This window comes from Punica granatum, chromosome 3 (genome assembly GCF_007655135.1).
Source record: "Punica granatum isolate Tunisia-2019 chromosome 3, ASM765513v2, whole genome shotgun sequence".
NCBI classification, from domain to species: domain Eukaryota; kingdom Viridiplantae; phylum Streptophyta; class Magnoliopsida; order Myrtales; family Lythraceae; genus Punica; species Punica granatum.
In genome coordinates, this window is record NC_045129.1 from 27,485,574 (window position 1) to 27,557,662 (window position 72,089).

Genomic DNA, 72,089 nt, shown 5'->3' on the forward strand with positions numbered 1-72,089 from the left:
AAATCTAGAGTCAAAATACAAGTTTGGATCAATTCAGTGGTAATTCAGTGTCACAATATAGAACAACTATAAAAGCAATCCACATACATGAGATTTGACTCTCTTTGTCAAGTTTTCAAAACAAAGCCGAATGCTAAAACATTGGCACGTGCTTGTTTGTCTAGGGTAGGATTTGCATGCCAAAATACCCCGGATTAACAACTTGTTAAAACACGTACACTCGATAATAACAAAGACCTTGTCTGTTATTTACTTGCTGCGTGTTATCTTTCCGCACATGTTTGCCATGCGGGTCGAGCCTGATCCCTAGGCCGAATAATATTAGGGTTCAACACCCTAATCATCGATCACAGGGTCCAACGCCCTAATCAACACTCACAGGGTCCAACGCCCTATTCAGTGAGAGCGTCCATTGAATTTCAGTTCTTCGGTCTTTTTCCCTAAACTCACCGTGAGTTAGAGTGGAATAATAACCGAACGCGAGTCGACTGGAATTCGGCCATTTGTAATTTGTATTTATTGTTTTCGAGAGCATTGTAAGGATTTTATTTTGTACATTTATTCTGTAAGAATTCCAGTCGGTGAGCGAACGGTCCGAGAGTCGAATTAATCGAATCGGTCTAATGCTTGCCCAGATACAAGTAAATCCAAGAACTCGCGGTTCTGGTTCACGCAGGGATTCAACCTCCATGGTTCGATGAACTGTAACGCAAGATTGTGAACCAATTCCCCGACACACGGGTTTACTTCTCTCTCAGCTTCTCCACCGACATCGTTTAATTCATCGAAGTTACGGTGTCAAAACGTGTGAGCCGAGTGCAGCCTAATTCATGCGGTAAATAAAACAAAAATGCAAGCCTAGCAAATCAGAGTACCGAAAGGGCGTGCGGGATATAGGCCCGCACGTAACATGAACCCCCGAACACGGATTTTCCGGTTCCGCACAGATCAATGCCTTAACGACAAATTAGGTGTTCCATACCCCTAGACTCGGGTAACTTATCCGCCCTCTACCTACGGGTCGTAAAATGATAAGTGGCGACTCCTCTCACGCGTGTCCGTCACGCGTCCCCACGGGAAGGTGGACACTCCCAAGCCGCGCGATCCAAAAGCGCGCAATGCGGGCCCCGACGAGAGTCCACATTCGGATCCGTACACCAAGTACCATCATTCTTTTTTCTTTTTTTTAGATAAGTAGGTACCATCATTCTTAAATAACTCCAATTTATTTATATCTCACTAATCCACTAAAATATTGCCTTCCAATTAGTATTTGACTGGATATTACTCACGTGCACCATGATGTGGGTGACATATGCAGTGTGCATATATGTGTTCCTTTGTGCTCATTCCTTGATGTGAAAGCGAGCCATTACTGACGTAAGGTATATGCTCCCCAGTACACGAGGACGCTGACGGCTCACCTCTTAATGAGATATACTAGTGTTTGTAATCGTACGAGCTCCTAAATCAGGTCAATTCTCCATCTATACTCTATCTTGAGAAAAACGTTTACTGTTATCCATCAGTGACAATTGTCATGGGGTCCATCATCAGAACTATAGGTGGCTAAGCATTACCCACTGATCGAGATTCCTCCAGCCCCAATCCACTAATGAAAGCAATAAAGGGGGCATTGCCTGCCTTCTCTCCTGAATATAAGGAGGACAGTTGGGAGTCCATTTCATCACACCCAACATCAAAATTTAATCTAGTGTCCAAAGAAATGGCGATTGAAGGGAAGGTGGAGGCAGAGTTGGAGCTCAAATCCACTCCGGACATGTACTTCAAGCGTCTGAAGAGTGAAATCCACCACGCACCCAATGCTTCCTCCGACAAGAACCACGCCATTGAAGTGCACGAGGGTGACTGGGAAACTCCTGGCTCTGTCAAACTCTGGACTTACACTATCGGTACTTGCTAATAATTACAAATTGGTTTCTTATTTCGGTTCAGACAGGATAGCTCATTTTAATTTGGATCTAAAAATCCCATAAAATGTCGACATGAATTGGTGCAAGCGGTCCGACATCTATATCACTTCAATAAGATTTCAAATTCCAATTTTATGAATGGAGAAAATCCATAACTAGAAGAGATTTACTCCTTACTGTGCCGATCTAGTTTGAGACTGGATTAGTCGGGACTCATTTAAGCACATCGAAAAATGCACATTGCGTTCGATGGTTCTTTGGAAAGGTTTTTTAATTGGGCAAGGAGGGAATAGGGAAAAGGAAGATTAAAGGGCAGAAAAATGATGAGATTTAAACCTAAAATCTCTTCCACTTTAAGGGGCGAGTGCCCCTTCTAAACCTACTTTTACTGGTTCACCATAAACAATAATGTAGTGCTGGCAAAGACCATCGATTGAAATCAAAAGATTTTGTGTTGGATTCTTTTTTTATAGTACTTTCAAGAAAAAAGATTGTCATAAATAAAAAAGAAGAAGAGGATGATGAAGAAGAAGAAGAAAACAACGATCAAGAGACAAGGATTATAAAACGATAAATTCTTTATTGTATCAATTCCATGGAGTCTACCTACTATTATTACTGAGGGATTTTGTATGATGATATGATACCACTTTGATATAAATGCCATTTTTTGTTGTAAGTTGTAGTAGTTTTAGTTGTATTGTAGTACGTTTAGTTATATTATTTTGAAAATACTAATAGTACTAGATAAGTACTATGCCATATAATTAAAAGTAGCACACCATATAACTAAAAGTATTATGTATCATGGTGACACGCTGCCACCATATAAAAACCCAAATTATTGCAAGATGATGGTGCCTAAGCATTCTTCAAGCCTTTTTAAGTTAACATATGAAAATCTTAGTATTTTATTTAAATATAGTTAAGTTATTACTAACAATATTTCATGGAAAAAAAATAATTGTTACAAAAAAAGGGATGCAGTGCAGTGATGCACAGTCTTATGCAATAACCAAAGAGGTTACAGTTTCGATACCCACTGGGACTACACATGCCACTTTATTAACTAATAAGATTTTTATTTCATTATACTAGCTCAAGGCACATCTCTTGTAACAAAAAAAAAAGTTATTACTAATACTAGATCTTCCCTTGTAATGTAAATAGTGAAAAAAAAACTCTCAGATTAACTATCCAAAAAGAAAACTCGGATCATCTAACTATCCAAAAAAAAAAACTCTTGGATCATCTTGACTTTATATGAACTCAAATTTAAATTATTGAGATGTATAAGTATTACATTAACTAATTCATTATATGGAAAAATATTTTATTGAGGAGACGAGGATTTCGGGGAATAAAAAAGAACTAAGAAAAATATTTCCTGACTTATCTCTTGCTGGATTACTCTATTTGAATTGAATCAATCAAGACTTGTTGAATTTCTGAATATCAAAGTGCACGTCATAAAAAAATATTTCGCGGCTATCCTGGAACGCACATTCTCTCTTTCAGTTTTTTTCTTCCCCTCTCTTTTTTGCATTAAATGACATTTTATCAATCATATCTTTGGGTAGAAATAATCAATTAGCATCCTCCCGGTGGTCCATGACCTGCATTTTCGCGGAGCTTGCAATCAAAAGCTAGCTGAATGTTTATTGAGCCAAGGAATTTGGTGCGGTGGTATGCATTTTCACCTAAAAATTTAAGAGTATTTTGATTTGATTTTATTCGTTATAAAACTTCGGTGCCGAGCAAAAAAATATGTAATAAAACTTTGGTATATTTTATTTAGTTTTAGTTTTCTTGTATTAGATTCATAAACTTTCCTTGTAATCAAGAAAAATAAATTGCTTATTGGTTTGAAAATAATGAGTCAATTGTTTCATTAACTTGTAGAAAATAATCTAAAGAGTGACAATTATCAAAATGGTTAATCACGTAAAAAGGCACAACCGTTGCACTTTTTTCTAAAAATAGTACGAACTTTAAATTTCCTATTTACAAAAAAAAGTACGACCTTTAGAAAATAGTACGGAAAGACACAACCTTTACATTTTTTTCCCAAATATAGAACGACCTTTGGAAAATAGTAAAAAGGCACGACATTTGCACTTTTTCATAAATATAGCACGACCTTTGAAAAGTAACATAGAAAGGCACAACTTTTAAGTTTAGCTGCGATTCTAGCACGACATCAATTATCTCGTCAAATGTAAGGGTAATAGCTAATAGGAACTAACGATAGTTGTTACCATTTGACGAAATAATTGGCATCGTGCTAGATGCGTAACTAATCTGAAGGTCATGTCTTTCTATACTATTTTTCAAAGATCGTGCTATATTTAGGAAAAAAGTGCAAATGTCGTGCCTTCATGTGTTATTTTTCAAAGGTCGTGCTATATTAATTTAAGAAATAATACAAAGGTCGTGCCTTTCTCTGTTATTTTATAAATATCGTGTTGTATTTAGAAAAAATTGCAAAAGTCATGTTTTTCTATGTGATTAACCCATTATAAAAAATAACCCTAAAAATATCTTAGGCTTTGTTTGGGAATGGAGTGGAGTTTAATTCAACTCCATTCCAACAATAAATAATTATATTTATTTGGATTGTAATGATTATGATATTGAATTATGAGAAAAAAGTAGGGAAAAGTAATCAATAATTGAGAGAAAGTAATGATTGTGTTGTTGAATTGTGGAAAATGTATGAATAGTTGAGAGAATTTAGTATTAAAAATTGAATTGAATGGTAGTTAAAATAAAAAAAAATTGAAAAACAATGAAAAAAGTAATAATTGTATTATTAATTAAAGATAGGTGGAGTTAGGTGAAATAAAAAAAATTACTTCATTCTCAAACAAAACCTTAAGTTCTCTTGGTTATCCTCGTAAAATAATTAAACTATTCACAGTGATGTGTAATTTCATCAGCAATTCAGGGTTATTAATTATATGTGAGTCCTGTGAGAATTATTACATATATTTATTAAGGATGGCAAAATTTTTTTAGGATGAAATAATTTCATCAGCATTTCAAAGTTGTTTACGGTTGCTTTTTTGATAATTCATTTTTGTTCTGATATTTTGATTAATTTTATCTTTTTTTTTCATCAGTTACTTTCTTTACATGCATTTCCTAGTTGATAGGAATTAAAGAAAAATTTCTATCCTTTTAGGAAATATACGATGTCTTGTAATGTCACTAGCATGTAATACCGCAGAGCGTAAATACAAAAACAAAAAGGAAAATCCTAAAGACAAAAAAGAAGAGGTAATTCTCATGCACGATTTTTTATTCAGTTATGATACTTTTAATATATTATTACTTTACGCCAAAATTATGTTTTAACTTAATAATGCAAATTATTAATAATGTTGACGAATGCATGCAACGTCACTTGTGGAGTTGTCACACAGTCTAGTATATTTATTAAATAGAAAGCAACATAAAGTTTTATTTTTGAGAGAGATGAACAGAGAAAAGAGGGAGGGAATGAGAGAAAGGCGGAAACCGGATGATCAGATACTCGAAGCAATAGTGATTAATTAATAATTTATATTTTTATAGGGGAAAACTGGAAGTGAGAGAAATAGAAAAGTGTAGCGCAGTGATGTATTTTTTCACTGGTAATCAAGAGATTTCATATTCGATTCTTAGTGTGAAACATCCAGTGCCCATTTATTAGCTATTAACTTTCTATTGCATCGTACTAAATCATGAATCCCTTTATAATAGAGTTTTCTAGCTAGTTTTATAGTGGTAAGTATATGAAAAGATATTATTTAACATAAGGAACTCATTAATTAATTCACAATAATACTATATTGGTCCATACAGTAAACAATTGTAGTTTTAAAAGCTAATATAATAAAAAATTTCAAGCAATATCTTCATTTTATGATTTTAGTCTTGTATGGTTCAATCTTTTCGATATTAAATGATTATTTTACGTATGAATCATATATAAGATTATTTATAAGGACATGTAGTACTTCATTCCCAGAAAAATATAAGCCCTATCATATGCCATTTTTGCTGCATTATGAAGTGTTAAGTTTTTCATTAAGTTCATTTACAATGTTTAAATAAAATCATTCTACTTCATAGTTTTCAATATAATGTTATATATAGAAAATAGAAACTTATCGCACAAAGATATGATAAGAAAATATCAATTAGATTCTTACAATTAATAATAATATGGCAATTATACTAGTGATTAATGCTCTTTTTTCATTTTTGACAATCTTATTAGTGCTTTCCAACTTACTTACAAAAATAAATAAATTAGTGCTTTCGCATGATACACAAGGTAAAATCACAAAATAGTTTCTTACTATTTAATCTTACTTAGTTTTATCTCTATATGAAATTCCTTTAAAATAGGTTATAGTCACTAGGATTCCCTTTTGGAATATTGTGCTTCCCCCTACGTCACATTCACTTTGAGATTTTATTTCCTTCTTGGTAGTTTATGAGAAATTGTAGGTGAAACTGAATCGCCACAATTAATCACATAGGAACTACCCAATAAATGTCTGACAAATCTAAAAGTGTCATATTGGTCCAACACATCTTATATATGCTTCCATAATCTAAAATGGATTTGTATCGGAATGATTTGATACTTTTACTTATGTATAGAATATCCAATAATATGGTTTATGTGCGACCTGGTGTTTTAATTTTACCTAATAAATTGTCATTTTTGTACTGAATAGTTTTCCTCTTCTTTTTTTTTTCTTGATAGCCTGCTTAAATTTGATCCTATGCTTTACCCATAAAATGCATAGTCTTGTCATTTAATTATTGTAAGGAAAAAAAAAACAGAGAAAATTGTTTCTCAATCGTAACCGGATTTTTCATTTTCATCCGTGACATTTTTTTTTCAAAAGGATTTATTTCGCGAAATTATATTTGAAAATTATTAAAAAAAGGAAATTAAAAGATCTGACAAAAGGAAAACGAATTGCATGCACCGTAGGCAGGATGGGCCAAGGATAATTTGGTTGAATTTTAAATTTAGAAGGTCTGTCTATTTCATTCTACATCCGTTACATATAATACATTCTCTTATACTAGATTTATAAACCTTCTTTTTTATTTAAAAGATATAGAAGTTCTGGCTGTTACACTAATCCAATGGAAAAGCCAATGAAGTAATTATCCATCAATATGTTACAAATAGTATTAATCTACTTATAGACCGGTCGAAGTAGGAAATAGCCATGACAAAAGCTCAACGCTATCAAGTCAAAGAGACAATTTCAATGTAATTGTGGAATTAGATCTTTCCTTAAAATTTTCATTTGCATCCGAACTTGGTTTCCTGCAATTACTATGATTTGTTTAATACATAGATGGAAGGAAGGAGACGTTCAAGGAGAAGATCGAAGTGGATGATCAGACGATGACCGTGACAATGGTTGCTGTTGGAGACCATGTGCTTGATAGGTAGACGTTCAATGTTCTCAACAATACTGATGATAGATTTAATATGTTAATCATAGATAATTCACAGAGTTTTGTGTTATCAGGTACAAGAACTACAAGCTATGTGTACAGATAGTCCCACAGGAGAACCGTGCCGTGGCAAAGATCTCAATCACAGTGGAGAAAAACGACGCAGACGTACCGGATCCTCATGACTACCTGCAGCACGTCATCAGCGTCGCAAAGGACATTGATGAGCACCTTGTGGCCCAGTCGTAATAAGCTGGCTGTTGTTATGAAATCAGACATCGCGGTCATGCTATATATGGAATTAATAAATTTGCCTGCAATTTCAAGTAGTGTTTCACCAATATTATGTGTTATATAAGACTACTGTGAGTTGTTTGTCAGTATATCTGTTAGAAATAAGACATACATGTTCGTATATGTGTGCATTGTGCATTATAAAATAAAAACTAAATGGATGTTCCCTATTTATCGAGATATACTTCAAATTATAAGCTTCTTTATGAATAATAGACATGATTCTGTTATTATGGATGAGAAGATGATCAAATGAATATGTCAATTCCTTTTGCCTACCATAGGTCAGTTCATGAAATTGAGAAAACTGTCGTCCTCTTTGTGGCCTAAATGAACACAGATCAAGCACAATTTAGTAATACGTCGAGCCTTTCGGGGCATTGGATCCATACTTGACGATACCAAGGCTAGCCCTTAACTACCCGGTACGAGATACGCTCAAGGAGTGTTCGGAGCTGCCACTTACCTATTCTTGATCCGCGAACCTAACACTAGTTAAGTCTTCTAGATCATGAGGGTACGGGACACTATCACCCTAGATTTCTTCAAGGCCAAGGTCTACGAAATAAAGATTTGGCTCAGGGGTTTTATTACAATCGGAGTCCCATTTGGTTGCCTGAAATCAATATCCAGCATGCCTATGTCACGGCTAGCATTCCGGTCCCTCCGCAAGTGCGACAATAGGGTTTTGACCACCGTGTCCTAGTTGTCGTTATTGCATGTGGGTTAATATGAGCTCCTGTATTATAGGTACGTATTCCGGATGTTGTGCTTCTTACAGTTGGATTATCTGTGTTAACTTGTCAACTCTGGGGAGGGCTGAGTTTGGGGAGTCTCGGCCAAGGGTTTAAATCGGGGTCGCAGCTCGCATAATAGCCGCGTCGCAGGTATAATGATTTCGGACAATCGTGGTACTATGTAACAGCGTCGTGGGCGTCACAGATAGAAATTTGATTAAGCATTCAAAAATGATAAAAAAAAAAGATATAAAATTACTTATGCATTTCTAGCAACATTTACCAAATCAAATACAAATGGTAAAATCACACAAAGTACATCAAATAACCATAATTCTACATGATTCGTCACCAAGCGTTGGAATGACGAGCCCAGTCATAATAAGAATTCGCTCCATCTTCACTCAGTCCTGTACCATCTATGCGGACCCGAATTTCATCTCATCGGAGCCCATATGCGTGCGACTGACGGCTTGGAAGTATCCACCTTTTCAGAGGACGCTTGACAGACACGCATGAGAAGAAGTCCTCACTACCAGTTTACGACCTGAGGGTCGAGGGCTGGTGAGTTTCCCGGGTCTAGAGATAAGGGATACACCTAGTTTGCTAGGGCATATGGTCTTACGAAACCTGAAGTTACAAATTCGAAGGTTCTGTTACGTGTGAGCCTATATACCGCACGTCCTATCGGTACTCTAGTTTGTCTAGGTATTGCCGTTTTTATTCGTTTACTGCTTGATTTAAGTTTCGGTCATCTAGCTCGTTTTGACACCGTAAATTCGTAGAAGCGATCAGTTTGGTTTAAGAGGTTGAAAGAAAAGCTAATCCTCAAGTCAAAGGATCGGTCCCCCGTCCTCGCATCTCGGCTAACCAGACCGTGATGGTCAGTTCACCGTGTGGACCAGTTCCGTGACTCGTGTGGTTTCACTCATCTCGGGGATTCGTAAATTGACTCTACTGATTCCGACTCCTAGATTCCATGCTTGCCGATCGGGATCATTACATAATTAAAATGTACAAATAAATACCTCACAATGTACTCTTGAATAATGAATACAAATTACGGCAAAAGGATCCCGGTTGACTCACGTTCCGCCAATACACCACTCATGCGTACCATGTGATTTGAACGGCCGAAACCGAAATTAAAGCGACGTGGGCTCTTGAGAGCCGGAGATCGGGTCCGATCAAACCGAGGGATTTCAAGAGAACAGAATGGTCTTCAAGGTAACCGTGGGATCGGTCGAGCTCCCGGGTGATTGTCTAACCTCGTTTTACATTTCCTGATCCGAGTCATCCTCCGCATGAATACTAAACGTGTCAAGACAGTGACTCAAGGCGAGACCCCATATCGCACTCGGGTCGTACGCGCTCAATGTGTGAGGGGCGTTGGATCTCATGATCGACAGTAAATGGGCGTTGGACTCCATGTGCATCGTATCCTATGGGTACGGGCTTGAATCGCTTGAAAACAGACAAAACAGATAAAAGCATATTGAGACAGAAAAAAACAGATAAATTATGTGTTGTTGCCAGATTTACTTGATTAAAAATTATGAACTGGGATTACTTAGCAGACAAATTCCTACCCTAAGCAGAAAAATTAAGGGCGATGTATTCACTGTGAATCGGTCGTGGACCACCCTGAGAGGGTATGTCGCATTCGGCATTTTCTAAAAAGGGAACTTGACAGACGCGAAGTTTATGGTCGAGTTTTGAATATGTGGATTTATTTTAACTTGTTTTGTATTGTGACAATGCGTCTTTAACAGATTATGACAGAGATATATTTGGCCTAAACCCTGAAACCTAAGGCTTAGTATAAGCATTTTCTAATGTTTAATTAAGCCGTGTGCATGGTTAGTCAGGTCTTGCGTTTTATGAGGGATATACCCGAACTAAATACCCAAAGCTATGCTAGAATGACATAAAAACTTTGATCAGGTGAAGAAGGCTATGCAGATAAAACCTGCACCTGAACAGACTGCCTACCTTCATCCGTGACTCGAAGTATTTTGATCATCCTACTGCCTAGGGTGTTGACGGATCACGAACTGGTGGTCATGCCCTTGAATAGAAAAAATGCGTAAATGCGCATGTGAAAAGTCGAGACCACGTGACACGGACTATCGATAGTCGATAGCCAGTGTCGACCGATCCCTTGGGTCCATCGGGGTCGTGATGACCCCAAAAGAACTAAGAAACTGGTCGCTTCGCCGAAAGTGGTCGAAAAAGAACTCATACACCCAGACTTGAGCCGCCTCAAATCGAGCCCAAACTCGAGTCAAGACACACAAGTGCTCCTTAGATGTCCATGCTACGAGTGTCACGTGTCACGGTGCTTTTGAAAATTATGAGTTTAAAAAAAGGGGAATAACCAACAGTTCATGATCCTTCGATGTGATTGCAAATTAATGGCCGGTTCGTACAATTTATTAGAAAGGCAAGTGGATTAATTAACCAAATAAAACGTCCCGATTATTCTGTGTGTGGAAATAATTAAATTGAGTGAATTTACCAAAAGCTTATGTTTGTGGGTTTCGAGTCGTCGTGCCGGCCATTGGTGTACCGCTCGATGGGAGCTCTAATTCCCAACCATCTCGAAATTAGATCCAATTTTAAGCCGAATTTACATAATTAATCCAAATTCGTGTGAGGTCTCTAATTAAAAGGGATGATCACTTCAAAGCAAACGAATCATGGGCGTACAATCACATCAAACTCATTGAATCCACTCATCAAGTATCGAAAGCCCTATCTCATGATAGTTGTGGCGCAACAAGACCTTCCCCACCATACGGTCGGCGCGGGACGGACCGACCTTTCCGTAGTCTCGGATGACAAAGATGTTGTCAAACGAGTGGAAATGGAGGTTCTGATCGTCTCCAATACTGATGTAGAGGACAGCTATCTCCTTATAAATCGCATAGTCCTCCTCACCTTTGACCGTGATGAGTCGCTCTTCAACGATGAACTTAAACTTCTGGTGTAAGGTGGAGGGGACTGCGCCTGCTGAATGGATCCGCGGCCTCCTGAGCAGCAAGCTGAAGGCATTCGGGATGTCGATGACCTGGAAAGTGACGCTAAATGAGCATGGGCCTACATCGATCAGGAGGTTAATCTCTTCGTCACATCCCTCCGCGAGCCATCGAAAGCTGAAACCGCTGTCTTGCTCGGACTAATATGATTCAAATCCACATTCATCTGCTTCAGGGTGGAAACAGGGCAAACATTGAGAGCCGAACCATTGTCGATCATGACTCAGCCTACCACGAAGTTATTGCACTTACAGACGATGTGCAACGCCCGCGACTGTGCGTACCCTTCGGAGGGAAATTCGTCATCCGAGAATGAAATGTTGTTGGAGAAGATTGAGCCAATGGTCTCTTCAATGAGATCTGGAGCCGTCTCCTTGGGGACTTGTGCCGCTTGTCAGCACCCCATTTTGGTCGATCAAGCAAACAATGCTCATTGACAACATATAATGCTATGACTCGAGTGTGGATACAGTTGATGGGCTCAATTGAACAAGAAAATCACTATTCACCTCAAGTCAGCAAAATTGAGTAGATGACATATGTACATGACAGAAGAATGACCTTGGTCATCAGAAGCTAATAGAGTGACCAAAGAACTCAACAACGTCCAAAACCGGCATTTCCAGAGTTCACGTGAACAGTGCTATTTTCCGATAGTTCACTCGACTGTCAAAAAATAGTCAATATTGGACTCCAAAAATGCACATCATTGCCAAACAGATGAAAAGTGTCTTTAAAAGCATTTTGCAAATCATCTGCTCTATACAGAACAACTTTCTGAATACAGACAACTTTTCAGTGGAAATCCAAAAATGCCGGTTTTCTGGAGAAAAGTTAATTCCAAATGTCAGATACGGCCATGCCCCACAAACATACAGAGCATGAGCAGTGCTTCAGATTGTCTCTTGGAAGCCACACTGACACTTCAAATGACTTCCGAGTGACAAAATGGGTATGCCCCTCTTCGGAAACGCATAATCGGAGATTGGTCTGACGGAATTACGACAAACAAAGTTCATACTGCATTGCCTTGAAAACTCCAGCGGACATTCGCAATTGGGCAAGACAGATAGCAAAACCCTTTTCAGTTTTTCGAGTAACCTCCGAGGAGCAGAAATTGCCATTTTCAGTGAAAATGCATATCCGGAGGTTCTTATTACGGAAACTTGACACTGGGTGTCTACCCTACACAGTGCTAGCCTTCCCAAGGCTCAACGTGGAATCATCAGAATGAATCACACAACTCATCTAGACCTCCCAAGCAATGCTTTAGAGGTCTCAGGAACACTTTTCAAGTCCTTAGAGATCCAATCTCGACAAACGAAGATCTTAGTGATTTCCGAAGCACCCAAACAACTCCGAAAGTAATCTGAGAAATCCAGTTTCGACCTCCTATGACATCTCCGGCTCCACGTTTGCATTACCGGCTTAAGGGTCAATTATTCATGTTGTCTGACAATTTATGTCAAAATGACCAACATGAGATGTAAACACAAGATATGTTGTTAGAAACGGACAACTTCGCTTTGGTCACCTGCAATGAGCAAAATCGGCTTCCGAGCCTCATATGGACCCGGGGCATTTCTTCTCGAAAAGTGCTAATCTTGGGCTCATTTAATCCGTTTTCTCGCGTATATCGACAATTCGACGTTCAATTCGAACCACGAACTTCGAATATGCGACCAATCTGGACCCGAGCTTTCTCTCGGTTTCTTCTCTTCGGCCGTGGGACCCACGGGTTAGGCCTAGCTGCCCCATCCTTGCCCTAGGCGTCCTCTCATTTTTCTTCTTCATCTCCATGAAGATAAGAAAACAACTTGCACACTTATTCCCTAAAATATCTAAGTCTTTCATTCTTGTACTCCAACTCCCCATCAATGCTCATTAATGTTTTATCTCTTTTCCATCAATGCCAATTGCACAAATATCATCTTCTTCCATTAAGCCAAACCGATTTTCCCTTAAGTATGTCCTTAATCAAGCTTTTTCACACTTAATTGCACTTAAGCTTAACCTCTATATTGCATTATTGTCATTAAGCTAATCACAAGTCATCACACACCTTCTCTTACATCAACACTTGCTATTTTCATCAAGCAAAAGCTCCCAAAGAGCTCAGCAAAATCGCAGCCCCCTTTGGCTCAACAAACACCAAGCAAGAACATCAAAGACTTAAGTCGGAATCATCCCGGCTTAAATCCAAACTTCACCAAACTTCATATCCCACATGTTTTCGACCCCCTCTATCCATTTCTAGGCTTAGATTTTAAGTTTGAAGACTCCAATCCATCGGAACAGCCACCACAGAACCGAACCCAGAAAACGGTCTTCTCGGGTAAAAAATGGCAACCCGAGTTTCAAAACCTTCCGGGTCGGTTTGAGTCGCCAAAACCCATCGAACACCTCCCCACACAACTCTAGGGTGTCAAGGAGTCGAGAAATCCAAGAAACACCCGTTGGTTTTATCCCAGCACGAAGAAACAGCCCGACTGCCCAGTCGGGTCGAAATTTCTTACTGTCTGTGCGGTTTTCTTGCAGATTGAGTCGATCCAAGACCCTTTTCGCCAAATGACCACCACCATCACCTCCGGAGGTGAGTTAGGAGTCGGGAGCCACCGACCTTGCATCAAAATTCCATCGGGATCCACCTGGTCAATTCCGACCCGAAAACTGCCCAATCGGGCCAGTTTCCAGGACGTACTCTGTTTTCCGTGATCTTTGCAGGACTATATGGATCAACCCGATAACTCTGGGAAACAACGACCACCACGGTCACCTAGAAGGGTCCCTTGGCTACCCAGGGCCGCCGACCTTGCTTCAAAATTTCATCGGGAGCCTCCGTGGCGACGTCCGACCCGACTTGTGCCAATCGGGTCTGTTCTGGCCCAGTTGAGTCTGTTTTCTGCTTACTGACTTGACTTTGCTTTTGATTTCCGGAAAAGCCAAGCGTGCTCTCCTCCCGAAACCATCGCAGGGACGTTAAGCATCCTCTTAGCTTTCCAGAACAGTTGAGAACTCTCCGAAAAGCCACCTGAGCCGCCCGAACCGATCTGTTTTCTCCCGGGTGCCCAGTCGGGTCAGATTACTCCAGATGGGCCTGTTGCTGCCAACCAGGTCTATTCAACGAAAAAAAGCCCAAACCCGACCCACCAACGGTCCAAACCGACTTCTAACAGTCCCATCCCGCATCCCGGGACTAGGTATGACCATTCCCGACTTACAAGAGGTAGGATTTTTATGTTTTTGTTGTGTTTATAGAGTTATAAGAGGTTTTAAGTATGATTTTACTTCCGAACTTTAATTTTATGCAATTTCCTTATTACACCATGCATGTTTATCATTGTATCATGTGCTAGCATGTCGGGAAATGATTAAATCAAAGTCGAGGAAACCATCCCGACCAGGAAAAGCCGAGATACCTCTCGGGTTAAGATCGGATTCCTTTGTCCCGATTTAAATTGTTTCCCGAGTTTTATGCTTTTACCGCATCCATGGAGCCGGTATTGTTTTATCGATTCCATAAATAACTTGTTTGTGCTTGCTTGTATACTTGAATGCGTTTTCCAACTCATTGCGATACCGGCCTTTGTTAAATACGTGTCATTTACCATGTTTAATGTTTGAGCATGCGAGAAATAGTCGAAATTGGGTTAAAGAGAACGCTTGAAACTCGAAATAGGTCAAGGAAACCCACGGCTATTCCCAAGAGGAGAGAGCCGAGAGTTCTTTGACCTCATTTGGGTTAAGAACGGTCTCTTTACCTCGATGAAATTCATTTCTCGGATTTTATGCAAATTGTAAATTTCAATATCGTCGCAAACCCCACATGCTATTGTCTGTAACTCGTATATTTACTGCATTCGGCAATAATTCACAAACATTAAATCCACCAATGGATTAATCGGGACGCTCACATGATTAAACCCACTTCACACTGATAAAGTTTGCACGTATTGACCATTAACTGATAACTCGCGTCGATGAGTTGTCAAATAACGTTGGTGCCCTTTTCAAACTTATCAATTTCAAAAACCCAAAAGCGCGTGGTCCGATATAGCATGGACGTATGGAAAGGGTTTCTGTGTCTCAACTTGAGTTTTTACCTGATTTCAAGTAACACAGGTCAAGATACAGAAGATCTTTCTAGATCACTTCCGGGCAGACCGACCGGTTCTTTGGCTTTTTCGGGGTTCTCACACAACCCTGGACGATCCAAGGAACTGGTCGACACCGGCTACAGGCCGAGGTAGCCCGCACTGCGATGATTCCCTTTTCTGAAATTTTTTTTCAAATAAAGGGTAAAATCATCTTTTCACAATTCAGCGACACCCCTAGGGTTAGCTTGACGGAAACACTACAGTATCAGGATGAGAACGAGCTACTTGTTCAGGTGCAGGTTCATCTGCTAAGCCTTTTTTTATCCACTGATGAGTTTCTGTCATCCTGACATAGACTCGGGTAACTAGAACGGTTATCTCTGTCACAAAACATGCAAAACGTTGATTAATTTTTCACTCGACCTAACCAAACACTAGATAATGGTTAGGGGAACTCTAGGTTCCAAATCTAGAGTCAAAACACAAGTTTGGTTAATTCAATGATAATTCAATGTCACAATACAGAACAACTGTAAAAGCAATCCACACACACACAAGATTTGACTTTTTTTGTCAAGTTCTCATAACAAAGCCGAATGCAACATGTTTTGCATGATTGTTTACTTAGCATATGGCATTTTCTTGCAAAAACACCCATGGGTTAATAAACTTGCTAATCCACGTACATTCGGTGAATACAAATACATTGTCTGTTATTTACTTGCTGCTTGTTATCTTTCCGCACATGTTTGCCATGCGGGTCTAGCATGATCCCTAGGCCGAATAATATTAGGATTCAATGCCCTAATCATCGATGACAGGGTCCAACGCCCTAATCAACACTCATAGGGTCCAACGCCCTATTCAGTGAGAGTGCTTGAATTTCAATTTTTCGGTATTTTCCCTAAACTCACGGTGAGTTAGAGCGGAATAATAACCGAACGCGAGTCAACTGGAATTCGGCCATTTGTAATTTGTATTTATTGTTTTCGAGTGCATTGTAAGGACTTTTATTTTGTACATTCATTCTATAAGAATTCCAGTTGGTAAGCGAACGGTCCGAGAGTCGAATTAATCGAATCGATCTAATGCTTGCCCAAAGAAAAGTAAATCCAAGAACTCGTGGTTCTGGTTCACGTAGAGATTCAACCTCCATGGTTCGATGAACTGTAACGCAAGATTGTGAGCTAACTCCCCGACACATAGGTTTACTTCTCTCTTGGCTTCTCCACCGACATCATTTAATTCACCGAATTTTCGGTGTCAAAACGTGCGAGCCGAGCACAACTTAATTCATGCGGTAAATAATAAAACATGCAAGCCTAGTAAAACCAGAGTACCGAAAGGCGTATGGGATATAGGCCCGCACGTAATGTGAACCCCCGAATTCGGACTTTCAGGTTTCGAATAGACCAATGCCTTAGCGAACTAGGTAGATTATTACCCTTAGACTTGGGTAACTTATCCACCCTCGACCTTCGGGTCGTAAAATGATAAGTGACGACTCCTTCTCAAGCGTGCCTGTCACGCGTCCCACGGAAGGTAGATGATCCCAAGCCGCGCGATCCAAAAGCGCGCATGCGGGCCCTGACGAGAGTCAACATTCGGGTCCGTACAGCTTGGCGACTCCACTATAGACATTCTTAGTGGGTTGAGGCTCGATCCCGTTTGCTTACTTGCATGTTCATTTATCGCTTTCTGCACTTTTACTTTAAGCACATTTATTTCTTGTACATTTATTTTATGCACTTGCATTGCATCATTTTATAGGATTTAGGTACCAAATGCCTGAAATCCCACGGCGCCAATTTAAGAAGCTAGGTTAGTCAGAGGTTCCGAGTAAGGGAACAGATAGAGTTGGCTCTGCCACCGAACTGGCCCCCAAAGATCCTTGCTCGATTTCAAGGAATTGATACCCTTGAATCAGGAGCCCCCATCCATAGTTAGTGGTTTTCCCAGTAGAACATTGAAACCATACATAAACAGGGACCGTCATACTGGACCAAAATAAACCTTCATGCCGTCAACCGACCCAAAGTCGAGTCTTTGAGTTGGCCTGTAGTTTTCTTTTAGGCGGGCCTTCTGCTGTTTTTCACAAAGAGTGATGTACATTGTAACAGATACAATTATAATTTATTCTTTTAGTACCTGCATGCATGTTTTCAAACAATTTAGGACATTATATTGGTTTATTGCTTAAATTCCCCTTTTCAAATGAACCATCTTCATAAATTTGGGAACTTGAATCAAATCAATGCAACGGCATTAGCTTTTGAAAACTCATACATTGCCTGCATCCAATGTTTGCACAGCAACTACCATGTCATGCACGACAGGCGAGTTGTACTAACCTTCGCAGGTAGACCACCCATGGTCTTCACCTCTCCATGGCGAGACGTGCTACGACTAGAGGCCGTCTAGCCCGGCCACCCACCCCGCACGATAGGTGAGTTATACCGACCTTCGCGGGTAGACCACCCATGGTCTTCACCTCTCCACGACGAGACGTGTTGTGACTAGAGGCCATCCATCCCGGCCACCCACCCCGCACGACAGGCGAGTTGTGCCGACCTTCGCAGGTAGACCACCCGCGGTCTTCACATCTCCATGGCGAGACGTGTTATGACCAGAGGCCGTCTAGCCCGGCCACCTACCTCGCATGACCGGCGAGTCGTGCCAACCTTTGCGGGTAAACCACCTGCGGTCTTCACCCTTCCTCCATGGCAAGGCGAGCTGTGGACCGAGGGCCGACCCACCTTTCCAGGTGAGACTAACCGACACTAACTTCTTGCTAACAGAGAGCATCACCACGTGATCAGATGCACATCTCTTCGCAAGACCTTGCGCATCTACTAGCGACTAAGCGCGTCTCACACATGTCCAAGCTTGTTCACACCAACTCATACACGCATGCTTAACGTATCAATGCATGTCTCTTGGCGGGTTCGCACGACGCCTACCAGGCCAGTTCACTTCCCTACACTCTTGCATTGAAATCTTGAACAGTTCATGCTCTTTCATTGTTTCCTTCTTCCATTGTTGGAAATCCCCAACAAGAAGGAAGCCTGAATACTGAACCACCACAATTGAGGCAACAAACGTCTCTCATTCAGCACATTGTGATTTCAACACTGAGTTCCCACCCTCCCTCCATAAAGAATAAGAGAAAATCAGAGTCACCGCTTTGCAATGCCCTACGCTGTTCCTCGGCATTGACCTTTGCTTTTGCATTACTTGCACTTTCTTATCGAGCATCCATTTACTGCATTGGGCTTTGGCCTCGCATCGGGCTTCGGCCCTACATCGAGCTCCGGCCCTATATCGGGCTCTAGCTTCGCATTTACTGCATTGGGCTTCGGCCCCGCTTTGGACTTCGGCCCTACATCGGGCTCCGACCCCGCATTTACTGTATCGGGCTTTGGTCCCGCATCGGACTTTGGCCCAATGTCGGGCCTCGACCTTGCATTTACTACTTTCGGGCTCAGGTCCAACATTTACTGCTTTCGGGCTTTGGCCCTACATTTACTGCTTTTGGGCTCCGGCCCAGCATTTACTGCATTCAGGTTTTGACACATTGCATTTACTGCTTTCAGGCTCATTTGAAATCCAAAATGGACTTGGATTCAAATTCATCCAAGCGATATTCTGAGGAGCAAGTCTAATCCTTTCACTGCAAAGGCCGAAAGTGACAGCACCGCAAACAGAGCATGACCCATCCATCTGCAACAGTAGGCACCAGCATCATCGCGCTTCCAACCAAAGAATGGTCCTACCCGCCCATCGCCGTCGCCGCCGACTAAACACTGGGGGCAACACGCACACTCCTTCTTAGACTCTATTTTGCTTTAATTTAAATACATTCCCACAAACGGGCTCCCGACTAGAACAAGCACTTCGAAGAGGACATTAGGACAGTCTTTGCGGCGCCCTATTAGTTCTGTTAGACCTGTTCGACTCACCCGTCCTCATGGGACCCGGCTCCTCTAGCCTTCCCTAGGACGGCTGTGCATGCCTACTCGCCATTAGGGAAAACATGCTTATGTGACCTCAGTCACGATCTAACCACTCCAGAGTGGTGATGACCAGAGTCCCGGAAACAAATGTCGTCTACACGCGGCACCCCATGGGTTGCAGGCGAGACAAAAAGGGATTTTCCCATGGGACCACCCCATATTTCTTACTACATATTCCCCGCATAATCGCTTAATACATTGTCTTCTTTGTCATCCTCCATAGAGGCACATTAACCACAGGCGAAGAGTGATGCATGAGTTCACGCTTCCTTAAGAACTTGTCTTGGACCCTTTCCTTATACTTTGACGAGGGAGGTGTCCGACAATGAGGTACCCCCTATGAAGTCGAAGACAAGGACAATCGAGTGAATCACTCAGCATGGATGCAACTGTCTTCCTTGAACATCTAGTGACTTCAGCAGCATGCATTCTCCAAGAGGCACGCACCATAAAGGACAGAAAGAGATGATCGGAGACATCGCACCAGGCACTTACTACGGCCCACTTCAACAAATGAAGACCGGGACATCCCCGTTCAACACTCACACCGAGGCAACCTCAGTTCCCTATTCTACATGGGGCGAATTGACATTTTCTTTTCCTAGATAACATGGGAAATTCACATGTAACGCTTGCAAGGGCAAATGACACGAAGTTCAGCTTTCGAGTGCACGAGAGTCAAACTTCCAAGAAAGCCGGTCCTCACAAAATAAGGCTAGCAACACACAACAAGTCTCCACGAGGCGAAGCACACCAAAGCGGCCTCGGCGATGCAAAGTCGAGCAGTATCAAACAAAGACACGGGGTACAAAACAAACCCCAGCTGCAAGAAAAAAAAATAGAGTGAATAGAAGCGGGAAAAACCCGCCAATGAAGAGAGAGAGAAAAGATGCGAGAAAAACCCGCCAATGAACAAAATAAGGTACTGCCGAGATTTAAAACTCCGACGCCGCCAATCTTGAGAAATCAATAAACCCCGACAAAAAAGGGAGCAACAGACACAACTCCTCGACGGAGACATTACATAATGCATTTGGAGGTTGAATCCTTCGAACCCTTCGCCCTTGCAAACTTGAGAGATAAAAGAATCGAGCCCCTAGGTCGAAAACCCCTTTTGGGGTGGCCTAGGCAAAAGTTAGGGTAAAAGAGAGACACGATCGGAAACCCTTTGGGGCGGTCGTGGCAAAAGGAGAGCTCTTCCCCTTTAGGTTGAGAGTTGCGGCCCCGAGGTGGGTGACCGTAACAAAAGGAGAGCAAAACGAGAGATAGATAAAATCGCCCTCTAGTCTCTCACACATCATGTAGACGAGGGATTCCCAAGGGAAGTGGCCAAGTTATTTATTCCAACACGATCCCTGATCGGCTCTCCAATACCATTCAACCGTCCAAGAGGGAACCTTCCTCAAGCACAGTAGGCAACTAAACACGCCGTCTAATCAGTTCGGTACAACCTATACAACAGAAGGAAGAAGGAAATTAGGGGTACATCTCACTGCAGGCATGAACCCGTGTATCTTTTTAGCTTGGGGTAACGTGCTTCCCAAGCTTTCTCTTTTCTCTTTGTCTTTGCATAACTCCAAATGGGTCACAACTACCCTTTAACAGGCTACCACAGAGGCAAAATCCTAAACATTCTTCTCCGGGGGTCTAGTCATAACGCTTTGGAAATGGTCAGACCGAGTATGACCAAATCTGAACAGAAATTCTCAAGCGGGTTGCAAATGTAGCCGCCCTACGGTACCCTATTGAGAAAGGTTCAAAGCCAACGGGCTCGTCGAACAACCGATAGAGCTGCTAGGGCACCGTTAGGGACGTCTCGATAAGCCCATACATAGCTAACAGGAACCCCGCTGAGGCCTTGCATCTAGGCCTCCGAGAACGGGATCCATCTGCATTGTAAAAGCAAAATTCTTCACGGGTCGCCTACGTGACCCGAAACTGAAGATCTGCATGTTGCAATGACCTCTTATGCTCACCTGTGTCTATCTTGCATTAGTATTTCTCACGTGATTTACAAGTGATGCCAGGATTACAGGTACCGTATGGCAAGAACTACGATATACTCCGATTCCCGACCACTCGGGATATGTAGGCGCTCCACCCCAGAGCTCGAGTCCTTCAACACACGTCATCCTGCAAAGCAAAATTGCTCATCGCATGGCTCGGGCATCGCCAACGAAAGCACAATTGCCCAGCAACAAACCCGGCATCCGACAAAGTGCAACCACTCCAGCAACAACGTTGGTCTCCGACGAATCAGAATTCTCGGGGCAACACCCACCCCACTCCACTGCAGTCAGGGTTTTACACTCGCTTCACTGCATTCGGGTTTCACACCCACATCAGTGTAGCCTTAATCCGAGGAAGAAGTCTTCAGAGCACTGCAACTCGACAACGAGCAACAAAGCATTCTGTCACAGCATCACTTGCACCGTCGACAAGCACAATGCTCAAATTGAATCACAATGATTCCTTCCACACTTCATCCAATTCCTAAGCGTTTGCACTTACATTGGGCTTTGCATTAAAATTCCGAGTTTACTTTTCTGTTTCGCAAGTTCGTCGTGCCTCTTGCAACCTTCCCGGGTCTACTCACCCGTGCGAGTTTACTTTTCTGCTTCGCAAGTTCGCCGAGCCTGCTCGCTCGTGCCTCTTGCAACCTTGTCGGGTCTGCTCACTCATGCGAGTTTACTTTTCTACTTTGCAAGTTCGCCGAGCCTGCTCACTCGTGCCTCTTGCAACCTTGCCGGGTCTGCTCATCCGTGCAAGTTTACTTCATGCTTCGCAAGTTCGCCGAGCCTGCCCGCTCGTGCTTCTTACAACCTTGCCAGGTTTGCTCACCTCTGTAAGCTTTCTTTTATGCTTCGCAAGTTTTCTGGGTCTGCTCACCCACGCGTCTAGCAAAACCTAGGGCAAGCGCCCTATCTATTGTTTTGCACCTTGCGACTTCCATTAAGCTTTGCACTTTTCGTTAACCTTTGTACTCTTTCCTCCAAATCGCATACTTTTCGCATATTTCCTTTTATGCCGTTTCATATTCCCGCATATGCTATCTTCATACATCTTTTCTTTACTTTCTGCAAAAGCTTGTTCAAGCCTTATTTTGTTTCTTCTTTCTTTGCAGTAGGTACACTATTCCCTACGTATCCAAAGAGTGAGGGAAGGATTGTCAAGGGAGATGTCAAAGCAAACAATCTGCCCAAAACGGGGTTTCTTCTTTATGTCTTTGGCCGAATCCTCTATCCGAGCATCCAGCCAAAGAAGGGCAAGCTATCAGCTCCCCATTTTGGTCCATCAAGCAAACAATGCTCATTGACAACATACAATGCTATAACTCGAGTGTGGATACAGTTGATGGGCTCAACTGAACAAGAAAATCACTATTCACCTCAAGTCAGCAAAATTGAGCAGATGACATATGCACATGACAGAAGAATGACCTTGGTCATCAGAAGCTAATAGAGTGACCAGAGAACTCAACAACGTCCAAAACCGACATTTCCAAAGTTCACATGAACAGTGCTATTTTCCGATAGTTCACTCGACTGTCAGAAAATAGTCAATATTGGACTCCAAAAATCCACATCATTGCCAAACATATGAAAATTTTCTTCAAAAGTATTTTGCCAATCATCTGTTCTATACAGAACAACTTTCTGTATACAGACAACTTTTCAGTGGAAGTCCAAAAATGCCGGTTTCCTGGAGAAAAGTTAATTTCAAATGTCAGATACGGCCATGCCCCACAAGCATACAGAGATGAGCAGTGTTTCAGATTGTCTCTTGGAAGGCACACTGACACTTCAAATGACTTATGAGTGACAAAACGAGTATGCCCCTCTTCGGAAATGTATAACCGGAGATTGGTCTGACGGAATTACGGCAAATAAAGTTCATACTGCATTGCCCTGAAAACTCTAGCGGACATTCGCAATCGGGAAAGACAGATAGCAAAACCCTTTTCAGTTTCCCGAGTAACCTCCAAGGAGCAGAAATTGTCATTTTCAGTGGAAATGCATATCCGGAGGTCCTTATTACGGAAACTTGACGCCGGGTGCCTACCCTACACAGTGCTAGCCTTCCCAAGGCTCAACGTGGAATCATCGAAATGAATCACACAACTCATCTAGACCTCCCGAGCAGTGCTTTAGAGGTCTCAGGTACACTTTTCAAGTCCGTAGAGATCCAATCTCGACAAACGGAGATCACAGTGATTTCCGGAACGCCCAAGCAACTCAAAAAGCAATCTGAGAAATCCAGTTTCGACCTCCTAGGACATCTCCGGCTCCACGTTTGCATTACCGGCTTAAGGGTCAATTGTTCACTTTTGTCTAACAATTCATGTCAAAATGACAAACGTGAGATGCAAACACAAGATATGCTGTCAGAAGCAAACAACTTCGCTCTGGTCACCTGCAATGAGCAAAACCGCCTTCCGAGCCTCATATGGACCCGGGGCATTTCTCCTCGAAAAGTGCTAATCTTGGGCTCATTTAATCCGTTTTCTCGCGTATATCGACAATTCGACGTTCAATTCGAACTACGAATTTCGAATAAGCGACCAATCAAGACCCGAGCTTTCTCTCGGTTTCTTCTCTTCGGCCGTAGGACCCACGGGTCAGGCCTAGCTGCCCCATCCTTGCCCTAGGCGTCCTCTCCTTTTTCTTCTTCATCTCCATGAAGATAAGAAGACAACTTGCGCACTTATCCCCTAAAATATCTAAGTGTTTCATTCTTGCACTCCAACTCCCCATCAACGCTCATTAATGTTTTATCTCTTTTCCATCAATGCCAATTGCACAAATATCTTCTTCTTCTGTTAAGCCAAACCGATTTTCCGTTAAGCATGTCCTTAATCAATCTTTTTCACACTTAATTGCACTTAAGCTTAACCTATATATTGCATTATTGTCATTAAGCTAATCACAAGTCATCACACACCTTCTCTTACATCAACACTTGCTATTTTCATCAAGCAAAAGCTCCCAAATAGCTCAGCAAAATCGCAGCCCCCTTTGGCTCAGCAAACACCAAGCAAGAACATCAAAGACTTAAGTCGGAATCACTAGATAATGGTTAGGGGAACTCTAGGTTCCAAATCTAGAGTCAAAACACGAGTTTGGTTAATTCAATGATAATTCAATGTCACAATACAGAACAACTGTAAAAGCAATCCACACACACGAGATTTGACTCTCTTTGTCAAGTTCTCAAAATAAAGCCGAATGCAACATGTTTTGCATGATTGTTTGCTTAGCATATGGCATTTGCTTGCAAAAACACCCATGGGTTAATAAACTTGCTAATCCACGTACATTCGGTGAATACAAACACATTGTCTGTTATTTACCTACTGCTTGTTATCTTTCCGCACTTGTTTGCCATACGGGTCGAGCATGATCCCTAGACCAAATAATGTTAGGGTTCAACACCTTAATCATCGATCACAGGGTCCAACGCCCTAATAAACACTCACAGGGTCCAACGCCCTATTCAGTGAGAGAGCTTGAATTTCAATTTTTCGGTGTTTTCCCTAAACTCACGGTGAGTTAGAGCGGAGTAATAACCGGACGTGAGTCAACTGGAATTCAGCCATTTGTAATTTGTATTTATTGTTTTCGAGAGAATCGTAAGGGCTTTTATTTTGTACATTCATTATGTAAGAATTCCAGTCGGTAAGCGAACGGTCCGAGAGTCGAATTAATCGAATCGGTCTAATGCTTGCCCAAAGAAAAGTAAATCCAAGAACTCGTGGTTCTGGTTCGCGCAGGGATTCAACCTCCATGGTTCGATAAACTGTAACGCAAGATTGTGAACCAACTCCCAGACACAGGGGTTTACTTCTCTCTCGGCTTCTCCACCGACATCGTTTAATTCACCGAATTTTCGGTGACAAAACGTGCGAGCCGAGCGTAACTTAATTCATGCGGTATATAATAAAACATGCAAGCCTAGAAAACCAGAGTACCAAAAGGGCGTGCGGGATATAGGCTCGCACGTAATGTGAACTCCCGAATTCGGACTTTCAAGTTCCGTATAGACCAATGCCTTAGCGAACTAGGTGTATCATTACCCCTAGACCCGGGTAACTTATTCGCGCTCAACCTTCGGGTCGTAAAATGATAAGTGGAGCCTCCTTCTCACACCTGCCCATCACGCGTCCCACGGAAGGTGGATGATCCCGAGCCGCGCGATCCAAAAGCGCGCATGCGAGCCTCGACGAAAGTCTACATTCGGGTCCGTACACCACTGTCAGGACCTTCAGGAGCGCTTCACGATGTGGCTCTGAACCCAAGAGGAGGGCGAGTAGTGAAATGTGGGTCGGAGACTTGCCCATTTGTTCAACAACCTTGTACTCGCTTGCCTTGATAATCATCATCAAAGCCTCGGCTTCCTCTTCCATCACCTTCTTTTGGGGGATCGGTGTAGCCTCCAGGGCGATTCCCAACGTCGCAGCAGGGGCCTTCCCTTTGTTCGCGGTCTCCAGATTTTCGTACACCAGACCCGAGCGCGTCACGCCCATGACGCTGAATTGATGTTCGAGGTTCCCGACACTCCCTTCGTAGGTCCACGGGACCTTGCTGTCTTGATGTGGCTCTCGTACGGGGACTTCTATCACGAATGGGGCAGGTTAGACACCGAACCCTGTGTACCCTACAACGGTTTCCGCAGGAACATATTCGATTACGAATGGGACGAATGCCTCCTGTTCGGTCTCGTACTCCCCTATGGCGCAAACACTGATCATGTTAATGCTTGGTCTCGAGCTTGACCCGTGATCGGGGAGAGGATTAGCTTGCACGTTCGGGGGCTTGACGGCATTGAACGTGAGTTACTTGTCATCAATCATCTGTTGGATCCTCTCCCTTAGCTTCCAACAGTTTCGGTGGTATGGCCTGATGCGCCCTGATGGTACTCGCAGCGTCGACTCTGATCATAGATGGTCGGGTCGAAATCAGGGTTAGGTTCTATCGATCGAATCTTGTTGCCTACGAGGAGTTGCCGGTATATGTAGGAGAGCGAGGCCGGTAGGGGTGTGAATTGTTTACACCGCGGTTGTGTCGCGGTGCCCTGATAGTCCTGCGGGGCCGGAACCCGTTGCACCGGCTGAGGAGTTCTCGAAGCGGGGGGCCTATTTTGTTAGGTCGAAGGAGGAGCAAGGGTGTAATTGTAGGCGTATTGCTGCGGGGCCGGCGACGGAATGGAAGTCGGCAAGGTGGAGTAGTAAATTTGTTGCGCTGAGAGTCGTTGCTGATAATGCATTGGAGGTGGGGCATACGCCTTAGTGGCTAGTGATGTGGGCGTGTAATTAATGGAATATTATTGGGGGGCCTAGCGCCCTGAGTTGACAGCATTGACGGACGCGTCCCTTCCTCTCCTGTTTCCCGCGGAGGGTGTCCCAGTAGCAGCCTTCTTCGAGGACTCTCCCTCTTTCTTCTCGGTCGGTCCTTCTATCTTGCCGAGCTTAACGCCCATGTCGAGCTTTTTCCCGATGTCGATAAGGTTGGGGAATGAAGACGTGTGAGCCAACAGGTGCAAGTAGTAGGCCCCTCTAAGAGTAGAGTGAAATAATTGGATCTGCTGCGCCTCACTGTTCGGGGGGACATGTTTTGCCGCTCTAGCTCGTCACTTCACTGCGTAGGCCTCGAAGCCCTGTCTCTCGGTCATCTCCATTGTGTTGAGCTCCAATAGAGTCGGGAGCGTCTCCGCATAGTACCTGTACTGGTCGATGAATTTGCTCGAGAGGTCCGCCCAGGTGGGGATATCCGCGGATTTCAGTGACATGTACCAGTCAAGAGCCGCTCCCGCCAAACTGTCCTGGAACGTGTGGATGACAACTCTTCATAGTCCAAGTACTACAGCATCTTTCCCCTATAGTGACGGAGATGGTGACGAGGGTCGGTCGTGCCGTGGTACCTTTGGAATTCAGGCGCCTTAATCTTAAGGGGTAGCCGCATACCCGGGAAAAGACTCCAATCGTCGTCACTGGCATCGAGGCGGGAGCCGCCTGATTGTAGGGCTCTGATGTTCTCTTCTATCTTCTTTAATCTCTGCTCATGCTCGATCTCCGTTTCTGGGAGAAAGTTTATCGGTAGAGCTATGGGGACAGCCTAGGTTGGCGTGCCTAGTTCAGGGATGGGAATTTTTATGGGAGGTAGAGCTAGGAAAGAAAAGCTGATATGGGGTTGCGGAGCTTGGAATGAGAGAGGCTCGAATGTGTGAGCAGGAGCGTGAATGCTCGGTGCCGGGAAGACTATCGGCGGAAGAGCTGTGTAAATAGGAACCGGAACCGATATGGACATCGGCGGCGGTGCAAGAGTTATTGGATCTGACGGTGGAGGAGGAATGGCCGCCGAGAAAGTCATTGATGGCGGAGGGATGTTCGCCGAGTGACTCGCTAGCACGTGCATTACAGGCGCTTCAATACCTTCCGGAGCATGGGTCGACCGGCCCGTACCCCGGAGGCGAAGTAGAGTTCGAGGAGGTGCGGTTTGGAGCTTTGAGCAGGGCCATGAGCTCGGCCATGTCGGCGGCCATCTGGTTGACCGTGCCCTTCAGTGTAGTAATGTCGCTTTCTAGTGCGACGATGCGGGCCCCACCATCAGTAAAGGTGGACGGTGTTTGGGATTCCGGCGTTGGGACTAGTGGCGGAATTTCTCCCAAGTGTGCCGGGGGTGCGCCTACAAGAGTTGGTAGTGGCAGTGCACGAGTCATGGGCGGCTGATAATAAACCGGCATCTGTGGAGTGTTTTCCTCGGAACTAGCGGGCTAGTTATTTTGCGCCATCCTCAATTGTTGACTAGTGGGATAACGGTGCGGCGCCAGTTATGGTTACCTGTATCAACAAGTGTATAAATTGCAGCGCAAACTAGTTACATTTAAAATAAAAATGTGTGGAATAATAAATGAGGGGATAACGTGCTTGAGATGTATGGATTTGAAGACTAATGCTGTCACTCGCATTGATTCAAAAGGGTTCCAAGATACAATGCAATTTTAAAAAATAAGCCCTAAGTCGTTCTTCCACCGCGCTCGGGGTGCGAGTGACTGCTGTCGTGGAAAACACTGATTTAGGTGAGGACCTGGTGGAGGTGTCTAACCTAAGGGGTGCGTGGACGTCTACGGGCCCTCTTTTTGGACCTCTCCAGGGCGACATTCGCTCGTGCCAACTTCTGCTCGCACCTCTATAGCTCGGCGCGGGCTTGGGCGAGCTCTCTCTGTAATTGCTGTTGATCCACAAGCTGCTCGTCTTTCTCTACAACTTCCCAGCGAAGACGATCTCTCTCGGCCCTGAGATTATCGAGCTCGGCTTGGATAGCCATATTCGAGGTGAGGAATGTCCTAGATGGTTCGTTGGCTTGGCTTGTGGAAAGTCAGCGGGATCTTCGTGTAAATAAAATAAAAATTACAACAACTGAATCCCGATCGGTTCGCATCCAGTTATTATTTCACTCGTGCTCACCGTGTGATTTTGGAAAAGACTGAAAATGAAATTAAGATATGCGCTCGGTGTGTAAGGGTAATGGACCCCGTGATTGACGGTTAGGGGCGTTGGACCCTGTGTGAATCGTATCCTAAGAATTTGGGCTCAACCCGCATAATAAACAAGTGCGAAAATATAACGAAACAAGTATAGATAAGCAGACAAGGGGGTTTGTTATTGTCGAATTTACATGAATTAACCTATTATTAACCGGGGTATCTTGGCATACAAGTCCTACCCTAAACAGACAAATGGGTGATGGATTTAAATCGATCAAGGATCGCCCTAGGAGGGTATTTCGCATTTGGCATTACTTTCGAGGACCTAATAGACGTTATGTCCGTAATCAAATCTTTGTGTTTGTGGGCTGCTTTAGGATTGTTCTGTATCTTGACACTATGACTGTTACAAGTTATTATAAAGCATGGATTCCGCCCGTAAACTCTAGAACCTAGTGCCTAACCCACTATTGCCCATTTTTGTCTTAACCTAGTACACCAGCTGAGGAAGAAGAACCCGAGCTGCGGGTTTTCTTCAAAACCGAGAAAGGGAGAGAGAGAGAGAGAGAGTTGGCGTGCACGGGAGCTTTTGGCTTGTGCAGAGAAAGAAGAGGACGGTGCAGGTCGGAGCAGTGTATGCGTGCAGGGGTTCGGTTTGTAGGCTCGGGTCAGGAGGCGTAGAGCAGGGAAGAAAAAAAGAAAAGAGAAGGAAAAAGAAGAAAAAGGAGCAGGTGGAATGGGCGGGTAAAGAGAAGAAGGGGAAAAGGGAAGGCAACAGTCAGAAGTTAGACATGACTTCTAATCGGGCTCTGACCGAAATTAATTTTAATTTAAAAAAAAACGAATTTGACGCACGTAAAAATTGAAAATTCCCCTCTTTCTTGATCAGATGTCGGAAAAATAATTCGAGACCGCTATCGTGCTCAGAAAAATTCGTTGATCAATATTATGCGATAAAATTATTTTCAATCTCGAATTTTGTCTCGGATTTTGAAAATTAAGGTTGATGCACGCGAAATTCAAAAACGTCCCAAATAGTATTATTTTTGAAAAAAAATCATAAAATTGGTGTTAAATTAAGAAAAAGTGCTATTTCCGAAAAGTCGTGAATACTCGAGTCATTAATTGGAAATACTTCCTTCGCGGGTGAAAAAATGACGATTTTGCCCCTCTGGAGCAGTGGACCGAAATTAGGTGCTGACAACGCAAAGTTGCTTTGAGAACATTGTGGAAATATCGGCTTACAGTTTCACCTGATCTACCAAACTGGTGTTTAATGACTCGATTCTTGAAATGATGAGCCAAAACATATAAAAACATTCCGAATTGTTCATCAACATACATATATCTTGTATTTTTAAGACCCCAAATTTCTTGAAGCATATGATACAATTTGAAAAATGCATTCCTATCCGCATACACTAGCCTCCTAATATGATCCCTCCTACAATAATAGTTTAACTCGTACGACCTAATACTTAGCTTAGGACCATATAGAGCAGCTAATTATAACAATATTCTCATCAAACCCCTTACTATATAGTACACATTTGAATACAGAAAGTTAGAGTAACGACTTTCCTCTTCTTGCTCTTACTCTGCAAACTCAACCGATCCATAACTGCAAAATGGATTCAAAATACATTATAGTGAAGTAAGAACCCATGTATTTTCAAATTAGCAAATGGATTCGTACTGGAAGAGCCTCAGTCACAACCCAAGTATTTTCAAATCAATTATGTGAGATAACACTACAACATAATCAGCAAACACATCACATATCCCCAGTTGAATTAGCAAACACATATCACCACTTCTATCAGCAAACACATCACATATCCCCAGTTGAATCAGCAAACACATATCACCACTTCTATCAACAAACACAGTACAAGTTCAATCAACAAATACATATCCCAGTTCAATCAGCAAACACATATAAACACCTCAAGAATTGGGAAATAGATGTCTCGACTGATCCAGCTTGGTCTACATACTACCATACAACCTCTTATTTTGCACCAGTAGTCAATCAGCAAGTTGTCTTCCTCTATTAAATATTAACTCTTCTAATGACCGTAAGGCCACCAACAAGAATGGTCAAAGCCCATCTTTGGATTGATAGATACATAAGGCCCCAAAGACTCAAAAACCATCTTCTCAGTCAGTTACTACCCTTTCTTAGTCAAGTCAGCAAAACCGAAGCTATGCCTATCAGAAGAAGAAACCAAATCAGCATTCATAAGAAAAACCTTAAATCAGCCTACCAGAAGAATCCTGGAATCGAAGCTATGCCACAAGACAACCTAAAATGGTAAAACCGATTCAAAACCTACCGGAAATTCGAAAATCCTAACCTCAAAATCACTTGCCTGAAGTTGAAATTGAAAACCAATCAGCAACAACACATTGCTGTGTTTCGAAATTTTTCCCCACATTGCTATATTTGGGGTTAGAAAAAGCCGAAATTTTTTTCCCCAAATCTACCCATCAGAAGAATCAAAATCGAAGCTATGCCTTCAAGACAACCTAAAACGGCAAAACCAAATCAAAACCTACCGGAAATTCGAAAACCCTAACTTGAAAATTGATTCGAGGACCCTAACTTGAAAATTGATTCGAAAACCCTAACCTGAAAACTTGATAATCGACTACATTAGAATCAAAATTGAAAGCTTGGACTTGATAAGCAGCGGAAGAAGCCTAATTATAACGGATTCGAGGGGTAGAAACCGAGCACGTTACCTCGGTAGAGCGCGAGAGATCAGCTGCTTCAAGCAGGGAAGTGGGTGACGAGCGACCGGGCACTCGCGAAGTGGAGTCGCCGAGAAGACTGGCATCGTCGAGGCATTGAGGAGCCAAGCTTCGATGGAGGAGTCGCTGTCGGAGTGGAGTTCTTCGACAGAGGAGTCGCTGGAGTTCTTAGCTGAGGAGCCGTATGGGTCGGATTTGCAGGGATAGAACGATGGCACGTTTTGAAATTAATGAACAATGCTGAGGGCATTTTAGTATTTTCAGCATCAATTCCGAATGCCCCTTCGCTAATCCGGATCTTCACCTGAGGCTTCCTCAATCCGGGTGAAAGCCGAATTATGATCCCATCCGGAATAGGTAATTCGCATGACTTGCGAACCAAACATCGGATTGTGTATTTCGTGCGGAATACATAATTCGTTCCTGATCAAATCCTGCGAACCAAACATGCCCTTAGGATTTTAGAAATCCTATTCTACTCTATATCCGGATGACCAAACATGGCCATGGTAGTTATTTCACCAACCATTCTCCGGGGTCGATTCAATCTTAGCCACTCGATTGCAATATATAACAAGAGTTAAGCAAACTAAACTGCAAGAAGATGAACTTTATGCATGGATTCAAAATACACTTGAAACACTTCCTAGAACAAATCAATGTCCAAATGATAATTGATCTTAACGAATAGAATTGGAATACCCGTGGTTAAAAAAAAAGCATATATAAATAATCATTTAAACCCTTTCAATCACCTAGGAAAGCATTCACTTATTTAGTAACACGTGTATTACTTTCCTGCGTGTGCCGGGTACCATCATTCTTTTTTCTTTTTTTTAGATAAGTAGGTACCATCATTCTTAAATAACTCAAATTTATTTATATCTCACTAATCCACTAAAATATTGCCTTCCAATTAGTATTTGACTGGATATTACTCACGTGCACCATGATGTGGGTGACATATGCAGTGTGCATATATGTGTTCCTTTGTGCTCATTCCTTGATATGAAAGCGAGCCATTACTGACGTAAGGCATATGCTCCCCAGTACACGAGGACGCTGACGGCTCACCACTTAATGAGATATACGCGTGTTTGTAATCGTACGAGCTCCTAAATCAGGTCAATTCTCTATCTATACTCTATCTTGAGAAAAACGTTTACTGTTATCCATCAGTGACAATTGTCATGGGGTCCATCATCAGCACTATAGGTGGCTAAGCATTACCCACTGATCGAGATTCCTCCAGCCCCAATCCATTAATGAAAGCAATAAAGGGGGCATTGCCTGCCTTCTCTCCTGTATATAAGGAGGACAGTTGGGAGTCCATTTCATCATACCCAACATCAAAATTTAATCTAGTGTCCAAAGAAATGGCGATTGAGGGAAAGGTGGAGGCAGAGTTGGAGCTCAAATCCACTCCGGACATGTACTTCAAGCGTCTGAAGAGTGAAATCCACCACGCACCCAATGCTTCCTCCGACAAGATCCACGCCATTGAAGTGCACGAGGGTGACTGGGAAACACCTGGCTCTGTCAAACTCTGGACTTACACTATCGGTACTTGCTAATAATTACAAATTGGTTTCTTATTTCGGTTCAGACAGGATAGCTCATTTTAATTTGAATATTAAAATGTCGACATGAATTAGTATAAGCGGTCCGGCATCTATACCACTTAAATAAGATTTCAAATTCCAATTTTATGAATGAAGAAAATCCATAACTAGAAGAGATTTACTTCTTACTGTGCCGATCCATTTTAAAACTGGATTAGTCGAGACTCATTTAAGCACATCGAATAATGCACATTGCGTTCGATGGTTCTTTGGAAAGGTTTTTTAATTAGGCAAGGAGGGAATAGGGAAAAGGAAGATTAAAGGGCAGAAAAATGATGAGATTTAAACCTAAAATCTCTTCCACTTTAAGGGGCGAGTGCCCCTTCTAAACCTACTTTCTCCGGTTCACCATAAACAATAATGTAGTGCCGGTAAAGACCATCGATTGAAATCAAAAGATTTTGCGTTGGATTCTTTTTTATAGTACTTTAAAGAAAAAGATTGTCATAAATAAAAAAGAAGAAGAGGATGATGAAGAAGAAGAAGAAGAAAACAACGATCTAGAGACAAGGATTATAAAACAATAAATTCTTTATTGTATCAATTCCATGGAATAATAGTCTTCCTACTATTATTACTGCGGGATTTTATATGATGATATGATACCACTTTGATATAAATGCCATTTTTTGTTGTAAGCTGCAGTAGTTTTAGTTGTATTGTAGAACGTTTAGTTATATTATTTTGAAAATACTAATAGTGCTAGATAAGTACTATGCCATATAATTAAAAGTACCACACCATATAACTAAAAGTATTATGTATCATGGTGACACGCTGCCACCATATAAAAACCCAAATTACTGCAAGATGATGGTGCCTAAGCATTCTTCAAACCTTTTTAAGTTAACATATGAAAATCTTAGTATTTTATTTAAATATAGTTAAGTTATTACTAACAATATTTCATGGAAAAAAATAATTGTTACAAAAAAAGGGATGCAGTGCAGTGATGCACGGCCTTATGCGATAACCAAAGAGGTTACAGTTTCGATACCCACTGGGACTACACGTGCCACTTTATTAACTAATAAGATTTTTATTTCATTATATTAGCTCAAGGCACATCTCTTGTAACCGAAAAAAAAATAGTTATTACTAATACTAGATCTTCCCTTGTAATGTAAATAGTGAAAAAAAAAACTCTCGGATTAACTATCCAAAAAAAAAACTTGGATCATCTAACTATCCAAAAAAAAAAAACTCTTGGATCATCTTGACTTTATATGAACTCAAATTTAAATTATTGAGATGTATAAGTATTACATTAACTAATTCATTATATGAAAAAATATTTTATTGAGGAGACGAGGATTTCGGGGAATAAAAAAGAACTAAGAAAAATATTTCCTAACTTATCTTTTACTGGATTGACTCGATTTGAATTGAATCAGTCAAGACTTGTTGAATTTCTGAATATCAAAGTGCACGTCATAAAAAAATATTTCGTGGCTATTCTGGAACGCACATTCTCTCTTTCAGTTTTTTTCTTCCCCTCTCTGTTTTGCATTAAATGACATTTTATCAATCATATCTTTGGGTAGAAATAATCAATTATCATCCTCCTGGTGGTCCAGAGAACTGCATTTTCGCGGAGCTTGCAATCAAAAGCTAGCTGAATGTTTATTGAGCCAAGGAATTTGGTGCGGTGGTATGCATTTTCACCTAAAAATTTAAGAGTATTTTGATTTGATTTTATTCGTCATAAAACTTCGGTGCCGAGCAAAACAAAATGTAATAAAACTTCGGTATATTTTATTTAGTTTTAATTTTCTTGTATTATATTCATAAACTTTCCTTGTAATCAAGAAAAACAGATTGCTTATTGGTTTGAAAATAATGAGTCGATTGTTTCATTAACTTGTAGAAAATAATCTAAAGAGTGACAATTATCAAAATGGTTAATCACGTAAAAAGGTACGACCGTTGTACTTTTTTCTTAAAATAGCACGACCTTTAAATTTCCTATTTACAAAAAAAAGTACGATCTTTAGAAAATAGTACAGAAAGACACAACCTTTGCATTTTTTTCCCAAATATAGAACGACCTTTGGAAAATAGTAAAAAGGCACGACATTTGCACTTTTTCATAAATATAGCACGACCTTTGAAAAGTAACATAGAAAGGCACGACTTTCAAGTTTAGCTGCGATTCTAGGACGACATCAATTATCAGGACGACATCAATTATCCCGTCAAATGTAAGGGTAATAGCTAATAGGAACTAACGATAGTTGTTACCGTTTGACGAAATAATTGGCATCGTGCTAGATGCGTAACTAATCTGAAGGTCATGTCTTTCTATGCTATTTTTCAAAGATCATGTTGATAGGCTCACGAACCAGAACTTGATAAGAAAGAAGGGTGGAGGGTAGAGCCAACAAAACTCACTCGATAAGATGACTCGCCACGAGTAAGAAAAGTCGGGTTGATTCGCCACGCTCAAGGAAGAACGATAAGAATCGAGGTTTTCGCCACTAAACAATGGTCTTGTTTAGATAAGAAAAATAGAGGAAACGCTCGAGGCAATTTCATTCAAATATTCATCAAAATCGTCTGATGTTCTCTTACAATAAGGTGCATATTTATATAGAGGGAAGACACCTCTCTTGACTATAGAATGGGAAACTGACATCTAATATTCTCCATATTACTTTCCTAAAATATAATAAGGAAACAATCTGAAAAAGGAAACTTAAGATTGCTGACTCAAGCTAATATAGGAAATAATATCTAATTAAGGGAAACTATATCATAGCAATATAGGAAACTTAATATCTAATTAAGCTAAATTCTTGTTTCGGAATCTTCTAGAATACGCGTTTGGACCCGAAAATTCGAATATGTGTTGAGCTGCAATCTAAAGCACATCATCCCCTCTCGATTGGAAAAAGACGCGTCCTCGAGTCTTCGTCAATCTTCTACTAGTCTTCATGTGTGCACTTCGGTGCTTTTTAGCTTGCCATTTAATGACCAACTTTTCTATCCGAACTCTCTCCAGTAATTCTTCATAGATCGACTTCTTTTTGCTTCCTCGCCAACCAACTCGTTACCTGAACTGGTGCTGCTTTCCTGGTGGAGTCGTATATGCTTTGGCAAATTTTGCCTCAATTGGATGAAACACCATCGACAAATCTTTAATAGCAATTTCTTCTTCAAGTTCCACTTGGCCTGAGTGTAAAAATAGTTCAGTCTGGACTTTCTCTTCAGAGTTTGAAATTAGTTCCTCCCGAAGAATCTTGCCAATCGCCAAATCCTTCTCGACCAGAACATTATTATCTTGTGACGCTTGAGCTACTTCATTCTTGGACTCCACTTCTTCTTCTTTAAATTTGTCACCCTTCATAGAAGCTTCTTCAAGTTGTACTTTTTCCTCGACATCAACAATCGCCATAGGAATAACATTTGTTTTTCCATGCTTAAGAGGATAGGTAGACTTCATGCAACCGTCTTCAGATTCATAGAGGCGTTCTTCGTATCCCAAAGGAAAGAATCTGACCTTTAAGAGTTGTTTCATGCGCCTCCACGTAAATACCAGATTCCTTCCATCTTGAAGATGATTATTTTCCAATTTCTCCCACCAAGTAGACGCTTTGCCCCTTAACCGATAAACAACTCTAACAACTCGACTTCCATCATCGGGGATACTGTAGTAGTCGAAGAATCGGTCCACATCCGAAATCCACGCCAAGTATTCCTCAGCGCTCATGCTTCCGTTGAAAGTCGGAATTCTCTTTGGGGAATAATCCTTATGCACCCATTGGTGTCTTCTTATTTTACCGGAACTCTCGAGGGCTTGGGTCACTCGCTCGAGCCGTGCAATGAACTCTTCTCGCGTCTGCTGGAAAGTGAGAGACAAGTCTTGGTCGAAAGTAAACCCTCTTGGAACTCGTTCAGGGTTGCTTTTAGCCATAATCTTTGCATATTTATCAAAAATCCACTCAAACACACGTGTTTCACTCGGCCAACAAGGATAGAACCTTCGCTCTGATACCAAATGATAGACTTACAAACCAGAACTTGATAAGAAAGAAGGGTGGAGGTTAGAGCCAACAAAACTCACTCGATAAGATGACTCGCCACGAGTAAGAAAAGTCGGGTTGATTCGCTACGCTCAAGGAAGAACGATAAGAATCGAGATTTTCGCCGCTAAACAAGGGACTTGTTTAGATAAGAAAATAGAGGAAACGCTCTAGGCAATTTCATTCAAATATTCATCAAAATCGTCTGATGTTCTCTTACAATAAGGTGCATATTTATATAGAGGGAAGACACCTCTCTTGACTATAGAATGAAAAACTGACATCTAATATTCTCCATATTACTTTCCTAAAATATAATAAGGAAACAATCTGAAATAGGAAACTTAAGATTGCTGACTCAAACTAATATAAGAAATAATATCTAATTAAGGGAATAATATCTAATTAAGGTAATAATATCATAGCAATATAGGAAACTTAATATCTAATTAAGCTAAATTCTTGTTTCGGAATCTTTTAGAATACGCGTTTGGACCCGAAAATTCGAATATGTGTTGAGCTGCAATCTAAAGCACATCACGTGCTATATTTAGGAAAAAGTGCAAATGTCGTGCCTTCATATATTATTTTTCAAAGGTCGTGCTATATTAATTTAAGAAATAATACAAAGGTTGTGCCTTTCTTTGTTATTTTCTAAATATCGTGTTATATTTAGAAAAAAATTGCAAAAGTCGTGTTTTTCTATGTGATTAACCCATTATAAAAAATAACCCTAAAAATATCTTAGGCTTTGTTTGGGAATGGAGTGTTGTTTCATTCAACTCCATTCCAACAATAAATAATTATATTTATTTGGATTGTAATGATTATAATATTGAATTATAAGAAAAAATTGGGGAAAGGTAATGAATAATTGAGAGAAAGTAATGATTATGTTGTTGAATTGTGAAAAATCTATGAATAGTTGAGAGAATTTAATATTAAAAATTGAATTGAATGGTAGTCAAAATAAAAAAAATTGAAGAAAAATAGAAAAAGTAATAATTATATTATTGAATTAAAGATAGGTGGAATTAAGTGAAATAGAAAAAAAAAATTACTTCATTCTCAAACAAAACCTTAAGTTGTCTTGGTTATCCTCATAAAATAATTAAACTATTCACAGTGATGTGTAATTTCATCAGCAATTCAGGGTTATTAATTATATGCGAGTCCTGTGAGAATTGTTACATATATTTATTAAGGATGGCATAATTTTTTTAGGATGAAATAATTTCATCAGCATTTCAAAGTTGTTTACGGTTCCTTTTTTGATAATTCATTTTTGTTCTGATATTTTGATTAATTTCATCTTTTTTTTTCATCAGTTACTTTCTTTACATGCATTTCCTAGTAGATAGGAATTAAAGAAAATTTTCTATCCTTTTAGGAAATATATGATGTCTTGTAATGTCACTAGCATGTAATACCGCAGAGCGTAGATACAAAAACAAAAAGGAAAATCCTAAAGACAAAAAAGAAGAGGTAATTCTCATGCACGATTTTTTATTCAGTTATGATACTTTTAATAAATTATTACTTTACGCCAAAATTATGTTTTAACTTAATAATGCAAATTATTAATAATGTTGACGAATGCATGCAACGTCACTTGTGGAGTTGTCACACAGTCTAGTATATTTATTAAATAGAAAGCAACATAAAGTTTTATTTTTGAGAGAGATGAACAGAGAAAAGGGGGAGGGAATGAGAGAAAGGCGGAAACCTGATGATCAGATACTCGAAGCAATAGTGATTAATTAATAATTTAAATTTTTATATGGGAAAACTGAAAGTGAGAGAAATAGAAAAGTGTAGCGCAGTGACGCATGTCTTTACTGGTAACTAAGAGATTTCATGTTTGATTCTTACTTTGGAACAACCAGTGCCCATTTATTAGCTATTAACTTTCTATTGCATCGTACTAAATCATGAATCCCTTTATAATAGAGTCTTCTAGCTAGTTTTATAGTGGTAAGTATATGAAAAGATATTATTTAACATAAGGAACTCATTAATTAATTCACAATAATACTATATTGGTCCGTACAGTAAACAATTGTAGTTTTAAAAGCCAATATAATAAAAATTTTCAAGCAATATCTTGATTTTATGATTTTAGTCTTGTATGGTTCAATCTTTTTGATATTAAATGAACTTTTATTTTACGTATGAATCATATATAAGATTATTTATACGGAAATGTAGTACTTCATTCTCAGAAAAATATAAGCCCAATCATATGCCATTTTTGCTGCATTATGAAGTGTTAAGTTTTTCATTAAGTTCATTTACAATGTTTAAATAAAATCATTCTACTTTATAGTTTTCAATATAATGTTATATATAGAAAATAGAAACTTATCGCACAAAGATATGATAAGAAAATATCAATTAGATTCTTACAATTAAGAATGACATGGCAATTATACTAGTGATTAATGCTCTTTTTTCATTTTTGGCAATCTTAGTAGTGCTTTCCAACTTACTTGCAAAAATAAATAAATTAGTGCTTTCGCACTATACATAAGGTAAAATCACAAAATAATTTCTCACCATTTAACCTTAGTTTTATCTCTACATGAAATTCCTTTAAAATAGGTTATAGTCACTAGGATTCCCTTTTGGAATATTGTGCTTCCCCCTACGTCACATTCACTTTGAGATTTTATTTCCTTCTTGGTAGTTTATGAGAAATTGTAGGTGAAACTGAATCGCTACAATTAATCACATAGGAACTACCCAATAAATGTCTGACAAATCTAAAAGTGTCATATCGGTCCAACCCATCTTATATATGCTTCCATAATCTAAAATGGATTTGTATCGGAATGATTTGATACTTTTACTTATGTATGGAATATCCAATAATATGGTTTATGTGCGATCTGGTGTTTTAATTTTACCTAATAAATTGTCATTTTTGTACTGAATAGTTTTCCTCTTGTTTTTTTTTCTTGATAGCCTTCTTAAATTTGATCCTATGCTTTACCCATAAAATGCATGGTCTTGTCATTTAATTATTGTAAGAAAAAAAAAACAAGGAAAATTGGTTCTCAATCGTAACCGGATTTTTCATTTTCATCCGTGACATTTTTTTTTTTCAAAAGGATTTATTTCACGAAATTATATTTGAAAATTATTAAAAAAAGGAAATTAAAAGATCTGACAAAAGGAAAACGAATTGCATGCACCGCAGGCAGGATGGGGCCAAGGATAATCAGGTTGAATTTTAAATTTAGAAGGTCCGTCTATTTCATTCTACATCCGTTACATATAGTGCATTCTCTTATACCAGATTTATAGACCTTCTTTATGACTTAAAAGATATAGAAGTTCTGGCTGTTACACTAATCCAATGGAAAAGCCAAAGAAGTAATTATCCATCAATATGTTACAAATAGTATTAATCTACTTATAGACCGGTCGAAGTGGGAAATAGCCATGACAAAAGCTCAACGCTATCAAGTCAAAGAGACAATTTCAATGTAATTGTGGAATTAGATCTTTCCTTAAAATTTTCATTTGCATCCGAACTTGGTTTCCTGCAATTACTATGATTTGTTTAATACATAGATGGAAGGAAGGAGACGTTCAAGGAGAAGATCGAAGTGGATGATCAGACGAAGACCGTGTCAATGGTTGCTGTTGGAGGCCATGTGCTTGATAGGTGGACGTTCAATGTTCTCAACAATACTGATGACAGATTTAATATGTTAATCATAGATAATTCACAGAGTTTTGTGTTATCAGGTACAAGAACTACAAGCTATGCGTACAGATAGTCCCACAGGAGAACCGCGCCGTGGCAAAGATCTCAATCACAGTGGAGAAAAACGACGCAGACGTACCGGATCCTCATGACTACCTGCAGCACGCCATCAGCGTCGCAAAGGACATCGATGAGCACCTTGTGGCCCAGTCGTAATAAGCTGGCTGTTGTTATGAAATCAGACATGGCGGTCATGCTATATATGGAATTAATAAATTTGCCTGCAATTTCACGTAGTGTTTCACCAATATTATGTGTTATATAAGACTACTGTGAGTTGGCTGTCAGTATATCTGTTAGAAATAAGACATACATGTTCGTATATGTGTGCATTGTGCATTATAAAATAAAAACTAAATGGATGTTCCCTATTTATTGAGATATACTTCAAATTATAAGCTTCTTTATGAATAATAGACATGATTCTGTTATTATGGATGAGAAGATGATCAAATGAATCTGTCAATTCCTTTTGCCTATCATGGTCAGTTCATGAAATTGAGAAAACTGTCGTCCTCTTTGTGGCCTAAATGAACACAGATCAAGCACAATTTAGTAATACGTCGAGCCTTTCGGGGCATTGGATCCATACTTGACGATACCAAGGCTAGCCCTTGACTACCCGGCACGAGATACGCTCAAGGAGTGTTCGGAGCTGCCACTTACCTATTCTTGATCCGCGAACCTAACACTAGTTAAGTGTTCTAGATCATGAGGGTACGGGACACTATCACCCTAGATTTCTTCAAGGCCTAGGTCTACGAAATAAAGATTTGGCTCAGGGGTTTTATTACAGCATGCCTATGTCACGGCTAGCATTCCGGTCCCTCCACAAGTGCGACAATAGGGTTTTGACCACCGTGTCCTAGTTGTCGTCATTGCATGTGGGTTAATATGAGCTGCTGTATTATAGGTACGTATTCCGGATGTTGTGCTTCTTACAGTTAGATTATCTGTGTTAACTTGTCAACTCTGGGGAGAGCTGAGGTTGGGGAGTCATGGCCAAGGGTTTACATCGGGGTCGCGGCTCGCGTAATAGCCGCGTCGCAGGTATAATGATTTCGGACAATCGTGGTACTATGTAACAGCGTCGTGGGCGTCACGGATATAAATTTGATTAAGCATTCAAAAATGATAAATAAAAAAAAAGATATAAAATTACTTATGCATTTCTAGCAACATTTACCACATCAAATACAAACGGTAAAATCACACAAAGTACATCAAATAACCATAATTCTACATGATTCGTCACCAAGTGGTGGAATGACGAGCCAAGACATAATAAGAATTCGCTCCATCTTCACTTAGTCTACCATCTATGCGGACCCGAATTTCATCTCATCGGAGTCCGCATTCGTGCGACTGACGACTTGGGAATATCCACCTTTTCAGAGGACGCGTGACAAACATGCATGAGAAGAAGTCGTCACTACCAGTTTACAATCTGAGGGTCGATGGCCGATGAGTTGCCTGGGTTTAGAGGTAAGGGATACACCTAGTTTGCTAGGGCATATGGTCTTACGGAACCTGAAGTTCCGAATTCGGAGGTTCTGTTACGTGCGGGCCTATATGCCGCACGTCCTATCGGTACTCTAGTTCGTCTAAGTATTGCAGTTTTTATTCGTTTACTGCTTGATTTAAGTTTCGCTCATCTAGCTTTTTTTTGACACCGTAAATTCATAGAAGCGATCAGTTCGGTTTAAGAGGTTGAAAGAAAAGCGAATCCTCAAGTCAAAGGATCGGTCCACCGTCCTCGCATCTCAGCTAACCAGACCATGATGGTCGGTTCACCGTGTAGACCAGTTCCGTGACTCATGTGGTTCCACTCATCTTGGGGATTCGTAAACTGGCTCTACTGATTCCGACTCTTAGATTCCATGCTTGCCGATCGGGATCATTACATAATTAAAATGTACAAATAAATACCTCACAATGTACTCTTGAATAATGAATACAAATTACGGCAAAGGGATCCTGGTTGACTCACGTTCCGCCAATACACCACTCATGCGCACCATGTGGTTTGAACGGCCGAAACCGAAATTAAAGGACGTGGGCTCATGAGAGCTGGAGATCGGGTCCAATCGAACCGAGGGATTTCAAGAGAACATAATGGTCTTCAAGATAACCGTGGGATCGGTCGAGCTCCCGGGTGATTGTCTAACCTCGTTTTACATCTCCTGACCCGAGTCATCCTCCGTATGGATACTAAACGTGTCAAGACAGTGACTCAAGGCGAGACCCCATATCGCACTCGGGTCGCATGCGCTCAATGTGTGAGGGGCGTTGGATCTCATGATCGACAGTAAATGGGCGTTGGACTCCATGTGCATCATATTCTATGGGTACGGGCTCGAATTGCTTGAAAACAGACAAAACAGATAAAAGCATATCGAGACAGAAAAAAACAGACAAATTATGTGTTGTTGCCGAATTTACGTGATTAAAAATTATGAAATGGGATTACTTAGCAGACAAATTCCTACCCTAAGCAGAGAAAGTAAGGGCGATGTATTCAGTGTGAATCGGTCGTGGACTGCCCTGGGAGGGTATGTTGCATTCGGCATTTTCTAAAAAGGGAACCTAATAGACGTGGAGTTTATGGTCAAGTTTTGAATGTGTTGATTTATTTTAACTTGTTTTGTATTGTGACAATGCGTCTTTAACAGATTATGACAAAGATATGTTTGACCTAAACCCTGAAACCTAAGGCTCAGTATAAGCATTTTCTAATGTTTAATTTAGCCGTGTGCATGGTTAGTTCAGTCTTGCGTTTTATGAGGGATATACTTGAACTAAATACCCAAAGCTATGCTAGAATGACATAAAAACTTCGATCAGGTGAAGAAGGCTATGCAGATAAAACTTGCACCTGAACAGACTGCCTACCTTCTTCCGTGACTCGAAGTATTTCGATCACCCTACTGCCTAGGGCGTTGACGAATCACGAACCGGTGGTCATGCCCTTGAATAGAAAAAATGTGTAAATGTGCATGTGAAAAGTCGAGACCACGTGACACGGACTATCGATAGTCGATAGCCAGTGTCGACCGATCCCTTGGGTCCATCGGGGTCGCGATGACCCCGAAAGAACTGAGAAACTGGTCGCTTCGCCGGAAGTGGTCGAAAAAGAACTCATACACCCAGACTTGAGCCGCCTCAAATCGAGCCCAAACTCGAGTCAAGACACACAAGTGCTCCTTAGATGTCCATGCTACGAGGGTCACGTGTCACGATGCTTTTGAAAATTATGAGTTTAAAAAAGGGGAATAACCAACAGTTCATGATTCGTCGACGCGATTACAAATTAATGGCCGGTTCGTACAATTTATTAAAAAGGCAAGTGGATTAATTAGCCAAATAAGACGTCCCGATTATTCTGTGTGTGGAAATAATTAAATTGAGTGAATTTACCAAATGCTTATGTTTGCGGGTTTCAAGCCGTCGTCCCGGCCATTGGTGGACCATTTGATGGGAGCTCTAATTCCTAACCATCTCGAAATTAGATCCAATTTTAAGCAGAATTTTCATAATTAATCCAAATTCGTGTGAGGTCTTTAATTAAAAGGGATGATCACTTCAAAGCAAACGAATCATGGGCGTACAATCACATTAAACTCATTGAATCCACTCATCAAGCATTGAAAGCCCTATCTCATGATAGTAAGGTAGAGAGTTATCCATAATCCCAAGAAGTTCTCTGGATGAGCTAGTTCGGAAGATCCTTGACTACCGCGGACCGACGCGACCTTCAAGTCGGGTCTCAACCTAAGCCTAGGTAAGTGTCCACGTCGTCTTCGAGCCCCACGTGCATCGACCTATTCCAGCTTTCTTCTCTTTACTCCAAGGCTCGAGGTAACATGCAAAACAAAGATCAAACACGAGAGAATCGGGGTAAAGGCAAATATTCTAGCCATGAACGGGATCGAGAATAAGACTAACGAATTGAGTTCCAAGACTACGATTCAAACCTAATCATGACTTTAAAGTCCAAACAACTTGACTCCATAACACCACGAATGGCGTGAGATGTTAAGAAAATCGATATTCAGACATCCAGGCGTAATGACGGCTCATCTAGTGACTCGAAGCGACCAAAAACAAGCCTCTAAGGCCCTTACCAAGGCTGATCAGCATGCTAGAATTTTCCATATCGACTTTGGAGAGACAGTAAAGCCAAGGATCGTAAGAGAGGAAGGCCCTAAAACCCTTGGCTATAAAAACTGCCATATTATCATATGTAGATGATCACAACAAATAGCCAAGGCCACTAGTTAAACCACTCATTTACACTTACACATAGCATAAACCCTTTAAGATCACGCCCAAAACTATCCCAAATCCCACATGAACTGTCAAGCATCTCAGCCACTATCTTAAACTCGGATTCAAGTTACCGATATCTTACTGACCATGCTCGTATCAGTCAAACAACTGCGATATGATTCAGCGTTTATCTCAAGCTCAATCTTCAAATATCGAAATCAAACTTGAACCACCTTACCCGAACCAAGATTCGTTCTATAGCTTAGCCTAGTTCTTAAGCATTGTTTTTAAACAAACAAAACTCATCCAATCGAACCAAAAGTCATCTACCAACTCAACTCAGCGGTCAAGCATGATTTCGGAGTAAAGACGGCTCACCATGCGTTCTCTTGAGCTTGTGGCTTAGCTGTGGAAGGAGGAGCTGCCATGCTATGAGCACGATGGAGCTGTAGGGAGCTCGGGGGAATCCCGAACTACAGCAACTTTGACTCGGGACGGTCGTGGGGGATGCAGTGACGAAGTTTACAGCAGCAACTCCAAGGAAGTCGAATGAGGGACAGCACAGCAGTTTCTTGAAGCTGAGGAAGAGCTCGAGGAGACTCGTCGTTGAAAGTCAGAACTGGTTCAGAGAAGGTTGATATAGGTGAGGGCAAAGGATAAGCTGGTGTTGGTTTGTGGGAGTGAGTTCCGACCAAGGGAAAAGCCATAACCGAGCACGGGAGTGCTGCCGGTTAGAAAAGAGAAAGAGCAAGAGGATGGATGGAAGTTGATGATGTTTTGCATGCTTGGGACTGCATCAACGGAGGAGTTGCAGGCTTCAGCCAAAACGGAAAAGAGAGAGAATAAGCTGGTCTTCATTCTGGGATAGGGTGACTGAAGAAGAGAGTTAGTTAGAGGTTAAGTCCGAGAGAGGGGAAGTCGGTTCCCGTGTGTTCAACCGAGATAGAGAGAGAAAGAGAGGGATGTGTCGTGTAGGCTTGGCCCCTCGTCTGTCCGGAGTCGAAATGAGGGGGAGATGTTGAATGAGAGTTGGTCTGTTCAGAGAAGGAGAGTGAGGGAGTGAGGGAGTGAGTGAGTGAGTTGTGGGGTGTGAGCTGGTCTACTCTGAGCTGAGAGGATCGTGAGCTGAGGAAGAAGTTCGTGAGCTGAGGGAGAAATTCGTGAGCTGAGAGGATCGGGTTGAGCTGAGGGAGTCGGGTTGAGCTGTGAGGAAGTCCTCCTCCCCTCCGTTTGTTTTGTCCAGTTTTTCTGTTCAGCTTTGCCTGTCCTTCTACTGTCCTCCTCCTCTCTGTTCTGTTTTGTTTTCCATTTTTCTTCTAATTTGTCTGTCTGCTATCTCTGTTTGGACGGAGGGGGAAAGAGAGTTGTAGGTTTCATCAGAAAGGGAAGAGGAGGGGAAGAGTTGTAGCCAGCAAAAGTCGTAAAGAGAAGCTGCAAGATAAACCCAAAGAGAGAATTACTGGCTCGGGTATAACAGAGAAGAAAGAGGAGCAAAAATGGGACCAAAAAAAGGGAGAACCGGTCAGGGCAAGAGTTGACCACGCGGGCCTGCAGAGGAGGAGCTGCAATGGAAAAAAGGAAAGGAAGCAGAAGATGGTTCGGGTTGGGCAGAGAAAAAGCAGAAGAGAATAATAGGAAAGGAAAGAAATTAATAGGAGGGAAGCAGGGCAACGGAGAACGCATGAACAAAACAAAACATGGAGGTCAACCCTCTGTTACATACATATATATATATATATATATGTATGTATGTATGTATATGCATATATTTTTTCATAGGAGCATTAATCAATCGATAAATCAATTTTTCAATACCCGTCGATATTTTCAAAATAAAAGTTTTGAAATCGAGAAATTCAAAAAATAGTCAGCTTTATGAAAATTTCAATTTGTATCAATGGAGACCCAATCTCGATAAAATCGATATTGAACTTCTGACACACGTCTATCGTAATTGCTTAATTATTTTCGAATTTCTCGTCTTTTCAAACAGACATTCAAAAAATAATATGAAAATACCGTTGTGTTCAAAAAAATTCAAGGGTCGATATAATGTAAAAAAATACTTTTCAATCCCGAGCATTTACTCAAATCTTGAAAAAAATCAAAATTGTTGTCATGATTGTTAGAATCGTGATTCGAATCGTAAAATCTTACGATTCTACAATTCAAGGGGTGGCTAGCGATTCCGATTCCATGACATGAATCGAAAAGGTAGAATCGTGGCTGAATCGTAGAATCATAGAATCGAACCGAGTCTACGATTCTAGTTTCAACCCAAAGTTGTATGCCTCTCTCTCCCTCCTCATCTCTCTGATTGTGCGACAGTATTGCTCATTAATTCTCTTATTTTATAAAAAGTTTGAAACTTGTCTTCTGACTGTAAGTGATAGGGACCTGGAAAGTTTTTCGAATTGGGTTTTTACCGATTCCTAATTGCCGTCTGGTTTGAGATGACTTAGGCTGAAATTCTTTTCGACCTTTTTAGATGCAAAGAAAGATGATTTCAAGAAGGGACAAACCAAGAAGAAGTTATGGAGGAAAAGCAGCTTCGCTTACAGGATTTGTGACCACGGTACCATATCAAGTTTCATTGGAGGTTGTTATAGTGGGAGTGCTATCTTGTGAAAACTAAGCACCATCAAATTTTAACAAACGAAGTAGAAAGCAATAAAATTTATCATTTGATATTTACTTCTACTATTTCTGACATGAGATTTGGTATATATCTGTATATGTTGTTTTTTTAATTACAGGTAAAATCTTACGATTCACGATTCTACAACCCACGACCGATTCTAGGTAGAATCGCGATTCTGACAACCTTGATTGCTGCACATAAGGCTTGAAATTCTTGTCTTTTTAACCAGGCATCCGAAAAATAATTCAGGACCACCATTGTGTTCAAAAAAATTCGAGGATCGACATTATGCGGAAAAATATTTTTCAGTCTCAAGTTTAATTCCAGATTTTGAAATTCGAATTTGACGTGCATAAGGTCTAAAGACGTCCCGTAGAATATTTTTTTTGAAAAATATCAAATTAAAGTTAAAATTAAAAAAAAATGCCCCCAGTTTAAAAGTAATGAATGCTTGGGCTACTAATCAAAATACTTCATTCCGATGGGTGACAAAATGACAATTTTCCCCTCTCCTGGAGCTGATGGATCAAAACTGGGTGCTGACACCATCATACATCCAAGCTTGCCTAAACACAAAGTTTGCTGCATTGTTCTCAAAATTTATCTCTTGGTCTTCATGAATTGTTGGTGGTAGAGGGCAAAAGATCAAGATCTAAGGGCTGTCATTGCTTTTTTATTAGGGCAAAGGGTTTGAGCGAATTTTAAGGAAATGTCTAAGTTTTCCTTGCCTAAGATGGGATTTTTATCTAAAAGTGTACATGTTAGGCACATGTCATAAAATTTTCAGCTCATTTCGACTTCGGTAGACATGCCAAATAATTTATGCCTCGATAAGGATCGTTTCTGAACTGGTTGGAATTAACTAGCAATTATGGACAAAATTCTCTTCATACCACCCCAATATTTTTTCATAGGCACGTAGTTGGACAATTTGGGAGTTCGTGAAGTCAGTCTTGCAAGTAAATACGACTCGAGCAATTTTAGAGGAATTATTTCCCCTAATATCTTGAGTTTGTCTGTTGTTCATGACTGCATGCATAATTCCTTTTAAATTCTCGTTCTCCCGACTCGAGTAGAATCTCGGGGCGGATACCCACCAAATTGATTCTAACTCGATTATGCACGCTGTGGCCTCGAGAATCGCCCCATTTGTATCCTAATCAAACACGAAATGTGCATTTATACTCACAATTGAGTTGTCCTGGATTCACCGTTTAATCAGAAAGCAATGACAGCCCTTAGATCTTGATCTTTTGTCCTCTAATCACCATTGGTTCATGGTGGTATACGGATCTTTTGCCCTCAGAGGGCTAGGTTCGGGGAGTCTCAGTACACGAATCCTTGGACGCAGTCACAGGCTTCAAACTCTAAGCCCTTGACAAGTGGTATCAGAGCTGGCCCTAGTGAGGGGAATCCATGATGACGAAGGTTGACGATGAAAGCAGCGGCAAGCATGGGAAGGCTTCAACCCTAGCAAATGAGTGCTATTCCGCGAGAAGAGAACGTGGAGACTCCAAACTTGGGTGTCGAGAGCCGCTGGTCTTTGTTCAGCAAGAGAGCTGGTCGTGGTGTCTCACTGGGACGATCTAATTGGTCGATAGGCTGGGGAAGACACATCGGACAACACCTAGTGAAAGAGTACACAATCAAGGAGGTCGATGTGTCCTCGTGTCCTTGTTCGTAGGGGAGCTTCGTAGTGGGCTCTGAGTTGCTAAGGGACTAACACCACGATTGTGTGTGAGTGAAAGTAACGTCGAAGTGTTGGGACCACTACGTAACGAGGTTGTTTGCGGATTGGGTGGGGGAGAATGTCACAGGCAAGCATTCTGGTTTTCTCCAAATGCAATAATAGGGTTATGATGACCGTATACTGATTGTCTTCATTGTATATGGGCTAGACGAAAGGTCCACACATACAATATAATAAGGTGTTTTATTAGTTAGGCAATAATTTTAAAAAATAAAATCTAGAAAATAGATTTATTTTCGATGTACATATCCAGAAAAATAGATTTGCATGTCTAATATATTTTCGTCTAATGTTTTATATTGTCATTGTGCACATAGGTCTTGTCTTTGTCATAATATGTTAGAACGTTGGAAAAAATCTGTCCAAACATATCACAATCGTTAGATAGTCGAAGTCAATCATTTTTCTTTTTCTTTGCTTCTTTGTTGCTTCTTTCTCTTAAGACGGGTTATTTTATTTTATTCTGCTATCGTTGTATAGCATATTTTGTGATAAGTACTAAAGATAGACTTTTTTTTCTAAACGAAGTTGCCAAATTACATGGTATGTTGACTTCTTTTAAATTTTGCATGTTAAACTATCATTGCAGTCCTCTAGGAGCAGGGTTCGAGACAGTTCAATCGAAACTTCATGTGTCCAATGACTATAAGATGCATCGATCTCCATCCCAAAATTTTGAATATGGAAGACTTCATGTGACAATTTAATTGATTCATTATAGGTTAGCCTTTTAGTCTTCTATTCCATGTCATTTTGGTTTCAAGAAACGTGTTGGCATCACAAAATTGTGCCACTTACCACATTGTTATTGGTAGTGACACGAAAAGTCACATAAGGAAAAACTTTCTCTGTCCTACGTGGCGTTCTTTGGTGTGTGGTTTCGATTTTTAATATTTATGTAGATGTTATGGTTGACATTTCACTTTCATATTGGATGGAAGGATATACAGCGTTAATTAGGTGGCCAATTATTGGCTTTATAGTTTATACAGCATCGTTGTCGGTATGGATCGTATAGCCCGCCTTGATCCCAAAATGAAAATGTCAATATTTGGATTTTCCTTTCCCCTCTTTTTCCCATTTTTGTATGAATCGTATATTACAATTTTCTTTTTCATTAAATAAAATTACTGATAACGTTGGAGAAATTAAAATATTTGAGAGATAAAACTGTCGAAATTGAAATAGATTACTTATATATTAACAGTTGAAATACATATAAATAGAAGCACATTTCATAATCATCCACTAACTTATTAAAATAATTACGTTTATAACTGTCAAATTTTAATCTATATTATAATCTTAAACTTTCTTACGGAGACACTAGCTGTACTTCCAAATGTACTTCTGGGTGGTAAACAAAAATTCATGTTGTCATCTAAAATAAAGGGTTTGACTACATTCTTTTGGGTAAACAAAATTCTTTCTTTTCAATTTATTCGCTACCAGTAAAATTTGTTCCCTCTCTATTGAAGATGCAGGAGAAAGAGATGGCACTAGAGATTTTACATATTTCTCTTTTGATAGAAACAACATTTTAAGAGTCTCAATGTAAAATTACAGGGATCTTTTGAATCAAAATAATGAGAAAAAAATATTTCTTTTTGGGTAAGAAAACAAAATGATTTTACATTTTTATATTTAGTATAACATAGATTCAGGACAGATTTTTCTTTTTTTGTTTTCAGAATAAGTATGGGTCTTTTTATTGTTATATTTCATTAGAGATATTTATAGATGAAAATGTGCATTTATAAAATTACGATAAGCGTGGATGATTTAAATTATATGAATAGATACATATATTTATATTTTAAAAGATTAAAATTAAAGAGATATTTGTCTATTATATATATATATATTAGACTCTTGCCATGAGAACTCACTGTTCGTCCGACGAGAGGCTTCTATTAGCTTCCTCTTAGTTCATGATTGAAGGTCCTTTCGCATTCTTTATATTAATGCATTACATGATTATTGAGACAAGATGAATTCATTACATAATAAATGACACACTAGAAACGAGATGAAGATTTTTAATATGTTTTTATTATATCAATATTCAAGAATTCAATTTGAGATATTAATGAAAATTATAGACCACAAATGCATTCTCCATTCGTTCAACGAGAGGCTTCTACTAGTTTCCCCTTAGTTCATGATCGAAGGTCCTTTCGCAAGAGTCTAAAATAATATATATAATAGACTAGGATCGTAATGTGAGTCGCACGGGCGTTTATAGTTTTTGCTTTTGGTTGACGTATAGATATAAGTATCTTTTTAAAATAATTTCCATTGATAAACGCAAATTATTTAATCACTTTACATTTCTCGCCATCGATTAAACAATAGTAATGCATGGATAATTTATTCAATCATGGAAAAAGTATATTTAAGCATGTAAACAATAATATCACATAATAAATTATTAGATTTTATAATAAAATAACCAAATACTGAAAGTAAAATCTAACGCAAGGACATCACGCTGCACTTAATGAACTTGGAATTGATCAATGCGTCTCGCAGTGATTTGTCAATTCCGAACTGACCAATTGGTGTTTCTACTTTTTTTGGTTTTTTTCATTATAGATGATATACTTATGTATCTCTCCAAAAGTCTCATTAGAATTCCAAAAAAGTTGTGGACTTATTATCTGATGTATCCAAGATATATATCACTGTAGAATTGGAATATCTTAAAAGAATAATTTTAGATACTATGGATACATATCATTATATGGACCATTCTTCTTCAAATTAAACTTTAATGAATTTGTCCATCAGTCCAACATTATACGCTGCTATTATATCTTATATCTTCCAATGAGGAGATTATTCCACATCTACTTTGAAATAACATCTGATCCTCATTTATAACACACAAATATAGATTCCCCATATCGAGTAGGTAGATGTCTTTATACATCATAAATATCATTGAATGCATCACATGGTACGTGCTTCAATGATTTACACTAGTTCCCATCTGATCCTCATTTATAACACACAAATATAGATTCCCCATATCGAGTAGGTACTTCTTGTTATTAATCATAAATGTCATTGAATGCATCACGTGGTACGTGCTTCAATGTCGATTAACATTAGTTCAGTCATCCAGTCAGAATAGGACAGAGAAAATCAAATTTATACACACATTTAGAACGAGCGGGGCATTGCCCGTCTTCCTTCTGTATAAAAAGGCCGGGCAAATGGGAGCCCATTTCATCACCCATCAAACTTTAATTACTGTTCAAAGAGATCTAGAATAGTAAAAACATATAAGAAATGGGAATTGAGGGGAAGCTGGAGGCTGAGTTGGAGCTCAAGTCCACCGTGGACAAGCTCTACAAGCGTCTGAAAAGTGAGATCCACCACGCTCCCGATGCTTCGTCCGACAAGATCCATGCCATTGAAGTGCACGAGGGCGACTGGGAAACCCCTGGCTCTGTCAAGCTCTGGACTTACACCATCGGTATTGATCATTATATATTATCACGAAATTGGGTGTCATTGTGTCTCTTTGGTGTTAGAAGTCTATTGATGGCACATACATGTCGCATTCGAAGGTTTCTTGCTAAACCATTATGTGCGATGTAATTGAAAGATTATGCTAGCTTTAAGTGGATAGTCTATAATTATATATAACGTGATTTATTTATTCACTATAATAACATATCCATTTTAGCATAGGTACCCTTTTCACTTTATGCCCTTACCTCTCTCCAAATTTTCTGAAATTTTTTTTTTTCTGGAACTTAAGTATGCTAGCTTTCTGAATGTTTTCACTTGAACGTCCTTTTTTTCCTTCTCCATATACATCATGGAAAACACTTTTGGTTATTGGCTATAAAGGAGAGAGCAATCTCAAATTTCTTAATCAAGTGAATAATATAATAAATAAATTGTATCTAACGGGGTGCTCTCACTACTGTTAGGCGATATTGCAGGGGCCACCTTACCCCGTTTCGTGTCTATTTGAGTTCTTTGTATTCAGGCTCTGCCCCTAATCTACCTATAAAAAAAAGCTCCACCATAGTACTGTTGCTTATTGGGAAATACTGTTCTTACTTTGAATTGATGATGAGTATATTAATCTTTGATACTTCTGTAATATGGAAAATTGGTACTAGCATGAATTTGTTGCTCGCAATGAGTTTGCTAGGAAAATGACATATTGTTTTCATTTATCAAATGTTCATATGTGTTCTGACATGATATCGTGTATATGAACTATAACACAACCTTTTCATGATAAAGTACCAGCGCAAAATTTGTTTGAGTAGGAATTTATGAGGGCTCGTCTATAGTAACTTTAAGTGGCAATAACACGTTTTGTACTTTTAGTTTAAGCTTTTTTAGTACTTTAATTCAAGTGTTTAATACTTCAATTTAAGTATTTAGAATTTTTCACAAGAACTCATAAACAATAGCTTTCAATTCATTTTTAGCTCAAAATTCTCATATCATCTCAAAAGAAATGTCACGTTATAAAAATATTTGATCCGGTTGAGCATCGACTAATGTCTATAACGGAATAATTACATATAGACTCATTGGGGGACCATTCAAAGTATATATCTTACTAGATTCTAAAACTGTTGTTTAAACAGCTGTCCTTCATTTTCCTTTTATTTTCAATTTTGCCCCTTGTTTTCCCATTTTTAACATTTCTCTATAAAGTTTAAGTGCTTTTTCATTTTTGTCCCCCCTTTTTATTTCTTCACACATCCTTCAAAAAACAAATCTAATTTCACATATCTTAGCCTTTTTTAAACAATTTTTTTACCCTTTCCCCTCATTTTTAACTTTTTTCTACAAGCTTTGAATAATTTTTCATCTTTCTTCCTTCTTTTGATTTCTTCACACATTCTCAAAAAAGAATTTCAAACTTAACATATCTTAGCTACATATAAATTTAACTAAACATATCATATCTTGAAAAATAAAGTTGAATATCATTTTAATACTCACATGCATATTTATTTTTTCCAAAATGATATTATCGTAACTTTTTTTATATAAAATTAGTGAAAAATGAAACAATGAGTTTGGTACTATTAGAGTGTTATAATATTTTTCAATTACGATGTCTTAGGCTCTAACTAATTTTGCAATTCTTTCTTCTATATTTTCTTTCCTTTTAATCAAAATTTCTCATCACTAAATCCTTCTTTCTACATATATATTTTTAAAAAAGTTCATAACTAATAAAATCAATTAGTTTCATATAATTTATTGATGAACTCAAGCATCTATTTTGGGCTAATATTATGAAAGTAAAATTTGACATTTTATACCATAGCATAAATGTTGCTCAAAAATATTATTATATAGTAGTGTATTCAAGAAATAATGATACAAGTACATAAATAATATGCTTAATACAAAAGTATATAGTTCCTTTCTTCTCTCTTTCTCTTTTCTAATAATCTATTTTCTCTATTTAAATCCTTCTACCTCTAAATATATAAAGCATAGTTAGAAAATTAAATTAGTTTAAATAGATTTCCATCCCAATATTTAAATACAAATTTTAAATATTTTTAGTATTCAAATATTGTTAATATATATAAACATATATATAGATATGTAAATCTTTCATATGTTATCCAATCATCAGAAATTTTATTTATTAATAAACTAAAGTATCATACTTAAAACTAATTGAAAGTGTTGACTTAGCTTTTGGTTTCAGGCAGATTTAATATTTCGTGCTTTATATGACATAATGATATTAAACGAAAAAACAAATTAATATAATAATACTAGAAATAATAACACAAATATATAATATATGTGCATTGTAACCACTATACCGTGGTGAAGCGTGGCATTGCTCCTACTATATTTATAAGGGAAACAACTGTCACGTTTATTGTTCTCTCCATCAATGATTAAATACATAGATGGAAAGAAGGAGACGTTCAAGGAGAAGATCGAAGTGGATGATGAGACCAAGACGGTGACTTTAGTCGCTGTTGACGGTCACGTTCTTGAAAGGTAGATTGATGATGAATCCTCAAGGGTGCTTATCGTTAACTTCTTTGACCATTAACAAGGATAGTTTCTTAATTAGGCGCAACTGGGAAAATTCATATTGAATTTTCATTTCTTCAGGTACAAGAATTATAAACTGATTATACAAATAGTACCGAAGGAGGACCACGCCGTGGCGAAGATTGCAATTAATGTGGAAAAACATAGTGTGAATGTACCGGATCCCCACGACTACATGCAGTTTGCCATGGGCATCGTCAAAGACATAGATGAACACCTTGTTGCCCAGGCGCAATAAGCTGTCGTAATATCTTCTCCTGTAATAGCCATGGAGGCCCAGGCCATAATATATGATTCAGTTTCATATTGTGCTCGCTTTGATGTTATGCTATGGAATGCTAGTTTGAGTAGGCCGGTAAGTATGCAAGGCAAAACGTGCGTATTCGGATGATGTATTATTGAATAAAGCTGTAATACGTATGTGGTCTGGGAGCACAACAAATTGCGGGTCTAAAATAAGAGAGGAAATTTACGTGACAAATTTTTGATTTAATTAAATTCGAAAATATTGTTGCTTGCCTTTTCTCTTGAGGTGAAGTTGCCCCAGATTTTCCTCCCTTCCACTGTGAAGTATACTACAGTCGTTCAAACGAATCTCCAGTTGGTCATTGGAAGTTTTTCTTGAACACGCTCCCATCATCAATTTAGTAATTAAATGCAAAGCGACGACTCGGGAGTGGATAACCCACTAGGGGTGATCAGTTCCAAGTACCCTGTTTTTTTCTTGATACCCGGACCCTACCCTGTAAGGGACCGGTTCCAATATTTTGGAACCGGACCCTACCCTGTTAAATCATGTAACCGGAACCTACCCGGAACCTGTATTATACCACAGGTTCCAGGTACCCTATTGAAACCTGTAATTTTTTTTGTATCGCTAAATAAAACCGAAAATATCCTACCCATAATCAGTAATCACGGCAAATATAATATCGGCATAAATTTAGATTAATCCACAACAATAAAAAATAATGTCTCATTAATCCATCCACAAAACTAAATATCTATAATACGATTTTACACAACAAAATGTAATATTTCCATCTGCAATAAATAATTAAGCAAATAATCATATCAATCGCTGCCTATATATTGATGTCTACAGTCTGCTGATATATGGTTGGAAAGTGACCAAACGGTCTAAGCACAGAGAGATCGCCAGATGTGTTGGCGCAGCAACAGATAGATGCATACATACCAGAAATATATTGACACATATAAATATACAATGTTATTTTCCATACACATGTTATCAGCAGACTGCAGTTATCTTGTATACATATAATAAAGCATGTTATCTTGTACCATACACATGTCGTGAATATCACACTGTACAGTCTCACATATGATGATAATAACAGCTTTCAATTTACGTAAACTCAAAATGTGTTGTAATCAACTGATATTGGATAGCACGGTTGCCGGAATTGATGAGTAATAAATTCATGAGCAATTCAAATACTCGGTTCATTGGCATTAAAGGTGATCATACTGTTAATGGATTTGTAAAATTACAAATCTCTGCATTTGCACTTAAATAAAATTTACACAAAATTGTTCTTAACAAACTTTGAGTAGATTGGCCATAAGATGATTCTCTACAAACTTTGAGTAGCAATTCCAGTGCAAGAAAAAACAAGGAAAACTTTTATCATCAAAGTGGAGTCCAGACGAGAGAAAACAGAGCAGCAAAAGGAGCTGGGGGCTTCGTCAAACACAGTTCAGGAAAATGAGGGAAATTATCCTAAAATATAGTAATACAAGGTTAAAAAGTTCATGAGACGTTCAGCCAAAATACGAAGTTCATGAGACAGATATATAACAAAGAATAGTCTCTTAGGGTGGAAAATGGGGGGGGGGATGAAGGTGTTATGTTCGTAGACTATGACTTGGTCTAACCTGATCCAACGAATTTCTCAGCTTACTCTCCATTTCTTCTATCATCTTTCCCATGTTACAGAGATGCCCGTCAGCAACTGAGAGGTCCATGTTCATCTGCGGGGGAGAAGGGCCATTTTTCATTGGGACTTGGGAGTCAGGGAGTACTGAAGATTTTACCAGCAAGAATTTCAAAAGAAAATCACCACCCATGTCTTCTCTCATCTTTCATCAATACCCTGTCTAGTTTCAATCACAGCTAAGCTCAGCTTTGCATTATCTCTCTGTTGATGTTTCCCCTTTTCCGTTCATCCTAAAACTCCAGTTTGATTTTCGTTGACCTGCTTGTTTGTTCCGATTCTTTTTCTGCGGCTCTTGCAGATTGACTCATTCTGACAAGTGTAGAAGCAGTAACAATTATTTCTATTTCTTCCGAGTGAAGTAACTAAGAAAGATCGTCAGCAATTTCTATGCCTAGGTGAGCAGTGGAGTCCAGAAGAAAATCTCACCGGGGAAACGGAGCTTGAAGGAGAGTCGGAGACGAGAGCGACAGAGAGGAGCCGGAGTGGAGAATCGGAGTCGAGAGCGACGGATTTGGAGCAGAAAAGAAGCTCAGCGGGAAAGAGAGCCAGAGTGGAGAGTCGGAGACGAGATGCGACCGACGGAGAGGAGCTGGAGTGGAGAGTCGGAGACGAGAGGAGCTAGAGTCGGACACGATTTGCGATTTAGGGTTCCTCTTCGCTCTTCCTTCTTGTCTCGTGTCTTCAATCTTCTGATTCTTCTCGACATTACAGACTAACTTTACCTTTCCTTTTTTTTTTTTTTTAGTAATTAGCATCCGGTTCCGGATACCGGTTCCGGTTCCGGTTCTGAGTATCCTGCAGGTTGGAACCGGAACCGGATTCCACTGGTTCCTTATTTTGATATCCAGACCCTACTCTATTTTCAATACGAGTTACCCGAATCCTACCCTAACGGATAGGTTCCGACCGGTTCCGGGTATACCCGGTATTCGTGCACACCCCTGTAACCCACCAGCAATCTTGCACCACTTTTTTTATGGACTTTCCGTAAGGTTTGTACTTTTCGAGTTTCCCAGGACTGGAAGTCGCATCCATCGCATCTCAAGCACCTAAAATGTCATGATCATATTGGCTTACCCTCGAGAGAGAGAGAGATATTGCTTGATTGACCATGCAAGACGCAGCAATCACATTTGCTATTTCCAATTAAACAACTCAATTTGTAGAGTGCATTGCTAGTAGCATGGGACGGATAATTAAGGAATATGCCAAGAAAACAAATTAACATATGCCGAGTAAAATAGTACTCTCTTGGCCTAATATCCTGCGAGGCTCTAGCTAAAGTGGATTATCGCTCGAGGTTCCATAAAACAGTATCTCAAGCTACCCCTAAACTTGCAGAGCTTCAGGTATACAACCACAACCATGCTTGCCAAGAGGAGCAATCGAGGAAAAGAAGTGAAACCCTCTCCCTAAAATTAATTGATGAATTAGTTCCCATCTAGTTATCTCCCTATAGTTGGAAAATATTTCTCTTTCCCATTTCCCATTTTTATGACTCATGAAGGGCCTTGAAACATCACAGAGTTCAAGCAGTCGTTTCCAACTCCATAAGCTACTTCCATGGATTGACAGGCCAAACACTTTTATTGTTTAGCAGTTTTATATCTACTAAGCCATGCTTACTTGAGGGATCAAAATCATAATTAAGTTGATAGTCCTAATGTAACAATACAAGAATTATTTTTACAAGATAAACTATTAGGATCTAATTCAACAGTTTGCAACCACAGTAGTTTCCAAGAACACTCGCCACTAAATATATTATAACTACCAATTCGAGATCACAGAAAAGGAGAAGCTAAGATCTAAAACATTCAATATGCAACGGATATGACAAGAAAGTTGCCTATTACAGGCGGAATTTACAGATTGTCATTGTTCATCAAAATTTGGGCCGAATTACAGATGGAAACTCTGCCTGTTATTCTGTGAAATGTTATAGATTAAAATCCCGTCCATAATTCTTTCAAAATTATTGGATGGAATTACAGACTAACTCCATCCGTAATTCCATTTGTAATTTTGCATGTTAAAAAATATATTAACAGATTACTATCATAATTTTTCTGTCTGCAATTTTGAAATCGTTATGGATAAAAAACCAACTCAATTTCAGAAAATAACTCCTTTTTATGTTAAAAAAATAAAAGAAACTATGGATGGAAAATTCGTGCGTAATTATCTACAATTAGAAAAATTTTACGAAAATAAAAGATGACAAAAAATGAGAAAATTAATGTTAATTTGAAAACAAAAATTTTAACATAAACTATATAAATAATAATAGTTGCAAATATCGACAAACAATGAAGTCTTGCCTCAACTGATAAGGCTTTAGCCACCAAGCGAGGCAATTTCCGAAAGTATATGTAGGTCAAGATCCACGAATTAATTCTTATCAGACCAAATAGCATATCATATTCAATAGCTGAAAAATCAATGTAAACTTTGAAATTTGACATTTCAACAAAGGTTGATCATTTGTAAGTAAGCCTAAAAATGAAGACAGTATGCTGCGTTTGTTTTTAAAATAGGATTTTAAAATCAGATTTTGATTTTAAAAAAGAGTAGTATAAATAGGACCCATCATTTGACTTTGTATGAATTATTTTGTTTTGTTGTGAAAAAGAAGTGATATAAATGGGACCCACTCTTTGACTTTATATGAGTTATTTTGTTTTATTGTGGGTAGAATTAGGTTAAAGTTGTAATTTTAAAATCACATTTACAAACCAAACAAGCCAGTAATAGAGCATGAATTCTGACTTATATGTCCCATCATGACATGCCATATCTCTTAGAAGATTGAAGAATATTTCTTTACAAGCTCATCAAAGAGGTTGAATGTTGAAACCACATGCATCATGCATCAGGAGCACACCTTATCTTTTTTCATGCGAAAGCAGTGTGAGATCAGCATGTTTTCCAGTTCTCACGATCGTTCATGCAATAGTCATACGGGTTCAATAGATTAACAGCTTTAACACAAGTAAGCTTGAAATGAAAAGATCTAAAATAATGATCGAGAACTTCGCACAAAAAACGCAGGATGATGCTCTGAGGATCTAAAACGGAGTTCTGATGCTATAAATTAGGTTCTTAAAGTAGTAGTAAATTACCCTGTTGTTCTTCTCTGCGTGCCAACCTTCTCGTTCCACCAAAAACAATAAATAAATCATTTGTCAGAGGGGTTGAACCCAGAGGCATAGTCGAATGATCGAAAGGTGCTGGGCTCCAAGAGTGAAGCACTTGATCACAAATCTGAGATACGCCAGAGGGGTTTGAGATTAGGGGTGTGTAGGTCCGAGTACTCTTTTTTTTTTTTTATGATACTCGGATCCTATCCTATAATGGATATGTTCCAAGATTTTAGACTCGGACCTTACCCTATTGGAACCTGGAATCAGAACCTACCCGGAACCTGAATTATACTACAGGTTCCAAGTACCCTGTTAGAATCTGTAATTTTTTTTTTCTCTTCAAGCACAATAAATGAAATAAATAACTAAAATTGAAAAGATCCCATTCACAATCACACAAAACAAATAAATGTCGACATGGATTAATCGAATCACATTTATCCACAGAACTAAAAGATTATGTAGCTCTCCATAGAATTATATAATAGACAAAGCAAATAAGCAACTAAAAGATTATGTAGCTATTTAACAAAAAAGGATGATGTAACTTTTTTTAGTAGACAAAGCAAATAAACTCTCTTTAGGATTATATAGCAACTACATCGCACATAAAGAATTATGTAAATATAAAATTATTTTTTTAGAAAAATATAGGTCCTAGGTATCGGTTCCGTGGGAACCCTGTATGTTGGAACCGGAGCCAAAACCTATTTTCACCGGTTGCTTAAATTACTACCCGGACCCTACCCTATTCCAATTGGAGTTACCCGAACACTACCCTAATAGGTAGGCTCCAATCGGTCCCGGGTATATCAAGTATCCATGCACACTCCTAGTTGAGACCCCAAAAGCATAGCTATACCCTTGATAGGTACAGGGCTCCATGGGCGGAGTACTGGGGTGAGAAATTATTGTGTGCCAGAGGAGTCGCTCCCCAGAGACACCTCTAAATGCTCGAAAGGTGCATGGTTCTTCAAGCGGAGCACCTAAGGGGCATGATAAGTCGTGATTATTGGTGAGAGAGAAGCTAAGACTCAGAGACACTCATAAGACATTCAAAAAGTGTAGGACTCTAAGAGCAGAGAACATGAGTGTGGAATGTGACATGACGAAAAGGCACAGCCTCAAGGTCAAGGGTTCAGTAGAGCACGTGTTGTTGATACTCCGTGTCCCTTAAGGTCAAGGGTTCAACGGAGCACGTGTTGTTGATACTCCGTTCTAGTTAGTGTTCGGCAAGTCGAGTATGTGAGAATATGTGCTCATTTGGTAAGATATTTTGATGGTCAAAGAGGTATAGTGATACCTCAAAGACCAAAGCACGTAGAGCCACAAAGATATGTGAAGATTGGGCTTTTGAGCACATTAAAAATTTATATACTGGTGACCATGAATTTTGTGAGGAATATCGGGCTTGTGAGAAACCCCCTTGTGGTAAGTTCTTTAGGCATGATGGGTTCCTGTTTCGAGAGAATAAGTTATGCGCGCCTAATTGTTCTTTGAGGGAGTTATTAGTGCAGGAATCTCATGGTAAGGGATTAATAAGACATTTTGGAGTTGCAAAGACTTTAACTATTTTGTAAGAACACTTCTATTGGCCATATATGAAAAGAGATGTTGAGAGAATTTGTGGTAGATGTGTCACATGTAAGCAAGCTAAATCCAGAATGCAGCCTAACGGTTTGTATACTCATTTACCTAGTCCTAGTAAGCCTTTGATTGATATTTCAATGGACTTTGTGTTATGATTATCTAGAACTAAATGTGGGAGAGATTCGATTTTTGTGGTTGTGGATAAATTTTCTAAGATGGCGCACTTTATTCCATGTCACAAAACGGATGATGTTTCGCATGTTGCGGATTTATTCTTTAGGGAGATTGTAAGATTACATGGCATGCCTAGAACAATTGTTTCGGATAGGGATGCTAAGTTTTTGAGCTATTTTTGGAAGACTTTATGGTGTAAGTTAGGTACTAAGCTATTATTTTTTACTACTTGTCACCCACAAACTGATGGTCAAATTGAAGTAGTAATTATGACTTTGTTTACTTTATTGAGGGCAATCATTAAAAAGAACATCAAAACATGGGAAGAGTGTTTACCACATGTTGAATTTGCTTATAACAGATCTGTTCATTCTGCTACTAAATTTTCACCGTTTGAAATTTTTTTATAGATTTAATCATTTAACTTCATTGAATTTATCTCATTTACCTTTGACTGAGTATGTTAATTTAGATGGCAAAAAGAAAGCTGAATTTTTCAAGCAGATTCATGAGAAAGCAAAACTCAATATTGAGCGAAAAACAGAGCAGTATGCAAAACACGCCAACAAGAGGTGTCATAAGCTGATTTTTGAACTCGAAGATTGGGTTTGGTTGCATATGAGGAAAGAGAGATTTCCGACGCAAAGACGCTCCAAATTACTTCCCAGAGGGGATGGTCATTTCCAAGTCCTAGAGCGCATCAATGACAACGCTTACAAACTATATTTACTTGGTGAGTACAATGCAACTGCTACTTTTAATGTTGCTGATTTGCTTCCTTTTGATGTAGGTGATGATTTGAGGGCAAATCCTTTTCAAGAGGAGGGGAATGATGCAAATCGTAACACGACTTCAAGGGATCCAGTTCAAGTTTCAATTGGACCGGTTATGCGGGCACGAGCAAAAAAGTTTAAAGATGAACTCAATGGCCTGATTCAAGAGATTTGGGCTCAAGCAAATTTGTGAAGGCCCATTAGATATGAACCACATGATCAACAAAGATCCATTAACATGATTCAAGTTATAGAAGATTCCGGACAAGGCTAAATTCAGTAAATGTTTGAGGAAGTTTCTGGAATATTTAAAGATCAAGAGCATATATCATCATATTTGTTTAAAGTTTAAATCTCATGGAGATATTCTCGACATATTTATTGTGCGTTTGGTTTCAGAGTTAAAGTAACTTTGATTTTGATTGTGGAAAATGACAAATGATTGTGTAGTGTGTTGAGTTAAAGTTAAAGTTAAATTTTTTGTGATTTTAACTGCGAAACCAAACGGAGAAATAGATTTCATATCTTTATAGATTAAGTTATATCTCTATCGATATTTTAGGTTTTATTTTCCTTATCTTTAGGAGGAGATATGGCCAGATTATGATTGGTTTATGTCTATATATATTCATCTTATTGAATTTTTAATAAAGAACCTTTAGAAAATTGTGAGAGTATTCTCTTTGGTTCTTGAAGAACTAATTCGAACTTATCGAAAATTTCTGCGGCGTTCATCATCGACTTATCAAATGGCTTTCCACCACCGTTTGTGGCGTCTTCCTATATCGAGGTTCTTGTTTCGCAATAAACAATAGGTTGAGATCGGTTATACCAAGGTTCTTATTTATGTCGTAAACAACGGGTCGAAGGTTTGTTAATCAAATCTGATCATGGAACGATCTTGAGTTCCTTTAGTTGTCGGGTCTAGTCATTCTTGGCGAGAATCGCATCATTTGGTATCAGAGCATCAGGCTCCAAATCAGGTTTATCCTATCATTTTCGTTTTAATTTGCTGAATTTCATTCCGTCCGGTTTGTCCTTTGTGGATTGTTAGCAAAAACAAAAAGATCAAAAGAAAAGAAAGAAGCTGTTGTTGTCAATTTGATCCAAATTCTTTGCATCAGACCATTCTAAAATTGTTATTTCTCTTTCTTTCTGATCTACATTGATTATGTTCCCAGAATTACATATAACATTCTAATATATTTCATCCTTCATAGTAGTTGCCTTCTTGTTTCCTTTCTTCCTTAAATTCCTTTGACCATTAATTTTCCTTGATGAGTTCTTGGTGAATTGCTGTTGTAAATTTTGGAGAATTGTTTAATTAGTTTCAAAAGAACTGAAAGAGAATTATCGAGTAAAAAAAAAGGTAAGAGTGGTGAGGACATTATAGGGTTAAAAGCCATGTATGTTTTTTGAGTGAAAACACGAGTGTAGAGTGATTCACATTCTTGATTGTAAACACGTAAGGGAAATAATTGTGAGGTCCTTTCTTCCTAACTTTATTTTGTAGCAATCATGTCTCACAACAGTGCTAAGAGTATTCCCGAAGATGCTACGGAATTGGCTGATTCGAAAGTACTTATGGAGGCCATTATGAGTGAGATGAGGCGTGTGATGAGGTTGGAGTGGGAGCAAGTTCATGAACGGATAGATCAGATGGAGAACACACGTGTGGAGCAGCCACGAAACGCTCCTAATGCGCGTAGGAGGGAAAGAGTTCAATCGAGGGAAGTGAAGATTGAAGATGAAGAAAATTATAGGGGTGGTTTTGATGAAGAAGATGATTGGGATTCGGTTGTTAGTAATAGGAAACGTGGAGGGCGGTTTAGAAAAGTTAGGAATCGAGAAAACAATAACTTGGGTAGTATTAAGATGAAAATCCCATCGTTCCAAGGAAAGAGTGATCCCGAAGCATACCTTGAATGGGAGAAAAATGTGGAGTTTGTATTTGATTATTATAGTTATTCCGAGCTGAAGAAAGTCAAATTGGCAACAATTGAATTCTCGGATTATGCAATTGTCTGGTTGGATCAATTGGTGATAAATAGGCGAAGAAATAGATAGCCACTTATAGATACGTGTAAGGAAATGAAAAGGGTGATGAGGAAGCGATTTGTTCCTAGTTATTACTACCAAGAGCTGTATAATAAGTTACAAAGTCTTAGGCAAGGTAATCGGAATGTGAGGAATATTTTAAGGAGATGGAAGTGGCCATGAATAGAGCAAATGTAGAGGAGGATCGGGAGGCTACTATGACAAGATTTTTTACTGGATTGAACAGAGAAATTCAAAATGCCGTGGAATTACAACATTATGTGGAGTTTGAGGATATGGTGCACATGGCCATCAAGATTGAGAACCAGTTCAAGAGGAGAGGCAATACACGTGCAAGCCAAAGTCCAAGCACATCCACTTGGAAACCAAATCAGTGGAAGAAAGATGAGAAGCAATCCACGTCGAAGTCGAAAACCGAGCAAAAGCAAGATGCAACCAACCACGTTCCTCAAGGTAAAACCGACATTTCTACCTCCAAGAATCGTGACATTAAGTGTTTTAAATGCCAAGGCAGGGGACACATAGCAAGTCAATGCCCGAGCAAGCTAGTCATGGTGATGCGAGACAATGGTGACATTGTGATCGACATTGAAGATTCCGACACTGAGGACATGCCCCCATTGGAGGACGTTCCCGATGAGGAATATTTAGCTCCAGATGCATTGACATTGGTGACAATGAGAGCATTGAGCTTGCAAACAAAATGAGTTGAAGAAGCGCAGTGGGATAACATCTTTCACACTAGGTACTACATCAAAGATAAGGTATGTAGTGTGATTATTGATGGTGGTTGTTGTACTAATGTAGCAAGCATAACAATGGTGAAAAAATTGGAACTGCCCATGTTGAAGCACCCTAGGCTGTACAAGCTACAATGGTTGAATGATAGTGGTGAGATAAGGGTGAACAAGCAGGTGTTAGTTGCATTTCGAATCGGTAAATACGAAGATGAAGTGTTGCGTGATGTAGTAAGCAGGACACTTGTTGCTAGGGCGTCCATGGTAATTTGATAGGCATGTGAAGTATGATGGCTTTACGAACAAATATTCATTTGTACTTAATCAATAATCGATCACTCTTGTACCATTTACACCGCAGCAAGTATATGAGAACCAAGTGAGATTGCAAAAAAAGAGTGATCAAAAGAAAGAGAGTGAATAGAAGAAAAGGAATGAAAATCAGAGAGAAGCCGAGAAAAATGAGAGAGAAAAAGAAAATCAAAATTCGGCCATTGAGAAAAAATCAGAGAGAAAACAAAAGAATTTCTATGCAAAAATGAGTGAAATTTGAGTGAGCAATGTTTTCAAACTAGCCGATGATTATACTTTTGTACAAAAATATATTTTGCAACACTAACGAACTTGACATCGCTCTGCCTAGTTCTGTTGTTTCTCTTTTGCAGGAATATGATGATGTCTTTCTTGAGGAAACCCCACATGGGTTACTTCCAATCCGAGGGATTGAACATCAAATTGATTTTGTTCCCGGTGCAACAATTCCAAACCGACCAACCTATAGGAGCAATCCTAAGGAGACAAAGGAGTTTCAACGGCAGGTAAGTGAATTGTTGGAGAAAGGGTACGTGAAGGAGAGCATAAGCCCATGCGTCGTTCCGGTTATACTTGTACCTAAGAAGGATGAGACGTGGAGAATGTGCGTTGATTACCGAGTAATCAACAACATAACTGTAAAGTATCGTCATCCTATTCCTCGCTTAGATGATATGTTAAATAAGCTGCATGGTTCTTGTGAATTTTCTAAAATTGATTTAAAGAGTGGTTATCATCATATTAGAATGAAAGAATGAGATGAATGAAAAACTACCTTTAAAATAAAATATGGTTTGTATGAATGGTTAGTTATGCCTTTTGGTTTTGACTAATGCTCCAAGCACTTTTATGAGACTTATGAATCATGTTTTGCGTACATTTATAGGTAGATTTGTTGTTGTTTACTTTGATGATATACTCGTTTACAACAAAACTTAGATGATCATAAGGTACATTTAAAATCTGCTTTAGATGTGCTTAGGAAGGAAAAGTTATTTGCTAATTTGAAGAAGTGTACTTTTTGCACCGATAAGCTTGTATTTTTGGGATTTGTTGTTAGTGCACAAGGTATACAGGTTGATGAAAAGAAGGTATGTGCAATCCAAGAGTGGCCCATTCCCACAAGTGTAAGTAATGTTCGTAGTTTTCATGGACTTGCTAGTTTTTACCGACGGTTCGTGAAGGACTTTAGTAGCATAGCAGCACCACTTACTGAAGTGATCAAGAAGAATGTTGGATTTAGATAGGGAGAAAAACAAGAGAAGGCGTTTCAGCTAATCAAAGAAAAGCTTACCGACGCTCCTTTATTGTCTTTACCTAACTTTTTTAAAACTTTTGAGATTGAATGTGATGCCTCAGGTATTGATATAAGTGCAGTTCTTACATAGGAAAGACGACCAATTGCTTACTTCAACGAAAAATTAAGCGGGACAGCCTTAAACTGGCCAACTTATGATAAAGAATTGTATGTATTGGTTCGAGCTTTAGAGACGTGGCAGCACTACCTATGGCCTAAGGAGTTCGTGATTCACACCGATCATGAGTCCTTAAAACACTTGAAGGGCCAACACAAGCTAAACAAAAGATATGCCCGATGGGTGGAGTTCTGACGCAGCGGAACCTAGTTTCGATCTGTTGATTAGCGCAGAAATACCAGACAACAACCCTCTATCACCTGTTGATTCTACGAATACCAGGAATAGGCATCAAACTCGAAACAAATCCAAGATTGGGAGAAAGAGCACGGTAGCTCCACAACTTTATTGATAATCCGAAATTCACTGTCTTCAACCCTAGGGTTGTATAAAGCTTAAATAGGTCCCTTTTTTTCAGTTACAATAAGAGGCTCGTGACCTAGTACAAGGAAATGGAAAGGAAATATAAATAAAGGGGCACGGGTAGTCCCACTAATGAGAATCGAACCCGGAACCTCTAAGTTACCAGGTGAGGGTGTTAACCACTGCACTACACCCCCTTTCTCGCTTAAATAGATCTTAAAAAGCTTAAATTGCACGAAAAACATAAACTTTTCTAAAATTATAAAAACGCCATAAATAACATAAATTGCCTGTTTGAGGCCCTAAACGATGGAATTCGGCCAAAATCTCGTCTTTTGCTCCGGAGGCCGTTTTCCTTGCAATAGGATAGTCAGAACCTATTTTTCTCCAGATACCGACTTGCCGCCTCTTCTACCGCATCATTCTATGATGCGAAAGAAGAGGTGGCAAATTGGTATTTCAAGAAAAATAGGTTATGACTACTTTATGTCGAGGAAAACAGCCTCCGAAGCAAAACTCACAGCCTTTGGCTGTGAAAAGACGAAATTTTGGCCGAATTCCATCGTTTAGGGCCTTAAACGGGCATTTTTATGTTATTCGGGCGTTTTTGCAATTTTAGAAAAAGTTTATGTCTTTCGTGCAATTTAGGTAATTTCTATTTAAGCTTTGTAAAACCTGGCGGGAATCGCATCAAAAACCATAGAGGCCAATTCGTGCGTATTTTGCTTCATGGATGTTGCTTTCGCTCAAACACTTGAGTTGATGCTTGACAGAGTTGTTAAACTTGTTAGAGCATGAGAATTAACTATCACTCAAACACTTAAATTGATGCTTGTCAGTGTTGTTAAAACTTGTTAGAGCATGAGAATTAACTAAGTGTTAGAGGAAGAAAGCGCGGGTTTCATTGATTAAGATAAGTTTACAAAGACGAGCATGTGGCCTCGATTATATTTGGGCTTGCTCTTTTTGGTGGAAGTGACAATTATATTCTAACCCTCACGCCAAGGAAATGTGGTAATGAGATCGACATTGGCGGGTCTTCGCCCGCTAAGAGATCTACTGCTGCTATGTGTCATATGGGTAAAGCCCCATAGGCATAATGAAATGATCGACTACAGACTAACGATAGGCATATTTGGCTTCGCAGAGAGGGCAATTGGTAAGTCCCTCCTTTGATTCCACAAGAGACAATAAAGAACACCACGTCTACTAAAACTCAAGCAGAGTTTGTAAAGTCGTGATTAAAACCATGTGGTCACTGGACGTGCTCAAGAGATGCTTCGGTAAAGCGCGATGCTGCTTAAAGAGTGTGGCATATGGCAATGAATGTCGTAGCACGTCTCAAGGGCGAGAGGTAATTAAGTTTTGGAGAAGTGTATTAAAGCCTCAAGGACCAACTGATTGTCTAGGATGAGCCAAAATAGTTTCATGGAGGTTTGTTAAGGCGTCAAGCGTGAAGCTGATCTACCCCAAGGTCAAGACGCTTCGTGGAGGAATGTTGAAACCTCAAGCGTGAGGGTAAAAGTTTCATGGAGGAGTCTTAAGGTCTTGAGCGCGAAAACAATATAATATAAAGAGCAAATGTGTCACAAAGACTAAGAGGATTGTTAGGAAAAATCCACATGCATACTTTGGACTCAAGTCTATTCGCAACTCAAAATCTTAAACTAATAGGTTGCTAGACCATTGTTTCTCATAAACCTGTGGATTTCTTCTCAACTTTTCCATGTGGAATTACCTCTAATACTCGCCCTCACCATTCTCCATAAATGAGAGAAATTGTCCCAACAATTCTCCCCATTCTCGACTATGTGGAGGACTTCATCGTAATCCCTGTAATACAACGGCAAGCAACACACTGGACACAACTAATTTCAAGTTGGGCTTCCACTTCCAAACTCAAGCTTGGTGTGGTGTGGGTTTCCACTCATAGCGTGTGCGCTTCCATAAGATCGTTACCTTAGACTCTGATACCACTTGTTAGAAAAAATCCACAAGCATACTTTGGACTCAATTCTATTCGCAACTCAAAAGTTTAAGCTAATGGATTGCTAGACCATTGTCTATTATAAACCTATGAATTTCCTCTCAACTTTTTCATATGTGATTACCTCCAACACCCGCCCTCACTATTCTCCATATAGGAGAGAAACCGTCCCAATAAAGATCCACCGGTGCTGGGATCGATAATTGAAAGGATTAGCTTTGTTGATGCCTTCTTTGAAGACATTAGCGAAGGAGGGCATTTCGTAAGTGCCTCCATTGGCTCTACAGAAGACTGCAAGGAAGGAATGATCATGGAATAAAGCATTTACGTGCCATGCTGCAGGCTGAGCCTAAGTACTTCGCGAGGCATGTTAAGACCTCGAAGGCGAAGCATGGATAGAGTTAAACGACACATGTCGAGTAAGGTCCTCTCAAGGTCCTTGAGAAGATCAGAAAGGGCACTGCTGAGTATGTCAAGATGTCAATAAAGGGTATCGTACTTCCTTTGTTCAATCAGAGATGGTACAAACATGGTTGAAACCCACAAATGACTTGAGGATTCATGCCCTCTTTCGCCCCATGGGAGTGATGCAGGGAATGTCTCTCTTATGGAAAAGGCCTCCCTATGTGAGCAAGGTACTAGAGGCACTATACTTCAAGGGTTGCAGAGCGCCCCTCTCTATTTGGGAAGCAAATTAACTTTGGAAAGGTTATGGGTTTCTATCAATCCCATGCCGCATGTGAGCTTGAAGGCCACGGCGTTGGGAGGCGTAATGTAGAACCGAATATTGGTGAAGCCATAGGTTAACAATGGGCAAAGCAGGGCTTTATGAAGTGGGGTTATATGTCGAAGTTAGCTCTTTCTCTCAAGCAAAACTACGAAGGCTTCAGTTTAACTTTTAAGCAACGCTATCGAACAGAGTCATGGAAGACTACTATTGAAGCAAGGTCACGCTCCTAAAGCTATAAGGTAGTTGTTTCGATGGCTAGGGGGCTTGATTGCTTACAGGGTAGATCCACCCGTTGACCAAGAGATGAGATGTGTCTGATCCAACGACCTCAAGGTGGTGTCTATGTATCTTTGGTGGGGAATTCCCCATTTATGAGAGTGCGACGCGTGAAAGTTTTATCCTCGAGCATGCGTAGAGCACATGCCAGAGTAGGAGGTAGTGTTAGGTGTGCGAACCCAAATTTAATCTCGTCAGGGCCCACATGCGCTCGACCAACTGCACGGCTTGGGAGAGTTCACCTTCCCGTGAAAACGCGTGACGGACATGCGTGCCATTTTACGACTCGAAAGTTGAGGGTCGGTAAGTTACCCGGGTCTAGGAGTACATGATACACTTGATTGCTAAGGCATATGGTCTGCAAAACCCGAGGTTCCGAATTCGAGGGTTCTGTTACGTGCGGGCCTATATCCCGCGCACCATATTGATACTCTAGCTTGTCTAGGCTTGCCATTTTTAATTTAATTACAGCTTAATTAGGTTTCACTCATCTTACGCGTTTTGACACCGTAAACCGGAAAGAAACAGTCGCCTCGAGTCAAAAAGCCATGAGGAAAGCAAATATTCGGGTCGGGGGATCGATCCACTGTCATCGCATTCTGGTTA

General features: G+C 39.7%; 3 protein-coding genes and 2 long non-coding RNA genes across 5 annotated transcripts; 3 read left to right on the top strand and 2 right to left on the bottom strand.

Moving 5' to 3' along the window:
- Window positions 1-1,651: 1,651 nt before the first annotated feature.
- LOC116201185 (MLP-like protein 328) lies at window positions 1,652-7,872 on the top strand. Its single transcript, XM_031532321.1, has 3 exons — window positions 1,652-1,913; window positions 7,304-7,397; window positions 7,481-7,872. The coding sequence occupies exons 1-3, from the start codon at window positions 1,727-1,729 to the stop codon at window positions 7,653-7,655; spliced, it is 456 nt and encodes a 151-aa protein (XP_031388181.1). The 5' UTR covers window positions 1,652-1,726; the 3' UTR covers window positions 7,656-7,872.
- A 25,272-nt stretch (window positions 7,873-33,144) lies between these two features.
- LOC116198845 (MLP-like protein 328) lies at window positions 33,145-41,621 on the top strand. Its single transcript, XM_031529100.1, has 3 exons — window positions 33,145-33,385; window positions 41,043-41,136; window positions 41,220-41,621. Exons 1-3 carry the CDS (start codon window positions 33,199-33,201, stop codon window positions 41,392-41,394), a joined length of 456 nt encoding a protein of 151 aa, XP_031384960.1. The 5' UTR covers window positions 33,145-33,198; the 3' UTR covers window positions 41,395-41,621.
- A 3,153-nt stretch (window positions 41,622-44,774) lies between these two features.
- LOC116198642 lies at window positions 44,775-47,189 on the bottom strand. Its single transcript, XR_004155360.1, has 2 exons — window positions 47,027-47,189; window positions 44,775-46,938 (listed from the first exon to the last, which is right to left on the bottom strand). It is a non-coding gene; the product is annotated as an uncharacterized LOC116198642 (long non-coding RNA).
- Window positions 47,190-53,111: 5,922 nt separating this feature from the next.
- LOC116202054 (MLP-like protein 328) lies at window positions 53,112-56,462 on the top strand. Its single transcript, XM_031533567.1, has 3 exons — window positions 53,112-53,379; window positions 55,814-55,907; window positions 56,025-56,462. The coding sequence occupies exons 1-3, from the start codon at window positions 53,193-53,195 to the stop codon at window positions 56,200-56,202; spliced, it is 459 nt and encodes a 152-aa protein (XP_031389427.1). The 5' UTR covers window positions 53,112-53,192; the 3' UTR covers window positions 56,203-56,462.
- A 429-nt stretch (window positions 56,463-56,891) lies between these two features.
- Window positions 56,892-58,941, bottom strand: LOC116201938. The gene is made up of 2 exons (XR_004155964.1): window positions 58,352-58,941; window positions 56,892-58,234 (listed from the first exon to the last, which is right to left on the bottom strand). It is a non-coding gene; the product is annotated as an uncharacterized LOC116201938 (long non-coding RNA).
- Between the last annotated feature and the right edge of the window lie 13,148 nt (window positions 58,942-72,089).

What these genes read in the sequence shown, in the direction of transcription:
- LOC116198845 (XM_031529100.1), top strand. Translation starts at nt 33,199, where the DNA reads ATGGCGATTGAGGGAAAGGTGGAGGCAGAGTTGGAGCTCAAATCCACT. An exon ending in ACTCTGGACTTACACTATCG is followed by an intron (nt 33,386 to 41,042) that starts GTACTTGCTAAT and finishes TTTAATACATAG; the next exon opens with ATGGAAGGAAGGAGACGTTC. An exon ending in GGAGGCCATGTGCTTGATAG is followed by an intron (nt 41,137 to 41,219) that starts GTGGACGTTCAA and finishes TTGTGTTATCAG; the next exon opens with GTACAAGAACTACAAGCTAT.
- LOC116202054 (XM_031533567.1), top strand. Translation starts at nt 53,193, where the DNA reads ATGGGAATTGAGGGGAAGCTGGAGGCTGAGTTGGAGCTCAAGTCCACC. An exon ending in GCTCTGGACTTACACCATCG is followed by an intron (nt 53,380 to 55,813) that starts GTATTGATCATT and finishes TTAAATACATAG; the next exon opens with ATGGAAAGAAGGAGACGTTC. An exon ending in GACGGTCACGTTCTTGAAAG is followed by an intron (nt 55,908 to 56,024) that starts GTAGATTGATGA and finishes TCATTTCTTCAG; the next exon opens with GTACAAGAATTATAAACTGA.
- LOC116201185 (XM_031532321.1), top strand. Translation starts at nt 1,727, where the DNA reads ATGGCGATTGAAGGGAAGGTGGAGGCAGAGTTGGAGCTCAAATCCACT. An exon ending in ACTCTGGACTTACACTATCG is followed by an intron (nt 1,914 to 7,303) that starts GTACTTGCTAAT and finishes TTTAATACATAG; the next exon opens with ATGGAAGGAAGGAGACGTTC. An exon ending in GGAGACCATGTGCTTGATAG is followed by an intron (nt 7,398 to 7,480) that starts GTAGACGTTCAA and finishes TTGTGTTATCAG; the next exon opens with GTACAAGAACTACAAGCTAT.